This window comes from Oncorhynchus gorbuscha, linkage group LG21 (assembly GCF_021184085.1).
Source record: "Oncorhynchus gorbuscha isolate QuinsamMale2020 ecotype Even-year linkage group LG21, OgorEven_v1.0, whole genome shotgun sequence".
Classification (NCBI taxonomy): Eukaryota; Metazoa; Chordata; class Actinopteri; order Salmoniformes; family Salmonidae; genus Oncorhynchus; species Oncorhynchus gorbuscha.
The window spans coordinates 38,654,266-38,710,760 of record NC_060193.1 but is presented as its reverse complement, the minus strand read 5'-3'; the positions used below and the strand labels follow the sequence as shown (position 1 = coordinate 38,710,760).

General features: G+C 42.5%; 2 protein-coding genes across 2 annotated transcripts; both read left to right on the top strand.

The window, feature by feature from the left end:
* Positions 1-9,872: 9,872 nt before the first annotated feature.
* On the top strand, positions 9,873-20,545 carry chmp4ba (charged multivesicular body protein 4Ba). The gene is made up of 5 exons (XM_046320160.1): positions 9,873-10,212; positions 16,421-16,598; positions 18,290-18,404; positions 18,697-18,826; positions 19,132-20,545. Exons 1-5 carry the CDS (start codon positions 10,029-10,031, stop codon positions 19,194-19,196), a joined length of 672 nt encoding a protein of 223 aa, XP_046176116.1. The 5' UTR covers positions 9,873-10,028; the 3' UTR covers positions 19,197-20,545.
* A 15,179-nt stretch (positions 20,546-35,724) lies between these two features.
* Positions 35,725-52,901, top strand: LOC124008072 (adenosylhomocysteinase B). Its single transcript, XM_046318980.1, has 10 exons — positions 35,725-35,883; positions 39,112-39,302; positions 42,366-42,441; positions 43,292-43,444; positions 47,934-48,046; positions 48,287-48,494; positions 49,386-49,473; positions 49,949-50,066; positions 50,176-50,370; positions 52,137-52,901. Exons 1-10 carry the CDS (start codon positions 35,856-35,858, stop codon positions 52,266-52,268), a joined length of 1,302 nt encoding a protein of 433 aa, XP_046174936.1. The 5' UTR covers positions 35,725-35,855; the 3' UTR covers positions 52,269-52,901.
* Positions 52,902-56,495: the final 3,594 nt, after the last annotated feature.

Here is a 56,495-nt window from a genome sequence, read left to right as displayed (position 1 = left end):
GCAACAAGGCACCAAAGTAATAATGCAAAAAAATGTGTCAAAGCAACTAACTTTTTCTCCTGAATACAAAGTGTTATGTTTGGGGCAAATCCAATAGAACACATTACTGAGTACCACTCTGCATATTTTCAAGCATATTGGTGGCTGCATCATGTCATGGGTATGCTTGCAGCTATTCCCTCCGTAAGGCTATTAAACAAGCTAAGCGTCAGTACAGAGACAAAGTGGAATCTCAATTCAATGGCTCAGACATAAGAGGCATGTGGCAGGGTCTACAGTCAATCACGGACTACAAGATGAAATCCAGCCCAGTCACGGACCAGGATGTCTTGCTCCCAGGCAGACTAAATAACTTTTTTGCCCGCTTTGAGGACAATACAGTGCCACTGACACGGCCTGCAACGGAAACATGCGGTCTCTCCTTCACTGCAGCCGAGGCGAGTAAGACATTTAAACGTGTTAACCCTCGCAAGGCTGCAGGCCCAGACGGCATCCCCAGCCGCGCCCTCAGAGCATGCGCAGACCAGCTGGCCGGTGTGTTTACGGACATATTCAATCAATCCCTATACCAGTCTGCTGTTCCCACATGCTTCAAGAGGGCCACCATTGTTCCTGTTCCCAAGAAAGCTAAGGTAACTGAGCTAAACGACTACCGCCCCGTAGCACTCACTTCCGTCATCATGAAGTGCTTTGAGAGACTAGTCAAGGACCATATCACCTCCACCCTACCTGACACCCTAGACCCACTCCAATTTGCTTACCGCCCAAATAGGTCCACAGACGATGCAATCTCAACCACACTGCACACTGCCCTAACCCACCTGGACAAGAGGAATACCTATGTGAGAATGCTGTTCATCGACTACAGCTCGGCATTCAACACCATAGTACCCTCCAAGCTCGTCATCAAGCTCGAGACCCTGGGTCTCGACCCCGCCCTGTGCAACTGGGTACTGGACTTCCTGACGGGCCGCCCCCAGGTGGTGAGGGTAGGCAACAACATCTCCTCCCCGCTGATCCTCAACACGGGGGCCCCACAAGGGTGCGTTCTGAGCCCTCTCCTGTACTTCCTGTTCACCCACGACTGCGTGGCCACGCACGCCTCCAACTCAATCATCAAGTTTGCGGACGACACAACAGTGGTAGGCTTGATTACCAACAACGACGAGACGGCCTACAGGGAGGAGGTGAGGGCCCTCGGAGTGTGGTGTCAGGAAAATAACCTCACACTCAACGTCAACAAAACTAAGGAGATGATTGTGGACTTCAGGAAACAGCAGAGGGAACACCCCCTATCCACATCGATGGAACAGTAGTGGAGAGGGTAGCTAGTTTTAAGTTCCTCGGCATACACATCACAGACAAACTGAATTGGTCCACTCACACTGACAGCGTCGTGAAGAAGGCGCAGCAGCGCCTATTCAACCTCAGGAGGCTGAAGAAATTCGGCTTGTCACCAAAAGCACTCTCAAACTTCTACAGATGCACAATCGAGAGCATCCTGGCGGGCTGTATCACCGCCTGGTACGGCAACTGCTCCGCCCTCAACCGTAAGGCTCTCCAGAGGGTAGTGAGGACTGCACAACGCATCACCGGGGCAAACTACCTGCCCTCCAGGACACCTACACCACCCGTTGTTACAGGAAGGCCATAAAGATCATCAAGGACATCAACCACCCGAACCACTGCCTGTTCACCCCGCTATCATCCAGAAGGCGAGGTCAGTACAGGTGCATCAAAGCTGGGACCGAGAGACTGAAAAACAGCTTCTATCTCAAGGCCATCAGACTGTTAAACAGCCACCACTAACACTGAGTGGCTGCTGCCAACACACTGTCATTGACACTGACCCAACTCCAGCCATTTTAATAATGGGAATTGATGGGAAATGATGTAAATATATCACTAGCCACTTTAAACAATGCTACCTTATATAATGTTACTTACCCTACATTATTCATCTCATATGCATATGTATATACTGTACTCTACATCATCGACTGCATCCTTATGTAACACATGTATCACTAGCCACTTTAACTATGCCACTTTTTTTACTTTGTCTACACACTCATCTCATATGTATATACTGTACTCGATACCATCTACTGTATGCTGCTCTGTACTATCACTCATTCATATATCCTTATGTACATGTTCCTTATCCCCTTACACTGTGTATAAGACAGTAGTTTTGGAATTGTTAGTTAGATTACTTGTTGGTTATCACTGCATTGTCGGAACTAGAAGCACAAGCATTTCGCTACACTCGCATTAACATCTGCTAACCATGTGTATGTGACAAATAAAATTTGATTTGATTTGATTTGAATCATTAAGGATTGGGGAGCTTTTCAGGATAAAAAAGAAACGGAATAGAGTTAAGCACAGGCAAAATCTTAGAGGATAACCTGGTTCAGTGCAAAGCTTTTAGAGACTAAAAACATTGTTTTTCTTTATTTTTACTATTTTATACATTGTATAATAATAGTGAAGACATCAAAACTGGAATCATGTAGTAACAAAAAAAGTTTTAAACAAAGTAGCCTGTCACGCCTTGGTCTTAGTATTTTGTGTTTTCGTTATTTATTTGGTCAGGCCAGGGTGTGACATGGGTTTATGTTGTTAGGTTTCGTATTGGGGTGTCTAGCATAGACTTGGCTGCCTGAGGCGGTTCTCAATCAGAGTCAGGTGATTCTCGTTGTCTCTGATTGGGAACCATATTTAGGTAGCCTAGGTTTCAGTGTGTGTTTCGTGGGTGATTGTTCCTGTCTCTGTTTGTTTTCACTAGATAGGCTGTATAGGTTTTCGCGTTCCGTTTATTGTTTTGTTAATTAGTTATTTCATGTATCGTTCTATTTTATTAAAGAACATGAGTAACCACCACAGTGCCCTGCTCTTAGCCTGACCACACGGTGACTCTTCCTCTCACACGTTCCCCCCAGTCTGCTAGACTGATGTGTCAGACAGACACACTAGTGGTAGCTTTTCAGGATAAAAAAGAAACTGAATAGAGTTAAGCACAGGCAAAATCTTAGAGGATAACCTGGTTCAGTGCAAAACTTTTAGAGACTAAAAACATTGTTTTTCTTTATTTTTAATATTTTATACATTGTATAATAATAGTGAAGACATCAAAACTGGAATCATGTAGTAACAAAAAAAGTGTTAAACAAAGTAGGCTGTCACGCCTTGGTCTTAGTATTTTGTGTTTTTGTTATTTATTTGGTCAGGCCAGGGTGTGACATGGGTTTATGTTGTTGTGTTTCATATTGGGGTGTCTAGCATAGGCTTGGCTGCCTGAGGCGGTTCTCAATCAGAGTCAGGTGATTCTCGTTGTCTCTGATTGTGAACCATATTTAGGTAGCCTAGGTTTCACTGTGTGTTTCGTGGGTGATTGTTCCTGTCTCTGTGTTTGTTTTCACTAGATAGGCTGTATAGGTTTTCGCGTTCCGTTTGTTGTTTTGTTAATGAGTTATTTCATGTATCGTTCTATTTTATTAAAGAACATGAGTAACCACCACGCTGCATTTTGGTCCGACTCTCTTTCAACAGACGAACGCCGTTACAAGCCACCCTTTGCCTTGATGACAGCTTTGCACACTACATTATTACTGTAAGTCGCTTTGGATAAAAGCGTCTGCTAAATGGCATATATTATTATTATTATTATTGCATATGTGTTATTTCATAGTTTTATGTCTTCACTATTATTCTACAATGTAAAAAATGTCAAAATAAAGAAAAACCCTTGAATAAGTAGGTGTGTCCAAACTTTTGACTGGTACTGTAGTAGGTAAATGAGATATTTCTGTATTTCATTATCAATACATTTGCAAACATTTCCTAAAACATGTTTTCACTTTGTCGTTATGGGGTATTGTGTGTAGATGGGTGGGAAGAAAAAAAATCTTTATGAAGGTATTGTATACCTAACACTTTGATACCTCTATCATCATTAATCTAAATGATATGAATAGGAACATTCTTTAATTTTTTTTAAAGAAACTATACTAATAGCTGCCATCTTTCTTCCCATCTTTCCAGTTTTGCCTACGAGTAGGATAAGTAACAGAGTGCAACCTCAGCAGAGAAGACAGACAGTCAGGTTCTGAAAGATCCCAAATGGGTAGTGAGTCTGGAGAATGCATTCAGACATAATACCACATGTAAACTTTGTTTTTTGAAACAGAGAATTTAATTTATCACAATAACAGCAATACAAGTCGTTTTCAGATGATTATTTTAAATCTGGACCCTGGAAGTGACCACTGCATTAATGGCCTGCATTTCTCCAGATCTCTCTCTCTCTCATTATTTTTCTCTCTCTCTCCACCACCCCTGCTGTCTCAACCTCTGAATGCTCAGCTATGAAAAGCCAACTGACATTTACTCCTGAGGTGCTGACCTGTTGCACCCTCTACAACCACTGTGATTGTTATTTGACCCTGCTAGTCATCTATGAAAGTCTGATGATCTGACCTTAATGTCCATATACTCTTATCATCTCCATCCGGTGCAGCCAGATGAGGACTGGCCACGACTCTTGGTTTCTTCCTAGGTTTCTGTCTTTCTATGACTTTTTCCTAGCCACTGTGCTTCTACATCTGCATTGCAAACTCTGTAGGCCAATTGCACTTTGACAACTGCTGATGTAAAAATGGCTTTATAAAATACAATTGATTGATTGATTTTATTAGAATTTCTTCATTCCTTTCTGCATTATATAAAAAAAACATAAATCAATTGGCATCAAAGCCGGTGTTTGTGTGTGTGTCTTTGTACATGTGTGTGTGTCTTTGTACGTATATGTGTGCATGACAGAGGTAGGGAGTGGGTCATGGATAGAGGAGAAAAATAAAGAGGGTCCATGTTAAAACAATAAAGACAGGTTTGAAGTTCACAGTGTTACTTACTGATAGACATAGTTACACTATTGATACATTGGGAGAGTTGTAGATAGGCCCTGGGCCCGGTTGCATAAAATATATATATTTCTGGCCAGTAGCAAAACATTTTTATTACGAAGAACACAGATACGATGTCCCAATGCTCTCAAAAAGCAGTATTTCCCTGTTACCAACCTTCATTCCCCTACAGAAAGTCCTTTCAAAACAGTTGTCACTCAGGAGGATGATGACCAAAGGAAGCCATTTAATCGAATCGGGACACAACATTGGAGGGAGTTGAGGAAGGGGAGGGTGTTCCCAAGGCACAAAAGTGGGCAGCAGTGTGGGGCATTACTCAGTAGGGGTCACTGAAGGTGTAGTGTGGATGTCCTGCATCCCTGGGGACGGGCTTCCCATCAACTGTGATGGTTGATACAATGTAGCACCAGCCTTTGTTCAATGCTGTTATACATAGCCCATCTCTAAATAGCCCACCCAATCTACCTACCTCATCCTGAGGTCATCCTGAGGTAGTTGGTTGGGCTATGTACAGGTGCACTGATCTGTGAGCTGCTCTGACAGCTGGTGCTTAAAGCTAGTGAGGGAGATATGAGTCTCCAGCGTCAGTGATTTTTGCAGTTCGTTCCAGTCATTGGCAGCAGAGAACTGGAAGAAAAGGCGGCCGAAGGTGGAATTGGCTTTGGGGGTGACCAGTGAAATATACCTGCTGGAGCACGTGCTATGGGTGGGTGCTGCAATGGTGACCAGTGAGCTGAGATAAGGCGGGGCTTTACCTTGCAAATACTTTTATAGATGACATGGAGCCAGTGGGTTTGGCGAAGAATATGAAGCGAGGGCCAGCCAACGAGAGCATACAGGTCGCAGTGGTGGGTAGTATATGGGGCTTTGGTGACAAAATGGATGGCACTGGGATAAACTGCATCCAATTCGCTGAGTAGAATGTTGGAGGCTATTTTGTAAATTACATCGCCAAAGTCAATGATCGGCAGGATAGTCAGTTTTACGAGGGTGTTTGGCAGCATGAGTGAAGGATGCTTTGCTGTGAAATAGGAAGCTGACTCAAGATTTAATTTTGGATTCGAGATGCTTAATGTGAGTCTGGAAGGAGAGTTTACAGTCTAACCAGACACCTAGGTATTTGTAGTTGTCCACACATTTTAAGTCAGAACCGTCCATGGTAGTGATGCTGCGCCACGGAATGAGAGTTGTAGGGCATTGAAGCTGGTTTGGAGGTTAGTTAACACAGTGTCCAAAGAAGGGCCTGAAGCATACAGAATGGTGTCGAATGCGTAGAGGTGGATCAGAGAATCACTAGCAGCAAGAGCGACATCATTGATGTATATAGTGAAAAGAGTCGGCCCAAGGATTGAACCCTGTGGCACCACCATAGAGACTGCCAGAGGTCCAGACAACAGGCCTTCCGATTTTACACACAGGTCCCTGTCCCTGCAGTGTCGCAGCCACTCCACCTGAGCCAGGTACGGATGGCTTTCCACCTGAAGTATAGTAGGTTTGATGTTGGCTACGGAGAGCACGTCTGCTGTTGAAGCTGGACAGGCCGATAGCCTTGGTCATGCCCTTCCCCACCAGCTTCTCCATGGTAACCCAAGTCATATTGTAGTTGATGTCGTCGCCTGGCATAGAAAATGTGCTGACTTGTCAGGACACTGTTGTTCAGAGGAGCTAACCAACAACACAACAACAGTAACACAATCACTTCAAACTGAATCTGGAAAGACTGCAAATTAGCTGACATTTTTTTATTTACATTTTTTGGAATATATCCATAAAAATTATGCCAGCTGCTTGATGCTTTTGACTGGCTGAGAAACACTGCCTGCTTCTCTCTCGTCCCGACATGTTCATTACTATGGGACAGCAAGAGATCAAATTTGAATATTGAAACAATGTTGCAATTGTCGGAGAGACAGACAGCAAGGTTTATACAAATCTCCGCTGTTGAAAACTTAATATTAGTCTAAAAGAAATTAGGACTATGCATAGATAAGTAACAGCAAAGTAGCAGCAGTGTACAAAACAAATGGGGGGGGGGGGTCAATGTAAATAGTCTGGTGGCCATTTGATTAATTGTTCAGCAGTCTAATGGCTTGGGGGTAGAAACTGTTAAGGAGCCTTTTGGTCCTAGACTTGGCGCTCCGGTACCGCTTGCTGTGCGGTAGCAGAGAAAACAGTCTTTGACTTGGATGACTGGATTCTCTGACAAGTTTATGGGCTTTCCTATGACACTGCCTATTATATAGGTCCTGGATGGCAGGAAGCTTGGCCCCAGTGATGTACTGGGCCGTAAGCACTACCCTCTGTAGCTCCTTACGGTCATATGCCGAGCAGTTGCCATACCAGGCGCTGATGCAACCGGTCAGGATGCTCTCGATGGTGCAACTGTAGCAACTACTAGAGCGAGCAGCTCCCTCTGTGGGCGGAAACAAGCAACCCGGAACATGAGCAAAAACGGTACTATTAATACAGAAAGTATTACTATTTCTGTATTAAAACAGAAACAATTTCCCCTTTTCTTTGATGTTACAGACAAACTAGGACCAACAATAGTAGCCTGCCTCTGACTTTATCAGAAGCAAGTCCATACTTTTATATAAATTAATCAATATAAAACCAACTGACCTCTTTTTACCTTATTTAATGCATTATACTAGCATTGTACTATGGCAACGCACAATTAATAAAGATGGTACCATAATGATAATTGTTGGTAACATTTATCATAATTGTGCGTTACCATGGTAGTGTCACGCCCTGGTCGAAGTATTTTGTGTTTATATTCATTTATTTGGTCAGGCCAGGGTGTGACATGGGTTTTTGTATGTGGTGTGTATGTAGTGGGATTGTAGCTTAGTGGGGTGTTCTAGGCAAGTCTATGGCTGTCTGAAGTGGTTCTCAATCAGAGGCAGGTGTTTATCATTGTCTCTGATTGGGAACCATATTTAGGCAGCCATATTCTTTGGTTGTGTTGTGGGTGATTGTCCTTAGTGTCCTTATTCTATGTTAGTTTGCACCAGTTTAGGCTGTTTCGGTATTCATTATGTTTGTTGTTTTGTTGAGTTTGTTGTTTTGTTGAGTTTGTGTTTGATTCGTGTTACGTTGTTTTTATTAAACATGGATCGCAATATACACGCTGCAGTTTGGTCCAACTCTCCTTCACCATTAGAAAACCGTTACAGGTAGAATGTCTAATGCAGGTTAAAATCATGGTATTTCCATGATCCACAACTCTACCATGGTATAAAGGAGGCAATACCATGGTAATATTTAGGTGCATGGGAGTACCATCATACTTCAAGGCTAAATCCATGGTACATTTCCATGATTCAGACTATACCATGGTATAAATGAAAATATCATAGTATCATGATATGAATGAAAGTACCATAGTATTACCATGGTACATTTTGGTAAGGGGAGGCATGTACTGCAGAATGAGTATCTGGTTACCGTGGAGATGCCCTGATTCACTGACTAAACCTCTCATAAAAAGAGATTGCATTTATTTTGTGAGAGCAATATATAACACCTACAAACAAGACAGCATAACCAAATTGATTCAGAAGTTAATAAACTTGTTTTAGCTAGCTTTGTTGCCATTGATTGTGCATCTTCCATTGTTTAGCTAAGTAGCTGAATGAAACAGTTAACTTTTTCACTTCATTTCAAAGGGGGGGGATTCACCTTGAAATGTTTTGTGCAAAAGCATTATTTTTATGCAACCTGTTTTGTGCCCACATTTTTACCATGTTATTTTGGCATTAATACGTTTCACATGTCAGTTTACAAACAATGTAAAAAATATATATAATTTAGTTAATGAAGCCGCATACAAACATGGTCTCTTTTTTTGTTTTCTTGAGTAAGGCAGGTCCAAAATGCAGGTGTTTCAATGCTTTCTGTGGTAGTGGAGAAAGCCAGAAGAAAATATGTAGCGTTTCGCCATGATTGGCTCAGTGTTCTGTCACTCATGGGGACACTGCGTCACCGCCAAGTCTAAGGGTAGACTTAGACAATTCTAGCCCCTTGGGCGCTGCCATAGAGTTACATTAGAAGTGCCCATCCAAGAAGGCTCAATGTCATTGCCCACAGATAAAATTATGTCAAATCACGTTATATGTACAGTTGCTTTGATTGGATTGATCATGTCAACATCATAGTTTCAAAAATCTTAGCTAGCAGTCATCATCATGAATCAAGTTAACAATCTACTGACAAATCATTTTTAATCCTTGTCATGTGAAGATAAATAAGATAAATTATAGATAAAATGTACTGGTGCTCATCGGCCATTGGAAATAAACACAACAAGTTGGAAATCGCAAATTCAACAATGAGTGGTTTGGAAGAAATAAGTGACAGTGGCTGTGTGGGCCCAAATCTGGGATTAAGAGGCTCTTTTCCAAGTTTAAAATCATAAACATTCAACGTTGGCCATGCTGTCAATGAAGCATGATTTGTGCTGTGCTCCAAACAACTTTTAACTCTGAACTGCAAAAACTTCAGTGAGTTCAAGACAACTGGGAAGTCGGGATAAACGCGCTCCTGGGAAAATAAGTTTTGAATGGTCATCCGGCCTCTTTCTAGAGCTATGACCTGAAGATCAATGACGTCATCATGATTAGATTTGTTTCTGAGTTCACAGTTTTTTTGAAAGCACCATATGAATGCCAGACTTTGATGACAGAATTTACCCACCAAGGTCCGCCGAGCCACCTTCCTATTAAAGTGAGCACAGCACAACAAGGTGAGTCCAAAAATGTAAAAATAAAAGTCACAAATTAGTAATCCATTTGTAATGCAGGTGTGTACCCATACTGGCAGATCAGTGATCTTCTTTCTGTTGGAGGAATACTGTGAAGGGATCATTAACATAGGAACACGTGAAACATTTAACTTTTTCCCTCTCATTACGTCATTGACCCACGCCCTGGTGACGTGCTGACATCACGAGGCCTGGTTGGAAAGAGGAAGAAGAAATAACAACAACAGCAGCTCTGCTGGGCGAGTGACAGCGAGAGAGAAAATACGAGACTAGTTGAATCCTGTTAATTGCTATAGAATTTGTAATATCAGTTGCTGTTATTATTCAGCGCAAATATGTCTTTGTTGGGGAAGTTATTTGGCGCTGGAGGTAAAGGTGGGAAATCTGCTAGCCCTCAGGAGGCGATCCAGCGACTTCGAGACACTGAGGAAATGTTGACGAAGAAACAGGACTTTTTGGAGAAAAAGATTGACCAGGAACTCATCACTGCGAAGAAGAATGGCACAAAAAATAAAAGAGGTGAGACCTATGAGAAATACGGTTTTATCATGCCATGTTCAACTACTATCTTAAACTCGGAACCTCCCCACTAGTTATTTGCACAGAGCTTCTTATACTATAGCAATAGTTGATTCTGGTACCTTCAACCGGGAAACTCGGAGCTAGTGTTTCTAAACGAGTTTCCAAGACGGAAATGTCCTAGTTCCGACTAGCACGTGAACGCGGTATGATTAGCTAACCGGCTAGATTTTTATCCAACAAATTCACAGAAAGAACGAAGTACCACAGCCACAAAGTCAATAGGCTATATCGTACAAATGTAATGGATTTAGCTAACTTCAGGCAACGAGGGTATAGTGGGGGTAGGTAACCCTAGTCCAAGAGTTCCACAGGCACTTCATGGTTTTGATTTAACCAAGCTGGAGCGTTTTTATTTAACTAGGGTAGTCAGTTAAGAACAAATACTTATTTTACAATGACGGCCTACCCCGGACGACGCTGGGCCAATTGTGCGCCGCCCTACGGGACTCCAGATCACGACAAGTTGTGATACAGCCCCGGATCGAATCAGGGTCTGTAGTGATGCCTCTAGCACTGAGATGCAGTGCCTTAGACCGACCGCTGTGCCTTAGACCGACCGCTGTGCCACTTGAGACCAGGTATGTTGATTATTAATCGATCACTGAACTGATCAATTCTAGTCGGGCCAAATCCTGCAGTACCTGCGACATCCAGCAATTGGGTTGCCAACCCCTGCAATACAGTATCAAGATATGCAGAAACTGCTTCTCCAATAGAAATAGTCGTCACTAGATACCACAGCCACAAAGTCAGAAGGCCTGCCTACTCAACCAATCTGTTCAAGGAATATGATAACGTTTATTTCGGCTTGCGGTTCACGTTAAACGACCAATCAGATGAGGCAGTGTGATGACGTGTGTGCAGGGGAAGAGGAGAGACATTTTATTTTATCTAGTGATCATCAATGATTTGGTTATTAGGTATAATTAAACTAACCGTTCCAAATGCAAAGTGGTAATCGGTAATGTATGCAGACGACACTCAGTCAGATCCATTAGTATTTGGATAGTGACACAATTTGCCTCATTTTGGCTCTGTACACCACCACAATGGAATTGAAAGGAAACTATCAAGATGTGCTTAAAGTGTCGACTTTCATCTTTAATGTAAGGGTTTTGTCAAAATTACTGTATGAACCGTGTAAGAATTACAACCAACCATATAACAATGAAGGTTGTGCAATGTAACAGGAATATTTAGACTTATTGGATAAAATACGGAACGGTTCCGTATTTCACTGAAAGAATAAACGTCTTGTTTTCGAGATGATAGTTTACGGATTCGACCATATTAATGACCTAAGGCTCGTATTACTGTATGTTATAATTAAGTCTATGATTTGATAGAGCAGTCTGACTGAGTGGTGGTAGGCACCAGCAGACTCGTAAGCATTCATTCAAACAGCACTTTTGTGCGTTTTTTGCCAGCAGCTCGTCGCTGTGCTTCTAAAATTGAGCTGTTTATGACTTCAAGCCTATCAACTCCCGAGATTATGCTGGTGTAACCAATGTGAAATGGCTTGCTAGTTAGCGGGGTGCGCGCTAATAGCGTTTCAAACGTCACTTGCTCTGAGACTTGGAGTGGTTGTTCCCCTTGCAGAGGACTTTTGTGGAGCGATGGGTAACGCTGCTTCGAGGGTGGCTGTTGTCAATGTGTTCCTGGTTCGAGCCCAGTTAGGGGCGAGGAGAGGGACGGAAGCTGTACTGTCACACTGGCAATACTAAAGTGTGCCTATAAGAACATCCAATAGTCAAAAGGTATATGAAACACAAATGGTATAGAGAGAAATAGTCCTATAATAATTACAACCTAAAACTTCTTACCTTGGAATATTGAAGACTCCTGTTTAAAGGAACCACCAGCTTTCATATGTTCTCATGTTCTGAGCAAGGAACTTAAATGTTAGCTTTTTTACATGGCACATATTGCACTTTTACTTTCTTCTCCAACACTTTGTTTTTGCATTATTTAAACTAAATTGAAAATTTTATTTGAGTCATGTGGAAATTTCCTTTTACATTGTAGAATCAGTGTATTGGTTGTAATTGGGTAATTGTATGGTCCTGGCAGGGGCTAAGTGCTTATGTACCTGTTTGACAGATTCAATTTGGTTTCTCAAGGGGACACTGTGCAGTCTTGCCCTCTACCTGTGTCTGTTCAAATAGTACACGATAAGTCTAATACAGAGGCTATTTATTTTGAGATATTGCACGTGTATATTTGGTAAATCAACTTTCATCGTTGGATTACCAAGACAAGTAAGTAAATCTACACAATGAGCACGTCAACCTGCGTTGCCTTCTGCTGATTTCATGCAGAATACAGGTCCCTATTTTACAATCACAGAATCAAAATGTGTTGAAGACAAAATAACGAAAAGGGCTGTCTGGTAGCCTCAAAAAATATTTTTTTGTTGAACAAGTCATTGCATGTATATATATATATTTTTTGACTTGACTTCAGACTTGACTTGACTTCCTCTTAAGAATGCATGATTTACTTGACTCAAGGCTCGACCTGTCCTACTTGAGACTCGACTTGAGACTCGGACCTTGAGACTTGCTTGTGACTTGAATAATAGTTACTTGGTCTCACCTCTGCCTAAAGGTATCATGTACTAGGGTTGGGCGATGTCAACCTTTGTCCTATCATGATTATGCTACAATTGGATGCATAATCATGACGAAAGATGGTCCTGTGTAGCTCAGTTGGTAGAGCATGGCGCTTATAACGCCAGGGTAGTGGGTTCGATCCCCGGGACCACCCATACGTAGAATGTATGCACACATGACTGTAAGTCGCTTTGGATAAAAGCGTCTGCTAAATGGCATATATATATATATATATAGAGAGAGATATATAGAGAGATATAGAGATATAGAGAGATAGATAGATAGATAGATATATAGATATATAGATATATATATATAGATAATGTTGTTGAAAGCCTGTGCAGAGGCTATGTTGGGGCAAATCTTTCCTAATATTCCTTCCTCTCTGGTGGAAACAGCTTCAGTATGGAACAGGTGTGTCTGTGTAGAGTGCACATGAAGGAAAGTGAGGGAGAGGCATGCCACCACTCATGCTGCAGTGTGGGAGGGTGCTGCAGCGGGGGAGGGAACTGTGGCAGGAAAAAGTATCCAATTGTCATACTTGAGTAAAAGTAACATGCCTTAATAGAAAATGACTCAAGTGAAAGTGAAATACTACTTGAGTAAAAGTCTAAAAGTATTTGGTTTTGCATATACTCAAGTATCAAAAGTAAAAGTGTATAAATATTTTCAGATTCCTTATATTAAGCAAATCAGACTGCACCATTTTCTTGTTTTTTAAATTTATGGATAGTTTTGGAGTGTGCCCTGGCTAATTTACATAAGACATCATTTACAAGCGAAGCATTTGTGTTTAGTGAGTGTGCCAGATCAGAGGCAGTAGAGATGACCAGGGATGTTCTCTTGATGTGTGTGAATTGCACCATTTTCCTGTCCTGCTAAGCGTTTAAAAAGGAAATGACTACTTCTGGGTGTCAGGAAAAATGTATGGATTAAAAAGTACATAATTGTCATTAGGAATGTAGTGATGTAAAAGTTGTCCAAAATATAAATAGTGAAGTACAGATTACCCCAAAAAACTACTTTAGTACTTTCAATTATTTCTACTTAAGTAATTTACTGGGATGGAGCTGTGTGTGTGTGTGTGGGGGGTGCAGAGTGGACAGGAGAGGGAGAGACACAGTAGCCAACAAAGCCATGCCAATTTAATGTTATGTATCATCCCATTTGACAATGTCTGGCCTGACTACATCAAATCCGAGTAACCTAAAGAAGCTAGCTGAGCAAGCGAGCAAATGTTTTGTTCCTGAATTTTAATCCCACTTCACTTTATACACATGGAACTAATTTTGACAATAGTGCCACTCTGATTGGCTGGCAAAAACAACAATCTACATGTGAAGGCTACCGGACTTCCGACATTAGAGAGAGAAACAATCTACAGTACCAGTCAAAAGTTTGGACAAACCTATTCATTCAAGGCTTTTTCTTTATTTTTACTTTTTTCTACGTTGTTGAATAATAGCGAAGACATCAAAACTATGAAATAACACATGGAATCATGTAGTAACCAAAAAAGTGTTAAACAAATCAAAATATATTTTAGATTCTTCAATGTAGCCACCCGTTGCCTTGATGACCGCTTTGCACACTCTTGGCATTCTCTCAACCAGCTTCGTGAAGTAGTCACCTGGAATGCATTTCAATTAACAGGTATTCCTTGTTTAAAGTTCATTTATGGAATTTCTTTCCTTAATACGTTTGAGCCAATCAGTTGTGTTGTGACAAGGTAGGGGTGGTATACAGAAGATAGCCCTATTTGGTAAAACACCAAGTCCATATTGTGGCAAGAACAAATAAGCAAAGTGAAATGACAGTCCATCATTACTTTAAGAAATGTCAATGAATTTTAAGAACTTTGAGAGTTTCTTCAAGTGCATTTGCAAAAACCATCCAAGCACTATGATGAAACTGGCTCTCGTGAGGACCGCCACAGGAAAGAAAGACCCAGAGTTACCTCTGTTTCAGGGGATAATTTCATTAGTTACCAGCCTCAGATTGCGGCCCAAATAAATGCTTCACAGAGTTCAAGTAACAGACACATCTCAACATCAACTGTTTAGACGAGACTGCGCGAATGGTCGAATTGCTGTAAAGAAACCACTAAAGGACACCAATAAGATGAAGAAACATGCTTGGGCCAAGCAACACGACCAATGGACATTAGACCGGTGGAAATCTGTCCTTTGGTGGTTCCCACCGTGTATTGAGGAGGTGTGGGGGTGCTTTACTGGTGGCAATGTGATTTATTTAGAATTCAAGGCACACTTAACCAGCATGTTTACCACAGCATTCTGCAGCGATACACCATCCCATCTGGTTTGGGTTTAGTGGGACTCATTTGTTTTTCAACAGGACAATGACCCAAAACAGGCTGTGTAAGGGCTATTTGACCAAGAAGGAGAGTGATTGAGTGTTGTATCAGATGACCTGGCCTCCACAATCACCCAACCTCAACCCATTTGAGATGGTTTTGGATGAATTAGACCGCAGAGTGAAGAAAAAGCAGCCAACAAGTGCTCAGCATATGTGGGGAAGTCCTTCAACTATTTGTTTACTACATGATTACATATGTGTTATTTCCTAGTTTTTATGTCTTCAGTATTATTGTACAATGTAGAAAATAGTAAAACATAAAGAAACTCTTGAATGAGTAGGTATGTCCAAACGTTTGGCTAGTACTGTTGTCACAAGGATTTTGCTATCTCAATGGTTGAACTCAACTATCACTCAAGCTTTGTCTATTTCCCAGAGGTTGTAAATCTCCGGTTAATAAAGAATTAGACAAAGTCTCAGATTCTGCAATAGATTAATCCTTTATTCAGAGAGCGCTCTGTCTTCAAAATGAGAACATAGTCTTTCTATAGCGCACACACACAGAAATGAACTCGCATCAGTTGAAACTCCACCTCGCTTTAGGTGGGCTGTTTTTTTCCAAAGTTCACATACATTGTTTATCAACTTTCTGCAACATGTTTCATCATCTTCTGCAAGCCGAGACATTTCTAACAGTTTTTCTCCTCCCTAGGGTGGGGAGGCCTCTTTCCAGTTATTAGTTTTACCGTTATCACAAGTTGACAGTTCAGTTGTCCTTGAATGTCTCAACTATACCCAGCTCATATTGCGAAATAGTAACACATTGGCCACACACCTTATTGGATTATGACTCTTAACACATTTCATCTTAAACATACAAATTATTCTATCAACTGTATATATTGTTGAGTTTAGTCAGGTATTTGAACCATGTCTGAAATTAGTTCTAGGGAGGTTCAAGGTAAGATGTGATCTAGAAATCTACAAGCTACGCATTGGAAGCATCTTATCACATCTAAGATACTTCAGATAATGTCTCAAGTCAATTAAATACCTATTGTAAGCCAACGTCTCCCAGTGAATACAGAGTTAAACGACTCAAATGAATATATTTTGTATTTCCTCTTGCAGTGCTATAGGCTTATGCTGCTCCATTAGTATTCCCACCCCACATATCCTCTCACAGTTGTCTCTCCTTCCTCTCCTCTTGCATCCAGCTGCTCTGCAGGCATTAAAACGGAAGAAGCGGTACGAGAAGCAGCTGGGCCAGATCGATGGCACGCTGTCCACCATCGAGTTCCAGAGGGAGGCGCTAGAGAACGCCAACACCAACACCGAAGTGCTGAAAAACATGGGCTTTGCTGCCAAGGCCATGAAGGCAGCCCATGAAAACATGTAAGGGCCACCTCCACTTCTGTTTCACAAATACTCCATGAAAGACACACACACCCACACCTCCAAGAATGCAACAGAGTGCCTCTGTTGACCCAGGCCAACATTGTTCTACTTTATATTTGTCTAGTAAAAAGCATGAGATGATGCACCCACAAATGTTTATAGAGGTGTTGGCTAACAGAGAGTAAACTGTATGAAAAGAATGTCACACACTATATACAGTGCATTCGTAAAGTACTCAGACCCCTTGACCTTTTCCACATTTTATTACGTGACAGGCATTTATAAAATGGATTAAATCTACACACTCATCAATCTACACCCAAAACCTCATAATGACAAGTCAATAGCCGGTTTTTATAATAAAAAAATAAAAAAACGGAAATATCAAATCAAACTTTGTCACATGCGCCTAATACAAGTGTAGACCTTACCGTGAAATGGTTACCTACAAGCCCTTAATCAACAGTGCAGTTCAAGAAAGAGTTAAGAAAATATTTACCAAATAAACTAAAGTAAAAAATAAATAAATATAAAGTAACACAATCAAATAACAATAGCGAGACTCTATACAAGGGGGTACCGATACCGAGTCAATGTGCGGGGGTACAGCTTAGTCGAGGTAATTTGTACATGTAGGTAGGGATGAAGTGACTGCATAGATAAGTAACAGCGAGTAGCAACAGTGTACAAAACAAATGGGGGGTCAATGTAAATAGTCCGGTGGCCATTTGATTAATTGTTCAGCTATCTTATGGCTTGGGGGTAGAATTTTTTAAAGGAGCCTTTTGGTCCTAGACTCGGCGCTCCGGTACCACTGGCTGCGCGGTAGCAAAGAGTACAGTCTATGACTTTGGTGACTGGAGTCTTTGACAATATTTTGGGCCTTCCTCTGACACTGCCTATTATATAGGTCCTGGGTGGCAGGAAGCGTACTGGGCCGTACGCACTACCCTCTGTAGTGCCTTACAGTTAGATGCCGAGCAGTTGCCATACTAGGCGGTGAAGCAACCGGTCAGGATGCTCTCGATGGTGCAGCTGTAGAACTTTGAGGATCTGGGGACCCATGCCAAATCCTTTCAGTCTCCTGAGGGGACAAATATGTTGTCGTGCCCTCTTAACAACTGTCTTGGTGTTTTTGGATCATGATAGTTTGTTTGTGATGTGGACACCAAGGAACTTGAAGCTCTCGACCCACTACAGCCCCATCGATGTTAATAGGGGCCTGTTCGGCCCGCCTTTTCCTGTAGTCCACGATCATCTCCTTTTTTTTGATCACGTTGAGGGAGAGGTTGTTGTCCTGGCACCACACTGGCCGGTCTCTGACCTATAGGCTGTCTCATCGTTGTCGGTGATCAGGCCTACCACTGTTGTGTCATTAGCAAACTTAATGATGGTGTTGGAGTCATGTTTGGGCACGCAGTTGTGGGTGAAGAGGGAGTACAGGAGGGGACATTATTTAGAATGCAAACACCAATTTCTGATGTAAGGTTGATTTTCATTTTCCATATCTCCTAATTCTTTTCAATGTAAATGTTTGGGAATTTCATCATTGCAGCTCATGGTGTAGTAATGTCAGAAATGGCTTGTGCTAGAAAATCTTTCAGAATGCCACTGTTATTCTTTCCTGAATTTGCTATGAATGATGTCCATTGTAAATTAAATGTTTTTTCTTTTCTTTTTTTCCACAGGGACATAGACAAAGTGGATGACTTAATGCAGGACATCACAGAGCAGCAGGAGCTGGCACAAGAAATCTCTGACGCTATTTCTAAACCCGTAGGGTTCGGAGAGGAATTTGATGAAGTAAGATAAAGCTAAGAAGCTGAGTGCGCATGTCCCAATTTTTCCATACCGAAGGGTTAGTGCAATTCTGTATCATTGGTACGTCCCTCCCCTGAACCCTAACTTCAACACTTAACCATTTTAAATGTCAACTTCAATGGGGTAGGGACATCCCAAAGATCACGGATAGCAAGGACTCATACCGAATCAGACTGCAGTCATCTACTATTGTTGTTGTTATTAAATGTATCCTTATCTTCTTTGGATATGTAGACATGTCTAGCCCCTAATGACGTTTTATTTGTTTGTTTAGGATGATCTCTTGGCGGAATTGGAAGAACTGGAACAAGAGGAACTAGACAAAAACCTGCTAGAAATCGCAAGCACAGAGAATGTACCGCTGCCAAATGTACCCTCTACATCCTTACCTGCAAGACCAGCAGGTAATGGATATATTGGCTTAGCCACTCAAGCTTAGCCTCCTTTAAAGCTAGCTAATACCTCTTAAGATCACTGGCAGGAATTTAAATTACCATTGCAATGCCTTTGTTTATAAAATACTGTCTGTGGAGATGGGGAGGGAGAGAGAAAATGTACACAATAATAATTTGGTGCGATACCCAACATGAAACACTGAAAAGTCAATGTAATTATCGGATATTGTAGCATATGCTACCTCAGTCGTTATTTATAGGCAGATTGAAAAATCTTACTTACTCTATTAAATGAATGTGGTTCATTCTTACAGTACAGAAGAAGCAAGAGGAAGACGAGGATGACATGAAGGATTTGGAGGCATGGGCCGCCAACTAGCCACTGCTGTTACTCCATAGCTGCTATAGGTGGGAAAGAAAGACTATGGTTTAGTGTGATGTGTTTTAGTATTTGGAGAATGAATAGAATAAACAGAGACTTAAAAAAAAAGACTAAACATCAGCTTGACAACCTTTCGCTTACTGTCAAGCCCAATCTCCTATAATAGAGGGGCAATGGCATGTTGTACCTTTCACCACCAAAAGCCCCAAATCTCTGGAGCAACCAAACAGAAAAGGGTCATTTAAAAATGTGTTTTTCTGTGCGTCCCTCACCTTGTTCTCATCTGTAAAGCATTGTTGCATTTCTTCCTTCTCTTAGCCCACAAAATATATTTTGAAGAGAAAGTATAAAATTGACTCCTCAAAACCTCCATGTAGAATTTCTAATACCTCATACCGTTAATGTGTAGTGCAACAAGATATTACAATATCCTGTATTCCTTTTTGTTGTTTATGCACAATATCAGTAATGTGTTCAAATGGCAATCAGCTGTTCTTGAATCTGTTTGTAAAAATATGCACTTAAAATACACCGATTGCACATGATATTTATTCATATCAATTTCCAGCTTGGAGAATTTGATTCCCATTTGCAGGGCTGTTGGGTTTAAATGAGCTTTTGGCTGGATTTATTGAAGTGTATCACGAGTATCCTTCCAGATACTCTGGCTTTCACACAGGCAGATAACTATGAGGAAAACTCCACATGGTGTCCTTGAAATTCTTCTCTGCGTGATGGTTCACACTTTTCTGTATCTTTGAAGTGAATGAATCTAACCGAACCTACAACTAGTTACATTTTGCAAACACAATGACAATTCTCTTGAAATATGTTTGTGCTATATCTGTTCTGGTTTGTGTAACTGAAATGACTGTGTGAGTGACAGTATGCACACCTCTATGAGGTTGTTTGTTCATTTTCATCTTTAAGAGACATTAACACTAGAGGAGGTTTTAAAAAGTTGTTTATTAGGGTTTTTGCTTTTCAGAGTTATGTATTTTTTTTGTTTAATGATATGCTATTGTGTATAGGAAGAGATAATTGATTGTATTTAAACTCTAGGCAGTCAGGTCTATTTAACATCATGCTGAGTTTGTGAACTTACCCCACTATTTGATAGTTCACCGTGGTGCTTCAGATGTTTTCAAATTTAAATTTCTTTTTTCTGTCTAAATTTAAGTAATGTGGTATGACCGCATTTTATGTCTGACATGGTCTGTGTTTGTATAAGGGGCTGTTTTTTGCAGTCTGGTTCCTATTTTTGTTTGGTCTGTCTTCCTACCCTGCCTATCACAACTTGCCCTTGTTCTAATGGTATGCCTAAATTAAACCTTTTGACAAATGTGCTTTTTTGTTATTTTTTTATTAAGAATATCTGTGCATTACTTTATCAAGTACTGTTGTTCAGAGTTATGGCAAGAGCTTGTGATGAGATCTATACTATTGAGAGGGCCAAGGTTCATGTAATAGTAAGTCAATAAGATTCTTGCTACGTAGCTTAACTTTCTGAACATTCGAGACGTGTAGTCCACTTGTCATTCCAATCTCCTTTGCATTAGCGTAGCCTCTTCTGTAGCCTGTCAACTATGTGTCTGTTTATCCCTGTTCTCTCCTCTCTGCACAGACCATACAAACGCTCCACACCGCGTGGCCGCGGCCACCCTAATCTGGTGGTCCCAGCGCGCACGACCCACGTGGAGTTCCAGGTCTCCGGTAGCCTCTGGAATTGCCGATCTGCGGTCAACAAGGCAGAGTTCATCTCAGCCTATGCCTCCCTCCAGTCCCTCGACTTCTTGGCACTGACGGAAACATGGATCACCACAGACAACACTGCTACTCCTACTGCTCTCTCTTCGTCCGCCCACGTGTTCTCGCACACCCCGAGAGCTTCTGGTCAGCGGGGTGGTGGCACCGGGATCCTCATCTCTCCCAAGTGGTCATTCTCTCTTTCTCCCCTTACCCATCTGTCTATCGCCTCCTTTGAATTCCATGCTGTCACAGTTACCAGCCCTTTCAAGCTTAACATCCTTATCATTTATCGCCCTCCAGGTTCCCTCGGAGAGTTCATCAATGAGCTTGATGCCTTGATAAGCTCCTTTCCTGAGGACGGCTCACCTCTCACAGTTCTGGGCGACTTTAACCTCCCCACGTCTACCTTTGACTCATTCCTCTCTGCCTCCTTCTTTCCACTCCTCTCCTCTTTTGACCTCACCCTCTCACCTCCCCCCTACTCACAAGGCAGGCAATACGCTCGACCTCATCTTTACTAGATGCTGTTCTTCCACTAACCTCATTGCAACTCCCCTCCAAGTCTCCGACCACTACCTTGTATCCTTTTCCCTCTCGCTCTCATCCAACACCTCCCACACTGCCCCTACTCGGATGGTATCGCGCCGTCCCAACCTTCGCTCTCTCTCCCCGCTACTCTCTCCTCTTCCATCCTATCATCTCTTCCCTCCGCTCAAACCTTCTCCAACCTATCTCCTGATTCTGCCTCCTCAACCCTCCTCTCCTCCCTCTCTGCATCCTTTGACTCTCTATGTCCCCTATCCTCCAGGCCGGCTCGGTCCTCCCCTCCCGCTCCGTGGCTCGATGACTCATTGCGAGCTCACAGAACAGGCCTCCGGGCAGCCGAGCGGAAATGGAGGAAAACTCGCCTCCCTGCGGACCTGGCATCCTTTCACTCCCTCCTCTCTACATTTTCCTCCTCTGTCTCTGCTGCTAAAGCCACTTTCTACCACGCTAAATTCCAAGCATCTGCCTCTAACCCTAGGAAGCTCTTTGCCACCTTCTCCTCCCTCCTGAATCCTCCCCCCCCCCCCTCCTCCCTCTCTGCAGACGACTTCGTCAACCATTTTGAAAAGAAGGTCGACGACATCCGATCCTTGTTTGCTAAGTCAAACAACACCGCTGGTTCTGCTCACACTGCCCTACCCTGTGCTCTAACCTCTTTCTCCCCTCTCTCTCCAGATGAAATCTCGCGTCTTGTGACGTCCGGCCGCCCAACAACCTGCCCGCTTGACTCTATCCCCTCCCCTCTTCTCCAGACCATTTCCGGAGACCTTCTCCCTTACCTCACCTCGCTCATCAACTCATCACTGACCGCTGGCTACGTCCCTTCCGTCTTCAAGAGAGCGAGAGTTGCACCCCTTCTGAAAAAACCTACACTCGATCCCTCCGATGTCAACAATTACAGACCAGTATCCCTTCTTTCTTTTCTCTCCAAAACTCTTGAACGTGCCGTCCTTGGCCAGCTCTCCCGCTATCTCTCTCTGAATGACCTTCTTGATCCAAATCAGTCAGGTTTCAAGACTAGTCATTCAACTGAGACTGCTCTCCTCTGTATCACGGAGGCGCTCCGCACTGCTAACTCTCTCTCCTCTGCTCTCATCCTTCTAGATCTATCGGCTGCCTTCGATACTGTGAACCATCAGATCCTCCTCTCCACCCTCTCCGAGTTGGGCATCTCCGGCGCGGCCCACGCTTGGATTGCGTCCTACCTGACAGGTCGCTCCTACCAGGTGGCGTGGCGAGAATCTGTCTCCTCACCACGCGCTCTCACCACTGGTGTCCCCAGGGCTCTGTGCTAGGCCCTCTCCTATTCTCGCTATACACCAAGTCACTTGGCTCTGTCATAACCTCACATGGTCTCTCCTATCATTGCTATGCAGACGACACACAACTAATCTTCTCCTTTCCCCCTTCTGATGACCAGGTGGCGAATCGCATCTCTGCATGTCTGGCAGACATATCAGTGTGGATGACGGATCACCACCTCAAGCTGAACCTCGGCAAGACGGAGCTGCTCTTCCTCCCGGGGAAGGACTGCCCGTTCCATGATCTCGCCATCACGGTTGACAACTCCATTGTGTCCTCCTCCCAGAGCGCTAAGAACCTTGGTGTGATCCTGGACAACACCCTGTCGTTCTCAACCAACATCAAGGCGGTGGCCCGTTCCTGTAGGTTCATGCTCTACAACATCCGCAGAGTACGACCCTGCCTCACACAGGAAGCGGCGCAGGTCCTAATCCAGGCACTTGTCATCTCCCGTCTGGATTACTGCAACTCGCTGTTGGCTGGGCTCCCTGCCTGTGCCATTAAACCCCTTCAACTCATCCAGAACGCCGCAGCCCGTCTGGTGTTCAACCTTCCCAAGTTCTCTCACATCACCCCGCTCCTCCGTTCTCTCCACTGGCTTCCAGTTGAAGCTCGCATCCGCTACAAGACCATGGTGCTTGCCTACGGAGCTGTGAGGGGAACGGCACCTCAGTACCTCCAGGCTCTGATCAGGCCCTACACCCAAACAAGGGCACTGCGTTCATCCACCTCTGGCCTGCTCGCCTCCCTACCACTGAGGAAGTACAGCTCCCGCTCAGCCCAGTCAAAGCTGTTCGCTGCTCTGGCCCCCCCAATGGTGGAACAAACTCCCTCACGACGCCAGGACAGCGGAGTCAATCACCACCTTCCGGAGACACCTGAAACCCCACCTCTTTAAGGAATACCTAGGATAGGATAAGTATTCCCTCCCCCCCCCCGCCCCTTTAAGATTTAGATGCACTATTGTAAAGTGACTGTTCCACTGGATGTCATAAGGTGAATGCACCAATTTGTAAGTCGCTCTGGATAAGAGCGTCTGCTAAATGACTTAAATGTAAATGTAATGTAAATATTTCGCTCGGAACAGGTTACAGCCAAGACTTAATATTTTGTCTCATTTATCGATATGGTTATAGCCTCTGCGTGATGGGGTTGTGCAATGCAAATGACTATAACAAGCCTCCATACAGAGTGGAATTCACTAATACAACAGTCAAAATGACTAATAAGGCCAACAGTCCGTGCTCCCAAATACTGGAAGAGTGTGATTCATTAGGTTACATGATCACCACAATAGCCCCACGTGGCTATAAAAATAAATTTTGCAATTATATGGCAATTAAATTACACACAACAGCATTGCATATTTAGATAGAGGAATAGGCATAGCCTAAATCATATTTACTTTCTAATTTGCAGCTCAGGTGGTTATTTTAGACAGGGCTCTTCTGTGTCTTTATCATACTCACAAAAGTAATTTGCTGAAGGTCCAAGCCTATACTATGCCATCTACTGGTATAACGTTGTTATTGAATGCAGTTCTAAAAAGATCTACACTCTACAAATTAGGGGTTCAACTGGAGTTCTTCTAAGATCCTCAAAGAACCTTAGGGTTCTTGGCAATGAAAAACAGCCCCAAAAGGTTCTTCAAATAACTTCTTAGGAGGTGTGGTTCATCAAGGAACCCCCATTGTTGCAGGAGTTCTTTGGGGAACTTCGCAATTGCAACTGAAAATGCTCATTCCAAGGTTGAATACGACAACAGTTAAAAAGGTAAGTTGGGTTGATGATTGGCTGGCTCTGAATATATAAGAATATTTTGAAGATAAATACACAACGCAGAGGATGAGAGGACTAAAAACTACAGTACTAATGGTCAATTGAGAATTGTACATATGAGTTGGGTTTCAGTTCAACATCTGTTCAGAATCTGTGGAATGTCACTCCTAAACTCGTGTGCCACGTTTTCATTAGTCTGTACATTGAGTCTGGGGCAGGATACTTGTTATTTGGCCAGTGGCCAAGTTGTACTGCAAGGACTTCTGATTGGTCAACCCCAGGCTAGGGTGGGGGGGGGGGGGGTTATAAATGGCATCCTGTTCCTTTGTTCAGTGGGGAAAAGCTGAGGACAGGGGGAGACTGAACATCTGTACATCTACCTCCCAGCGTAACATCTTGATTTGTCCTCTCTGAATAAATCTAGTTTTCTCCCCCTGATTTGTTTTGGAGTTTGTGTTATTGAAGAATAACAATTTTCTAACAAATATGTATCAAAAAAATAACTTAGATAATAAAATACTACTGAATATCGAAGACAATTATGGTATTCTGTGAATAGCTTCCATAGCGGTAGCTGTCACGTTAGTTAGCTATATTTCAGAAGAATTAACGTAAATATTAGAAAGCCCGGTTAGACTGTTGGCGTTGTATGAGCTACAGTACAGTAATGTTAGCTAGCTAGCTAACAGGCTGACTACACCGCTGGCGTCGCGTGCACGAGCATTGCAAAATAAATGTAGAAATCTATATTATTCAATTATTGCACCCACACTGCTCCATGCACCAATGTGCTTCTGTGTTGCCAAGGGCTAAAATAGAAGTAATTTCTGTTTCTGACGCAGATCCCGCTGCAAGTCCTGCCTCTCCCATCTTCTCATTGGTTTATAGAAGCAGGTACCCACGTGCCATCTCCTCATTGGTTATACTCACGTGGGTGACTGGGGCGGCAGGGTAGCCTAGTGGTTAGAGCGTTGGGCTAGTAACCGGAAGGTTGCAAGTTCAAATCCCCGAGCTGACAAGGTACAAATCTCTCGTTCTGCCCCTGAACAGGCAGTTAACCCACTGTTCCTAGGCCGTCATTGAAAATAAGAATTTGTTCTTAACTGACTTGCCTACTTAAATAAAGGTAAAATAAATTTTAAAAACGAACGAGGTCAGTGGCGGTAATGCATCTAATTTATGAAAGTTGCCAATAGCAACTTTGTGTGGATTAATTGGCAGAGTAGAGGACCTTGTGCATTTCAGGTAAAATAATAACTCAATGTTTATATCCCAGGACAAATTAGCTAGCAACAGCAAGCTATCTAAATAGGACAAATTAGCTAGCTAAATTGCCATAAATGTTTAAAGCTTTTCGACATGTCCCCAAACCTGCGTGTCGTGATCGCGTTTGGTGTGGGGGGACAAAATACATTTATGCACGATGGCGCACGTGCACAGCCGGTTTGGGTTCCGTGTTCGCTGCCTGCTGCAGTAGAAGCGCACTGTCTCCACAGTACTACACACACACCCCTCCTGTTACGGCTCTCGTCGAAAGGAGTGGACCAAAGCGCAGCGTGGTAAGTGTTCATGATTTTCATTTTCAAAAAACACTCAAACAAAATAACCAAAGTGAAAACGAAAGCGCACAGTTCTGTCGGATACAGACACTAAACAGAAAACAAGATCCCACAAAACCCAAAAGGAAAATGACAACTTATATATGATCCCCAATCAGAGACAACGATAGACTTCCTCTGATTGGGAACCACACAAGAAATAGAAAACAGACTTTCCCACCCGAGTCACACCCTGACCTAACCAAACATAGAGAATAATGAGGATCTGTAAGGTCAGGGTGTGACACCTCTGGCCCGCCCCTCCCTTCCAATAACTGTTTGAAGCTCCTTCCCTGCCACCACCACCACTCACTCACTCACTCTCTGGCTGAGGTCCAAACACATAAAAGACACAACCTATCCCCTCAGCCCTCAAATGAAGTGGTACACTTCTGATGACATCTGACATCATGACGTCTGACGAATATATACTTGCAGGGCAAGGGGCGAGGGAGAAAGGAATGATTTTTAAATGGACCGCCCTTGGCCGGAAATACGTCACTAGTTCATCCTGCCGATGATTGTGTTTTCAGCCACCTGTAGCTTGTGGGTGCTTTAAATGCGCTACAGTCAATTATGAGTGCATGAGTGCATGTCTATATCAATATTAATATACGTCTACTGTATGATAGTTAGCTAATTCATTTGCTAGCTAACGTTAGCCTGCCTAGCTGGAATTTCTGAAGGAAAATATTTTATTTCTACTATTTCCAAAAGATAACCAAACAAAAACATATTTACTCTTTACGAGACGTGCTTGTGCCAGCATGTGCATTAGTAGCACAATTTCTAACTTATTTGCATTGGTGTTTACTTACACTTGTATGTTGACTTCTCTACATTGATGTTGTTTTTAAGTTTTCACTGACTTTTCTTAGAGGATGTACAATCGTTGCGAATTGAATTATAGGGAGTTTCAGGCCCCGGAGTGAACATAATTGTACACTCGCAAAGCCAAGTAAAAACGAGGGCTGAGGGGCTTAGGTTGCAAACTTCTCTTGCTTGGCTAATAATTTGGACCGCCATCCAAGACTGCGACGGGGATTCCCCCAAGGGCATAAGGCGAGGTTAAGTGGACAAGGGTGTGTATTTTAAGTGTTTGGACTGCAGCCACTCAGCAACAGCAGCCTGCCTCACTACCTGATAGTTAGCAGCAACATGTCACAGTAAAATTAATAGATAATAAAAAAAGAGAAATGCCATGGCGGCCGTTGTGCAATCTAGAAGTAGCCCAAAAAAACGAAACCCAAAGTAGCCCAATACATGAGAAAACTGAACATTGCAACCCTGGTTGTGCGTAATAGGAGCACACGCACATCAATGCTCATAGAACTACGCTGTGTTCGAATACCCATACTAACATACTGTAAACTTAATGAGTATATACTATATATTATTAGTTCATTTTAGTATACTGCAAATGAAGCAAATGAAGCGTACTAGCGCTTCGCCTGTCTACTGGAAGTTGATGCATTCAGATTTAGTTTACACTTTTGGTTGTTACATGATTCCATATGTGCTATTTCATAGTTTGTCTTCACTATTAGTCAACAATGAACAAAATAATTAAAACGCTGGAATGCTATGCAACCTCTTGCTGGCTTGTTAGCTTAACAAATTACTAGCTAGACAGTTTCCGAATTCCGTTGTGTTCTTAATTGGAGTGTCAGTGTGGGGCGTTAAGTAAATTCAGAGCGTTTCGCTCTGACAAAAGAGTAGGGTTGATTTGAGCGTTCTGACCTTACGATGGCAGTCAAGCACCCAAGCTAACTGAAGCTACTTCCAGACACAAATGAGAGAACCCCTCTCTCTGATCATTTTATTCACCCTGGCAGAGCTGGTTAGGCAGTTTGCATGTTATCCAGAGCGTTGGTGACTGTAACTGTGCTGCTGGCAACAATTTAATTACACTTTTTTTTGCCGATGTTTACTGACACTGGCCATATTCAACAAGTGTTGAAGGCTGCGCAGTCGTTCCCTCTACCTGGGCCTGTTCAAATAGGTCAGGTTAAGCCTGAAATGGAGGCTATATATTTTGAGCTATTGCCTGTGTATATTTGGTCAATCTACTTCAATATTTTGTATGATATGGCGCTTTCACCATTGCGTCACCAAGACCTGTAAATAAATCTACACTCTAAGCAAGTCAACCTAACTTGCCTTCTGCGGATTTCATGCCCTTAGGACTGCTACAAACTCCATATTTTACAATTACATAGGCTAATAAAAATACGTTGTAAACAAAATAATAAAGGTCTGGTATAGGGCTGTGGTGGTCACGAAATTTCGTCAGCTGGTGATTGTCAAGCAAATAACTGCTGGTCTCAAGGTAATTGACCATTAATTAACATAAACACATTTAGCATCTCCTGGCTTCCACAGCTTATAAGCCACTGATGCAGACCTTCAGAGAATCTACATTTTAACAAGTCTAATAAATCAATGTAATATAGCCTACACCTTCACAATAAATCCATTCATTATTTTAGATAAGTCCAAAGAAACATGATATGAAGAAAACGTAATATATTTCAGAAGAACAGAAAAGAATACTCGGAGCGGCATCTCCTTTGTGTGGCCCTAATGCCCACTAATAAAATCCATGCCTTTTGAGCATTGTGCCCTTATCTCTGACTGCTGTGTGTTCCGAAGCACCTCTCACTCACATGGCTCTCCAAATCAAATCAAATATTATTGGTCACATACACATGGTTAGCAGATGTTAATGCGAGTGTAGTGAAATGCTTGTGCTTCTACTTCCGACCATGCAGTAATATCTAACAAGTCATTTTGTAATGAGTAATGTAGGGTATGTAAACATCATATAAAGTGCCATTGTTTAAAGTGACTAGTGATACATTTATTACATCCAATTTTTAATTATTAAAGTGACTAGAGATTTGAGTCAGTATGTTGGCAGCAGCCAATCAATGTTAGTGATGGCTGTTTAACAGTCATCACTAACATTGATATCTGGAACATATCCCAGTCCACGTGATCGAAGCAATCTTGAAGCGTGGAATCAGTGTACATGACTGATTATAAATGAAGAGAATTCTCTTGGTAGATAATGCGGTCGGTATTTGATTGTAAGGAATTCTAGGTCAGGTGTACAAAAGGACTTGAGTTCCTGTATGTTGTAATGATCACACCACAATTCGTTAATCATAAGGCATACACCCCCACCCTTCTTCTTACCAGAGAGATGTTTATTTATGATGGCACGATACGTGAAGAAACCAGGTGGCTGTACCGACTCTGATAACGTATCTCAAGTGAGCCATGTTTCCGTGAAACAGAGAATGTTACAATCTCTGATGTCTCTCTGGAAGGCAACCCTTGTTTGGATTTCATCTACCTTGTTGTCAAGAGACTGGAAGTTGGCTAGCAGTATACTCGGGAGCGGTAGGCAATGTGCCCATCTTCGGAGCCTGACCAGAAGACCGCTCCATCTGAACCTTCTGCGGCGCCATTGTTTTGGGTCGCCTGCTGGGATCCGATCCATTGTCCTTGGTGGTAGACCAAACAGAGGATCCTCTTCGGGAAAGTCGTATTCCTGGTCGTAATGTTGGTAAGTTGACGTTGCTCTTATATCCAATAGTTCCTCCTGGCTGTATGTAATGAGACTTAAGATTTCCAGGGGTAACAGCGCAAAAAATAATACATTAAAAAACAAAATACTGCATAGTTTCCTAAGAACGCGAAGCGAGGCGGCCATCTCTGTCGGCGCCCGAAGTTTAGCTTCCATCACTTGATATGGTCTTTCTAACAGGCTACAAGTGAAGACAGACACATCGGGGAACAAATGCATGCCCTCATCCAATTCCGAGGTGCATATTGAAGATATTGGAAGAACTGTCCAAATGTACTTTTCGTCAGCCAACTAGATGAAAAGGTCTAACGATCAGCAAAAGCACAATCTACTTTTGACATATTTGAAAAGATTACCTATTCTATTCTGTGTGAGAAATAAATATTCCAAACATAGTCTGGGACAGTTGTGGGATGCGATAGATCCCAAATTAATACAACCACTAGCATCAAAAATACTTTTTACACAATGTAGGAAATAGTAAAAATAAAGAAAAGCCCTTGAATGGGTAGGTGTCTCCAAACTTTTGATTGGTACTGTAAATTTTGTGGCAAAGGAGGATGTCAAGTGATAAATGGCAGATATGTGAGTGCAGAACTAATAAACGGGCTCTGACCTATCACTAAAATGGCCACCCCGATCAGAACTACAGATCACAAAATGGCCGACTGCCAAATCTACAATTTCCAGAAGCAAGGGGAGCCCTCAGAAGGTGGGGCCGACCCACAGATAAAGGGTCAAGACAAACCAGGGAGCGAGAGAGAAATGGCTGGAAGGATCTGTGAACCATAGACAAAGAGGCAATATACTGTATATAGGCTGGATTTACCGTGTATGAGCTGGGCTGTTTGGACTTACCTGTTGGCGTTTGGACCTGGACCTACCGAGAACCAGATTCGTGTACCGAACCCTGCTATCCTTGACCTTGCCTGCGGCCTGGGTGGACCAGGATGGTGAAACAAACACACTGTTTGAAATAATTGTCATTCTGGGGTGATTTTGGTGACAGTTTCCCACTTAATTTGTGGTAAACGCTCCTAATCTTGAAGAGATTTACAACAATTTGTTTTGATTTAGAATGGACCATTATCATGCACCTGTCTCAAACAGGGGCAGAGTTTAAAAAAAAAATGTAATCTATGCACTTAAACAGCGAATGGAGGACACTTTCCTGTGGTTCATTTTCATGCCAGCCAGGTGAGCTATACTCCTGTTGTAAAGAGAAGCAAATGTGCTTAATATTAGGAAAGTTGTGAAATAATAATAGGCCTCCTCTTTTTATAGATGCCATCACTCTGTTTTCTCACACAATTGCATAGCCTATAGAAATGTTGCGGAACATGTGCTTATATGTTCTCATGAAGAGTTTGATTAGATTTTCGATTGCATTTGCACTGATGTCAGAGTGATTAGAGACACTAGAGTGCTGAATATGAGGCCGTTAGCAAGTTTGGTAGGCTACTAATGACCTTCAGCAGCATCGGAGTTTGGAGAAGCCTAATTACCGTGACTAAACAGTCCCATGGAATTTGACGGCCTTCATGACTTGTGACCTCCGGTTTGGCAGTAATACGGTCACCATAACAGCCCTAGTCTGGTAGCCTCAATAGACAAAGATTTGAAGTTGAACAAGTCGTTGCATGTAGATTTTTTTTTAAACTTGACTTGAGACTCGATTTAAATTTGTGACTCGACTCAACTTGACCATAGAATGCACGACTTGGAATTAACTCTAGTTTTGACCTGTTCTACTTGGGACTTGACTTGAGACTCCGACCTTGTGACTCGAAAAATAGTAATTTGGTCCCACCTCGTTACAAGTGCTTGTTTGGACATCTCAAAGACTAAATTCAATGTAGAATCCGTTTAACAGGTGACAGATTATTTTACTATTGTAACATGCAGTGGGGAGAATTATATTGTCCCTGCCGGGAGCCCAGGCTTTTGCCATAGATGCTGGTTCATGTCTCTGGACCACACAAGCTTTAGATTTCATTCTGCTAAGGTCCTTGTCAGCTACATTGGTGACCAGGGAGAGATCCTTTCTATACACCTATGGGGCCTGAGCACACAAATGCTCCAGAGAGAAGGGAGAATACTGAAGAATTTGTTGATGAAAGTTCTACAGTTGCCATCAGAGGCCCAGGCTTTTGGCATAGATGGTAAAGCTCTCATTTCTGGACAGCAACATTGTAAGATTGTGCCCTCCACGACACTTGATATACCTCGATTGGTAGGTTATGCTATATTTAGATACTTCAAATACTGGCTGACACCTTTGCAATTTGTCTCCTTACTCATTAAATAGCTAAACACTATTTGTGATGGTGTTCTTTGTTCGAATGTATATGAAATGTACATTATGGAAAACATGTCTCACACTCGGTCATAGTTAGTAGAATAATGAATGGATTGGCAAGATTTTGGCAGTCAACTTTTAGAAGGTTAGTAGGAAAGGTAATCATTTAAACCACCTAAATATACTCACATTCACTGAACATTTAGTATATGAACTTCAAATCTTTATTTCCCAACTGCTCTTTCCATAATCCTAAAGGCTCTATCATTTTCCATACCTTGTACTCCAATGCATTCATGCCCACCATAGAAATGGGAAGCTGCAATTTGAACTCATCAGATTTTAGAAATCAAAATCTTATTGCAGAGCACATTGTACAACTGTTTTTAGAGAAGACTGCATTGCAAGGTATGCTATATGTGTAGGCTATGCCATATGTATTGGCTAATATGCATATGCAGCTGTTTTTTCTAGCATAAATGACACACCTTTCCATCTACAGTACATGCTTTTTAGGTTTCTATGCTAACATGGAACCCAAAATGGCTGCGCACGTGCATACATTTATTTTGTCCCCCTACACCAAACGCGATCACGACACGCAGGTTAAAATATCAAATCAAACTCTGATCCAATGACATTAATTTGGGTACAGGTCAAAAAGCATTAAACATGTATGGCAATTTAGCTAGTTATCTTGCACTTGCTAGCTAATTTGTCCTATTTAGCTAGATTGCTGTTGCTAGCTAATTTGTCCTATTTAGCTAGCTTGCTGTTGCTAGCTAATTTGTCCTGGGATATAAACATTGAGTTGTTATTTTATCTGAAATGCACAAGGTCCTCTACTCCGACAATTAATCCACACATAAACCAGTCAACCAAATTGTTTCTAGTCATCTCTCCTCCCTGCCTTTTTAATCTTTGAACTTATATGGTGATCGTCATCTACACTTTCATAGTATTACCACGACAACAGGCAAAAAAGTTTGTCTTTCAATCACCCACGTGGGTATAACCAATGAGGAGATGGCAGGTGGGTACCTGCTTCTATAAACCAATGAGATGGGAGAGGCAGGACTTGCAGTGTGATCTGCGTCAGAAATAGGATTGACTTCTATTTTAGCCCTTGGCAACGCAGACGCAATAATTGAATAACATTTCTAAATGTATTTTGTAACGCTCGCGCACGTGACTGGTCTGGTCAGCATTTAAGTATATGATTTAATGTTTCTTTAAACCTGCAGCTAGTTACTTTAAATTAGATATAATCATGCCAAAACATGATTTCACTGACAGATAACTAATGAAACACTGGCATTTACAGTAGCTGGCTAGGTTAGTCAAACTGTAACAGGGCTGCCAACTTTTGACAAAAGCTTGGAGTGAGAATTTCATTGTCCCCTGGCACAACCCCTAGATGGCAAATTGTATTGTTTTAAAGCTAATTTCCTACAATTCTATATGTATTTTGACATGGCTTAGTTAGGCGTATGACCAGGGTCAAAAATAAAACCACAGGTTAAATTAAGTCTCAAAATTCGACGACTTTGTAACTTTTCGATTTTGGGGGGATGAAATTTTAAAGGGGAGACGGTGTTCCAAATCGTCCAGGTTTGGCCGTCATTGTAAATAAGGATTTGTTCTTAACTGACTTGCCTTAGTTATAAAGGTTAAATAGAAACAGAAACCTACTTTTGTTGACAACATTGTACACGCTACTGTGCTGCTCTTTGAGTTTTATAAACTCAGCAGAAAACGTGCTCTCTCTCCATTCAGCGCCAATATAATATTGAGGAGTTTAAAACATGCTTCCAATACCCTTGATCCTTTACATAACTAGGCCAATCAAATACTTCAAATGTGCCGCTGTTCACAGTGCCGTGGCAAGGCAGGCCAATGATGGGTTCAACTCGTGATGTTAAATTCCAGGCGCAGACGCTCTGATTTTAAACGATTTGAAGCACAGTTGAAAGTTAACGCGCTGACTATACAATGGACTAATTAGACAAATGAAAACAGTAATTTTCAATGCGTGAAATGGAAGGTGTCCCGTGAGAGCAGAGGATCAAATCCGTGTGACTCACGGCCAATGCGTGAGTTGCCAGCTCTGCTGTAACATTGGCTAGTTTTCAATAAATTGGCTAAATGGTCAACGGAATTACCTCTTCATACGATCAAGACTGTTCGTATTGCATGCTGCATATTTCAAGTGCGCACTCGAACCCATATGTATCTTATTTCAGTTTTAAGAAATTATAAACCAAATCTATTCCCCTCCATCAGACAGCAGTTCACGTTTTCACAAGAGGCTGTTTTACATTGTAGATAGAAACAGTCCATTGGCTGCCTTCATCACGAGGGGTATGTACGGGAGTTTTGATTGGTTCCAAGTTGCCTGTGCAGAGTGTTCAAATATACTTTTTATGAGAAAATGTGCAATAATTGAAGGTGCCAAGAAATGTTATAGTCATCATAAGGATGTTTTACTGTCGCATACAACAAATATGGTCCTCCATCGACGGGAATAGATAAACTTCGCCCCCACTAAGGATTACACCTCTCGCTTCGAGAAGGGGGGTATCTGCGTTCCAATATGGCGAGTGGGTGTATGGGAAAGCGAATCAGCTCATTGGGACGATTTTTAGCCTCCCAAAGCCAAGGCCATTTTGCGTGGCAGATTGGGCTACACTACGAGTCGATAAGGCGGTGATGAGGGCTCACTACTCCGGTGTTCTGCCAACCAATTTGAAGTGCTTCCAACTTGGGTATCATGGTCATGTCGCCGGTGGTATCTATGACCATTTTCTCACATGATTTTATTTAAAGTATGATAACAGTCTACATAACTAACTCATATTATTACCCATCTAGATGTCACATTAATTCATATTATTAACCATCTAGATGTCACTAATTCATATTATAAACTGGGTGGTTCCATCCCTGAATGCTGATTGGCTGACAGCCGTGGTATATGAGACTATATTATGGGTATGACAACACATTTATTTTTTATATCTCTAATTACTTTAGTAACCAGTTTATAATAGCAATAAAGCACCTCATTGGTTTGTGGTATATGCCCACGGACAGCCCTTAGTCATGGTATATTGGCCATATACCACACCCCCCCAAGCCTTATTGCTTAATTAAAACCAACTACGGCAACAATCGGGACACAGTGCCCTTCACTCCTGCTTGACAAACACGTTATAACTACATAGGAAGTAGATAACTAGCCAATATCAGGGTGACAGTAAACACACGCATACAACCTATGACGCAACAGTAGCCTGCACCTATCATCAATATTTTTAATCAAAAATAAACAATCAGCAGGGTTATAGCTGAAATGTACAATTATTTGTGTAAAAGTATAAGTGAAATACGACTCATCCTATGTTTTAAAAACGGAAGAAGAAAAAAAAACAGCTCAATCAAAAACCGTCTTCCTATAGCAGAGCGCTTTGGTTGCCATATTGGGCTGCAGCTTTTGGCTCTTCCTCGCTCTGTTGAGCAACACACCCATCTTGAGATTCGAGTTCTTATTGGCTACCACTCCCGGTGGCTGTGAGAGCCTATGGGTTTCCTCTCATACGGGGCAGGAACATTCTCAGCCAATTGGAACCGCAAGGTGGAAGATTGGCATGGGACCTCATGAATATTACAAGAGGGCAAATGACGGCTACTTAAATTCAAGTTCACACCTATCGTTCCCTTCTTTTCTGTCCAAAGCCAGGCAGTAACAACCATACAGCGATCACGACTGAACGATCCAAAAGAAGACAACCATGTCCGAGAAACTGCCCTTCAAAGTTGGTCAGTATGAATTTACATTTATTTATATTCTTTATTATACACGCGAGCTTCAAATCCTTCATTGACTGTGGATTACCGGGTGGCTAGCCGGCTAATGCTTTCGCGTAGCATTGATTTTAGCCTAAATTTGCCTAGCTAGTGGGTAATTTGTCTGACTCTAAAATAACTTAGTTAACTAAATGTCCCAAAGATAAGATGTTTACTAACAAAAAATTTGCACTGGTATTTATAAACGTGCATAATCAGGTTGAGGTGGGACACATGGCCAATTTTCCTGCTGCCTTGTGTTATTCTTTTATATTTGATTTTTACAACGCTTTACCCATGCATAACCACTAACAGAAATTGCAGCATGTAAATCACATAATTTGGTAAAATGCAAGTTTTGTTACATTTGGTTACAGAACTAATAGAGTCGGCATAACGAACATAACACTGGCCCGCAAGCATGGTTTCATTCAGAATAGTTATTTCTAAGTTATTGGTAGTTGTAGTCCGTTTAGTCGAGCTTGGTGCTTCCGTTCGTATTCGGAACTTGGTAGTAAGACTACATTACCTAAATGTCTTTGGAGCCGCCAGTTTTCATTGATTGACAGGCAGTCTGGCACAGCAGGCAAAGCGGGGCACTATAACAGTGTGCTATTGTTTCTGCACTAAATCCATACGGTGTTTTTTTTTATGTTTCAACTTTGGAGGGAGTTGGACACAAGTTAAGATTTGTTGAGATAAAAAAAATGCCCGTCATTGTAAATAAGAATGTGTTCTTAACTGACTTTCCTAATTAAAGGTAAAATAAAACAAATATAAGCTTCTGACTTTGGTGACAATGACTAAATTTGTTTGAAAGTACCCATGTAAGAAGAGAAATCTTCACACTTGCTTGGAAGGGTTCGATAACCGTTTAGTATTTCACCTTTCTACCACTCTGTCTTACTTGGTTACATAACATTTTAAAATGCCTCACCTAGTATTTTTCAGTCCTCACTTGTCACCCTGACAACTTTTTTTTTCATTAATTTTTTTTTTTTTAGGAATAGATGAGGGAAAGTTAATCAATGGCTTGATGGTTAGTGCTCTAACCATAACCCCTGCATGACCACTTTAAATGTAAAATTCAATTGGGGGGGTCCAAGGTGGCAAGGAAAATGTCTTGATGGTAGAGTCCTGCCTTAAACTTTGTTCCACAAGCTTCTGGGTCAGAGCTGACCAAACAATACTTTTAGCATTGTATCATTCACTCAATGTTTTGGGGTGAACTAGGCCTATTTATTTTTTCCACTTTAAAAAAAAGTCTCAAACATCCTGGAATAATATCCATGGCTACTTTTGAGCAGTCTATGTTTTGCCTCAGTCTTGTTAGTTTTGCAGGTTGTGGACATATTTTGGACACTTGACGCAAGCTGGACTGCTCCAGTTCAGGGTGGTTGTTTGCAGTTGGCACATATTCTGGCTCACCGCATCTGACTGGCGTACAGGAGGAGTAAGGTTCAGTGTAACTCTCGAACCTAGTGGTGTATACCCAGTTTACAGCTGGCACCCCATGGATTCTCAGTTGATTGTACTGATCACAGCTGGCTCCCCCGTGAACAATAAATCCAGATTCTTTGTTTAATCCCAGCGCTTTGTCTTGCGATACAGTTTTGGAAACCTTTGGAACATAACTTTAATAAGCGAGAATATTTCAAATACAAAATATACATTCGTTGTGCAGTTTAGATACACTTACTATGTGACATCTTATTAGCTAGCGCTAAAATTTCTATTGGACCATTAATTTCCTCTTTCTCAAAATACAGCCAGGTGCAACATTTCTAATCTGGGTACAGTAAGTGTCTTGTATTTGAACAATTATTTCTTGCTTAAATGAAAGTTAAATTCCAAATGTTTCCAACTCATGTGCGAGGCATATTTGTGTTTTTATACAGAGCGTTTAGGCAGAGACGGAGAGTCTATTAATCCCTTGTGGCGGCTCAGTTTTTTGTGAATATACAGTAATGTTTAGTAACATTAACCGTCCATTTGAATGGGCTTTGTTCTGTTAGGAGACCTCTGAAGAGCGCAGTGTTGGATTGCAGCTGTTAAGACCCAGTAGTCGGTGGAAGCTGCAACTGATGTTGACTCCCAAGCAAGTTCAGCCAGTCCAAGGCAGCTGCCAATGTTTAACTTTAAGACCAACTACTCTCACTGCCAGCCTGCTCTCCTAAACCACAGCTTGATCTCAATAGATCATGAGATGACCACTCGCAATGAAAGTTTTGGACAAATTGCAAATTCTTTCAAATCAATGGCCACGAAGTGAAGGAGATGTTAAGGGATGGAGATTAGCATGGACGGTTTAGACTTGATCAACCTACACTGAAAAAATTTGGTTGCAACAATTTCAAAGATTTGGCTGAGTTTGTTCATATAAGGAAATCAGTCCAATGAAGGAAAGAAATAAATTAGAACCTAATGTATGGATTTCACATGACTGGGCAGGGGCGCGGTCATATCCCCGATCCTCTTACGATCCTACAAGTGAAGAAGCCAGATGTGGAAGTCCTGGGCTGGTGTTGTTACATGTGCTCTGCGGTTGGGAGGCCGGTTAGACTACTGCCAAATTCTCAAACTGTTGGAGGCGGCTTATGGTAGAGAAATTAACACTAAGTTCTCTGGCAACAGCTCTAGTGGACTTTACTTGCCAATTGCACGCTCCCCAAACTTGACATGTGGCATTGTGTTGTGACAACTGCACATTTTAGTGGCCTTTTGTCCCCAGCACAAGGTGCACATATGTAATGAGCATGCTGTTTAATCATCTACTTGACATGTCACACCTGTCAGGTGAATAGATTATCTTGACAAAGGGTCAAATGTTTACTAACAGGGATGTAAACAGATCTGTGCACAACATTTGAGAGAAATTGGCCATTTGCGAGTATGGAACATTTCTGTGATCTTCTTTCAGCTCATGAAACATGGGACCAGCACTTTACATTTTGCATTTAGATTTTTGTTCAGTATACATAACCTCATTTATTTAGAAGTAGTGTAACTTGTACTTAAAGTGATAGTTTACTCAAAAATAAAAGTTCAGAACCCCAAATAATTGAGAAGGATAAACTCTGGCTAATTTCGAACTAACATTTTGAGATCTGTGAACCTCTGACACTTTGAACTATTACTTACTCAACATGTAGAACCGGTTTATTAAGTAGCAGTTTATTTGTCTTTTTTTCCTGTCCGTAGCTGACATCAGCCTGGCGGAGTGGGGCCGCAAAGCTATTGACATTGCAGAGAATGAGATGCCCGGCCTGATGAAGATGAGGGAGATGTACGGCCAGTCCAAGCCCCTGAAGGGCGCCCGCATTGCAGGCTGCCTCCACATGACCCTGCAGACTGCCGTGCTGATTGAGACCCTCACTGTCCTCGGAGCCGAGGTGAGAGACACACTTCCATGCAGTCTTCCTCTAAGGTTTGACTAGATACTTTCCTGCACACTGCATGTGGCATCAAGTGTCACTTGTGTACTTTAAATGCTAACATCTTGGTCTGTTGACCTTAATCACATTATCTGACAAAGGACTGTTCTATTTAAAATAAAAGTTCAACTTTGATTGAGCACTGCGCTGGAATGTCTTGTATTGGGTCAGGACTCTGGTCAGGTGTAACTAGTACATCCTGGGTTCTGAGAGTTGTCTCAAACAGATTATTTGCGTTGGTCATATTAGAATTGGAAAGCAGGTCTCAATCTTGCAGGTTTGAAAACCACTGCAAGAAGGGCAATGAAAAACATATTTGAATAAGACCCTCTTTTGGCAAAGATCAGGCTAAACCTTAGTAAAAACAAGCTACGGCATCATGACCGTGGGAATGGAGAAGTCCACAAGGGTTTCGGTTGACCGTGTACTCTAAATGTAAGTCACTGTTGATTTGCCCCTGTGGTAGCCATCCACCACAAAATTGGTCAGCCCAAAGTCTAACTCATTCACTTGTATTAAGAAGATGCTAATTTGATCTTAATAAATGTGAATTGTTAGTTGAACCTTACATTTACATTTAAGTCATTTAGCAGACGCTCTTATCCAGAGCGACTTACAAATTGGTGCATTCACCTTATGACATCCAGTGGAACAGCCACTTTACAATAGTGCATCTAAATATTTTAAGGGGGGGGTGAGAAGGATTACTTTATCCTATCCTAAGTATACCTTAAAGAGGTGGGGTTTCAGGTGTCTCCGGAAGGTGGTGATTGACTCCGCTGTCCTGGCGTCGTGAGGGAGTTTGTTCCACCATTGGGAGCCAGAGCAGCGAACAGTTTTGACTGGGCTGAGCGGGAGCTGTACTTCCTCAGTGGTAGGGAGGCGAGCAGGCCAGAGGTGGATGAACGCAGTGCCCTTGTTTGGGTGTAGGGCCTGATCAGAGTCTGGAGGTACTGAGGTGCCGTTCCCCTCACAGCTCCGTAGGCAAGCACCACTTTTTTTTTGTACCCTTCCCCCAGATCTGTGCCCCGACACAATCCTCTCTCGGAGGTCTACTGACAATTCCTTTGACCGCATGGCTTCGTTTCTGCTTTGACATGCACTGTCAACTGTGGGACCTTCAAATAGACAGGTGTGCCTTTCCAAATCATGTCCGGTCAATTGCATTTACCACAAGTGGACTGCAAGTTGTGGAAACATCTCAAGGATGGTCAATGGAAACAAGATTCACCTGAGCTTTGTTTTTGTTTTTATAAATCTGCAAAAATGTCAACCTGTATTCTTTGTCCTTGTGTGTAGATTGAGGACAAAGTACTTCATTTTATAATAAAGCTATAATGGGGACCGGGTCTGATTTTTTTTAAATTTCCAAATGCACTACATGCATGCACTTCCTACCGGTCAAATGTTTTAGAACAAATACTCATTCGAGGGTTATTTATTTATTTGTACTATTTTCTACATTGAAGAATAATTAGTGAAGACTATGAAATAACACATGGAATCCTGTAGTAACCAAAAGTGTTAAACAAATCAAAATATATTTTAGATTCTTCAAAGTAGCCAAACGTTGCCTTGATGACAGCTTTGCGCACTTTTGGCTTTCTCTCAACCAGTTTCATCAGGTAGTTACTTGGAATGCATTTCAATTAACTGGTGTGCGTTAAGTTAATTTGTGGAACTTTCCTTAATTCATTTGAGCCAATTGGTTGTGTTGTGTTGTGACAAGATGGTCAATCTTCTGTATTACCCCCCCCCCCCTCTCTCTTTCTATTTGGACCAAAAGACCAAGTCCACATTAAAAGGATGAGAACAGCTCATACTTTAAGACATTAAGGTTTCAAGAACTTTAACAGTTTCTTCAAGTGCAGTCGCAAAAACCATCAGGCGCTATGATAACTCATGAGGAATGGAAGACTCAGTTACCTCTGCTGCAAAGGAAAAGTTCATTAGTTAGTTACCAGCCTCAGAATTGCAGCCCAAATAAATTCTTCAGTGTTCAAGTAAGACTTCTCAACATCAACTGTTCAGAGGAGACTGCATGGAACAGGCCTCTTTCTGCAAAGAAACCACTACTAAAGGACATCAATAAGAGACTTGCTTGGGCCAAGAAACACATGCAATGAACATGAGACCATTGGAATTTTGTCCTTTGGTCTGGAGTCCAAATTCTAGTTTTTCGGTCCCAACTGTTGTCTTTGTGAGACATGGTCTGGGTGAACTGATCTCTGCATGTGTATTTCCCACCATAAAGCATGGAGGTTTTATGGTGTGTGGGTGCTTTGCTGGTGAAACAGTCTTTGATTCTAACCAGCATGGGTACCGCAGCATTCTGCAGTGACACGCCATCACATCTGGTTTGGACTTAGTCCCACTATCATTTGTTTTTAGCAGGACAATGACCCAACACCCCTCTAGGCGGTGTAAGGGCTATTTTTACCAAAAATGAGTGATGGAGTGCTGCATTAGATTACCTGGCCTCCACAATCCCCTGACCTAAACCAAATTGAGATGGTTTGGGATGAGTTGGGCAGCAGAGTGAAGGAAAAGCAGTCAACGAGTGCTCAGCATATGTGGGAACTGTTGGAAAAGCATTCCAGGTGAAGCTGGTTGAGAGAATGCCTTGACAGCATTCCACAATCTTGGCAAAGGTTGGCTATTTGAAGTGTCTCAAATATAAAATATATTGATTTAACACTGTTGGTTACTACATGATTCCACGTGTTTCTTATTTTTGATGTCTTCACTATTCTACAATGTAGAAAATGGTACAAATTAAATGAACAAACCCTTGAATGTGTATATGTTCTAAAACTTTTGACCGAGTATGTATATCTAACAGACGTCTAGCCTGTGTTTAACAGTAGCAACCTCCTCCCCCACTCACTGCACCAAATGAGCACAATTTAAATGGACCCGTTATCTGTCAGTAAGCAATGTTCTGAGAATTACAAAAGGACTTGTGTGTGCGTACTGAGTGAGAGTGTCCTAGTCAACCTGTGACCGTTTTCTCGTTTGTAGGTTCAATGGTCCAGCTGCAATATCTTCTCCACTCAGGACCACGCCGCTTCAGCCATTGCCAAAACTGGGGTTCCAGGTACACAAAACTGTTTGTTTATATGCCTCAAGACCTGCTCTGTGTTTAGCACTGGTTCCTGCCAGCTCTCACTTGGCCCTTGTGCAACAGTAAGAGATAAGGCAGACCAGATGTACACAAGGGTCCTCAATTGATCTTTTAAGGCCTAAGGGGCAGAGTGTTCTGCTAAATAAGCCTGTTGTTCACCTTCTATGGCCTGGTATCATGTGATATGTCAATATATAGAACTGTCATTCTCGATAAACTAGAACATACATTTTTCCTATACTCCTTGCCTAACATTCATCCTAGGATGTCTCTGAGATGTCACCATTGCTTAGCCCAACATTACCCTTGCAGTAATGTCAATCGTGAGGATATTTTCTGTGTCGTTTTCCTCGTGTAATGACAACACTTGAGTGGTGTTCTGGGTGAGAAGTTACGAGGCAGAGGAGTATCGGTGTCTGCATCAGTGGGGTGCTTAATTGGTTTGAGCTATAGGCAGGTTTCAGCCACTTGCTGTTCAAAGCCTCGAATGGCATAGGTTGACGTGATTCCTGAGTAACACTTTTCCAGGTGTGATCCGTAGCCCAGTTTGACTGTGGGGGGTGGGACCTGGAATGCAGCCATTATGTGTCAAATAATGACACACTTAATGACAGTTGAATTTGATCATAAGCCAAGAATGTATTACTTTTTTCACAAAAAATAACTTCACCTAATAGATAAAATGTGAGATGAAAATGAATGATCCAATTGGTAGTGCCTTTTTAAAAAAGTTTTCTGCTTCATGCTTAGACCACAAACCTTGTCTCTGCCATTGCAAAGCAGTCTCTCCTCAATCCTGATTCTCAAGCCTCTTTCATTGCAGTCTATGCCTGGAAGGGCATGACCGATGAGGAGTATGTGTGGTGCATTGAGCAGACAATCTACTGGAAGGATGGCCAGCCCCTCAACATGATCCTGGACGATGGTGGTGACCTCACCAACATGGTCCACAAGAAGTACCCCAAGCTGCTGTCAGGTACGGGAGCTAGCTACCTCTGACAACTGTCAGGGCCTCACAGATGGGACAGCTTAATTAAACAAGGCACTGTATTGTTACTCCTTACAGAACATAGGATTTACTGCTCCCAATTTGTTCCACCAGATCAGGGTAGGTTTAATAAAGTAGTGTAGTGGTTCAGCGCCCATTTTGCTTTCAGCGTAATTGAGTCCGCAGACTCACTAGACCGGCATCCCATTGTGACATGGCTAGGCTGCTCTGAGACCACCGTCCATGGGGATGCACATCCCAAAATCCCCAACCAACAGGCTTCCACGTACACGTCTATTCATTTGAATGTGGTGACAGTTGGAGAAGTGGCCCGAGCAGTGCTGAGAATACCAGAAGAATGACAACCAACAGGTCCAATATTCTAGGACACTGCTGTGCATACATGTTTTGTACTCTGATGTTTACAGGTCTGTAATGTGTCTGAGGGTTAGTTGGGACTTGCCTTGGCTTATGGGTGGGGCCAGGAATTCAGGCACTGTGCTTTCACTGGTATTTCCTGCGTTGTCCACTAGTTTTGCTGCAGGTAGGAAATATCAAAGAACTATTATATTGACAAGGTAGTAGTGACTGCTCTAACAATGGAAATGCATGTCCTCAAAGATGAAAGGTGAGATCAGATGAGACCCTTCTAGCCAATGAGAGGTCAGATACGAGCAAGTGAACAGGTACAACAACTCGTTTTTTGTCTGAAGTTGCTGGAATGCGATGTGCAATTCTTCATTGCTGCGACTTGCTTGCTTGTTGAGATTTCTGCTCTTCTCTCTGTTGTCAGTTTAGCCTACATTTCACTGATCTTAGTAGCAGAAAGCATGTTTTATTTGTGTCCCTCCTCAGCCTGGCTTAAGCTGGAAGCCACTATGGAGCACCACACACTTTCCCCCTTCTCACTTTTTTAATACAGTGGATTGAAAGTGGTATCCCAGGTCTACTCTGCCTGAAAGAGATCAATTGTGCCAATAAAGGGTATCGTGCTCAGCTGGCACATACTAGAATAGATGTCCATAATCAGAAAGTGTAAATGGTTTTGTTGTGTTGAATTTGACAGTAACATGTGAGTGAGGGGGATATATATATATATATATTAGATGTCCATAAGCAGAAAGTGTAAATAAACACTCTCTGAGTATATATATATATATTAGATGTCCATAAGCAGAAAGTGTAAATAAACACTCTCTGAGTATATATATATATATTAGATGTCCATAAGCAGAAAGTGTAAATAAACACTCTGAGTATATATATATATTTGATGTCCATAAGCAGAAAGTGTAAATAAACACTCCATGTGTATATATATACATACTCGGAGAGTGTTTATTTTTCCACACATGTAGCCTTATGCACGTCAACTATAGTGGCAACAATAGAATGCCTGTTTCACTTGAATGTTTTTTTTCACAAGTGCAATATTTAGGTGTTTGGTCACAAGCGTTCTATTATAAGGGCTATCACGGCTAACTGCGATATTAGTGTATTCTCAAGACTTGAGTGTCGTTTGCGGTAAAGTCTAGGCAACAAATAACATTGCTGTCTTTAAATTATTTTTTACTGTGAGTTAGGTTCACATAAACCACTTTATTTTACACAGACTGATCATGTAGATTTGTTTAATTAGTTAAAACCTGCATTTCCCCCTAGCACCTTTGTCCCTCACCAGTTTTGATCTTTTTAAAACATTCTCACAAAGCAACAGTCTGAGTTTGATTCTGCTCACCACAAGTCTTTGTCACAGTCCTGAGCGAAACACTAGAGCCTACATTAACAGAACACTGGCTGCCCACTAATGTGGGTTGTCTTAATGGAAATGAACTGTAAGATCAGTGATTTTACACCTTGATTTTCTCAAGCTGATCCCTTCCAAAGGACTTAAAGTGTAGCTAAAAATAAGTAAATTAGGGGAGAGTCAATTAAATCAATCATAAAAATATATTGTAGTGAATTTGGGGAATTATCTGGTTGGAAGTGAGCTGGCAACCAGTGGGTTGTTGAGATCAAATCCTAGATGCCGTTGCCTGCCGGTGTCCCCTTGACCATGAGCCTTAACCCCCCATAACAACAGCTCCCTGGGCACCCAGTGTGTCAGCCCCTGCACCTCTCAAACTTGTACATTGTATTTGGAAAGCATTCTCCTTCACTCTTTCTACATTTTGTTACTTTATTCTAAAATGGATTGAATCTCTTTTTCCCCCCTCAATCTACACACAATACCCCAAAATGACAAAGCAAAAGCAGGTTTGTATAAGCTAAAAAGACATTTACATAAATATCCAGACCTTTTATTCAGTATTTGGTTGAAGCACCTTTGGCTGTGATTACAGCTTCGAGTCTTCTTGGGTATGACGCTACAAGCTTGGCACACCTGTATTTGCGGGGCGTCTCATTTATTTTCTGCAGATCCTCACATGCTTTGTCATGTTGGATGGGGAATGTCGCTGCACAGCTATTTTCAGGTCTCTCCAGGGATGTTCGTTCAGGTTCAAGACCGGGCTCTGGCTTGGCCCCTCAAGACTTGTCCCAAAACCACTCCTGCTCTGTCTTTGCTGTGTGCTTAGGGTCATTGTCCTGTTGGAAGGTGAACCTTCGCCCCAGTCTGAGGTCCTGCTCTGGAGCGGGTTTTCATCAAGGAGCACTCTGTACTTTGCTCCTTTCATCTTTCCTTCGACCCCAACTAGTCTCTCAGTCCCAGTCACTGAAAAACATCCCCACAGCATGATGCTGCCACCCCCATGCTTCACCGTAGACATGGTGCCAGGGTTCCTTCAGACGTGTTGCTTGGCATTCAGCTCAGAGATCAACCTTGGTTTCATCAGACCAGAGGATCTTGTTCCTCGTGGTCTGAGTACTTTAGGTATGTTTTGGCAAACTCCAAGTGGGCTGTCATGTGCCTTTTTTACTGAGGAATGGCTTCCATCTGACCACTCTACCATAAATGCCTGATTGGTGGAGTGCTGCAGAGATGGGAGAACCTTCCAGAAGGAAGATTATTTCCACAGAGGAACTCTAGAGCTGTCAGTGACCTTTGGGTACTTGGGACTTGGTCAGGGAGGTGACATTCTCCCCTGATTGCTCAGTTTGTCTGGATGGCTAGCTCTAGGGGGAGTCTTGGTGGTTCCAAACTTCTTCCATTTAAGAATGGAGGCCTTGGACCTTCAATGTTGCAAATATATTTTGGTACTCTTCCCTAGATCGGTGCTCGACACATTCCTTTTCTGAGCTCTACGGACCATTCCTTTGCTGGATTTTTGGGCATGTTTTTTTTTGCTCTGAAATGCACTTCCAACTGCCTTTCCAAATAATGTCCAAGCAATTATATTTACCACAGGTGGACCCCAAGTTGAAAAAAACATCTAGGATGATCAATGCACCCGAGATTAATTTGAGTCTGGATACTTTTGTATTAAAGGTATTTCTGATTTAAAAAAATAAATAATAATTAGTTTGAATTAATTTGCAAACATTTCTAAACTTTTTTTTTTATCATTATGCGGTATTTTGTGTAGATTGAGAAATAATTTAATCCATTTAGAATAAGGCTAATTTAACAAAATGTGGAAAGCTAAGAGGTCTAAATATTTTCCTACTGTACTCTTTCGGGGGGGTTTGGGGAAAAAGCGCAAATCAAATTGCGGTTGGTCCTCTTCATTTTAATCTTGTTCTGTGATACCCCCCCTCCCCATGAATTCGCAACATTGTTGTCAAAAGTGGGTTGTTGGGGGGGCAGGCGGGGTACTCTCTCGAACAACTGGGGTGGTGTAGCAACCATGAGCCAACGTCTGATGAGCCTGTGAAGAGGTTCAACCCTCTTGGTTTAACCGTTAAGGTGTTGTCAAGACAGTTGCTGGGCCTGGGTTTGTATCGTGGTCGAGGCTATCCCCCGAAATTGCTACAATATACTGTACTTCCATGATTGGTTTCATTGACTCTCCCTTTTAACTGCCCCTAATTGACCTATTTTCAGCTACAACTTCCAAGTCTGTTGGCAAGGATCCGCTCGAGCATATTAAGGTGTAAAATCCCTGATCTTCAAGTGGGATCCTAATTTCGAGTCAAGTTTTGCAACGTATTTTTGCAAGGGTGGTACTGCTATAATTGTCTCCAGGGCTGTTGGTTTGAGTCTTGTACACTAGGTGACAGCATTACTCCACAAATCCAATACTGAGAACCTCATAACTAAAGGGATTTGGCAAGCAACATTCAGCAGGCACTCGAACAGTGACCATTAACTTAAATGCAGTCCCTGGGGGAATGTTACTTTGGATTGAAGACTGTATTGCTGTTTGGAATGTTAACTTGCCATTCATAGTAGTTAACTCAGAGGAGATATACGGCCATCGTCCTGATAATTTTCCGCCCTTATTTTTGGTGCCACCTACCAGATGTGGATGCCATGAAAAATGGTCTTAATTTAACATTGTCAAACATGGCCAAAACAATGTTAATTGTCTCCCCTCAGGAATCAAGGGGGTGTCTGAGGAGACCACCACCGGGGTGCACAACCTGTACAAGATGTTGAAGAATGGCGACCTCAAGATCCCAGCCATCAACGTCAACGACTCAGTCACCAAGGTAGACCCACTGGTCCTCTCATAGTAGAGCCATGCATATGTCCTCTGCTCTTAATGGTGCCATTAAATTATGTATTAAATGGGTCATTAATAGAACTGATACAACCATTGTTGGTTGGTATAAAATACATTTATACTTGCGCATTTTGTAATGTTGCATCCTCTTGAGTAGGCAGCAGTACTATGTTCCAATACAGTAACTCCCTCTTAATACCATCGCTCTCGCCCCCCCCCCCTCTAGAGCAAGTTTGACAACCTGTACGGCTGCAGAGAGTCTCTGATTGATGGGATCAAACGGGCCACAGACGTGATGATTGCCGGGAAGGTGGCGGTTGTTGCCGGTTACGGTGATGTTGGCAAGGGCTGCGTTCAGGCCCTCCGTGGGTTTGGTGCCCGTGTCATCGTCACAGAGGTTGACCCCATCAATGCCCTGCAGGCTGCCATGGAAGGTCTGTACCTTTTCTTAAGTTTGGTTATATGACAACGCTATTGTTTTGATTTAATTTACATTATCCCAGAACGTTCTTGGAGATTCAACAGGTTATAGGTTTGTTCTTTTTATCTCTGGTGCCTAGCAAATATAATTGAGAACTGTTGACGTGCCAACAATTTCTGCTTTACCCCATCTTATTTGTTCACTGCAGCAGCGAGCTCACCTTTTACATTTGAGCTTAAGTTATTGATTACTAATTCTACATTTTTGTGTAGTATTGCTACAGTACATACTAGTTATTGTGTGGGTTTTTCACCCCTGTCTCCCCAATTTTGTGGTATCCAATTGGTTTCTCATCGCTGCAACTCCCGAACTGACTCGGGAGAGGTGATGGTCCTTCTGTAGCTCAGTTGGTAGAGCATGGCGCTTGTAACGCCAGGGTAGTGGGTTCGATCCCCGGGACCACCCATACGTAGAATGTATGCACACATGACTGTAAGTCGCTTTGGATAAAAGCGTCTGCTAAATGGCATATATTATTATATTATATATTATGGTCGAGAGCCATATGCGTCCTCGAAACACAACCCAACCAAGCCTCACTGCTTCTTCACACCATGCCCATCCAACCCGGAAGCAAGCTGCACCAATGTGTTGGAGGCTACACCTGGCGACCGTGTCAGTGTGCACTGCGCCCGGCCCGTCACAGGAGTCGCTAGTGCGTGATGAGACGAGGATATCCCTGCCGGCCAAACCCTCCCTAACCCTGGGTGATGCTGGGTCAATTGTCCGCCTCCCGGTCACGGCCGGCTGCCACAGGCTCTAGTGTTTCAGTGCTTTAGACCACTGCACCACTCGGGAGGCCTTATTGTGTAGTATTTAATTGTATTTTGTGATAATGTTGTAGGATATGAAGTCACCACCATGGAAGAGGCTTGCAAGGAGGGAAACATCTTTGTGACCACCACTGGCTGTGAGGACATTCTTTTGGGCAAGTAGGTATCATTTTGGAGACCTGTAGAGCACCATGCAACTTGTGTTCAGCACTGTCTGATCAGAAGAACAGTTAAATCCTACCTCGTTATTATTCCTCAATTCAGTGACACTATTCAACACTCATGCATTGAGTAGAAGTTACCTCTGTACAGATCTCTGATCGGCTTATTCTCGCCCAATCCTTCTTGAAGATTCGCCACTAGCCTATGACCCTTCCCATTAGTGGAGGAAACTTAAAGCTGACCTGATGCTGCATTCACGTGCCGTCAAACTGGGAATCTGAGTTTTAACATGATGTTATTTAAGTAGATTCCTATTGGTTGATTTTGATTCTTTCAAGTGGGGAAACTCGGGATCATCTTTCTATAACCAGTAGACATTTCTGAGTTTAGGGGCAACGGCATCCTTCTCTGAAATGCAACTGCTGCGGTGTCTACAACAGGCCATTAATGTGTACACTGGTGTGTTCCCCAGACACTTTGAGCACATGAAAGACGACTCCATCGTTTGCAACATCGGCCACTTCGACTGTGAGATAGACATGAACTGGCTCAATGCCAACGCAGCCGAGAAGATAAACATCAAGCCACAGGTAAGACAAAACATACGGAGCACATTTAGTGTGTGTGTGTGGTTAGTCTACAGTAATTTGGCTCTTGCGTTTCGGCCATTGTCCTATACCAATGTTCTCCTCCCGCCAGGTGGACCGTTACCGCATGAAGAATGGCCGCCACATCATCGTGCTGGCTGAGGGCAGATTGGTTAATCTGGGCTGTGCCATGGGTCACCCCAGCTTTGTCATGAGCAACTCCTTCACCAACCAGGTGTTGGCCCAGATTGAGCTGTGGAAGAACACCAGCAAGTACCCCCTGGGAGTTTACTTCCTGCCCAAGAAGGTGAGCCACTGAGCGAAGAAACAACGTTTCCAATTTCCACAAGATAGATGTGTATTATGCCGTTGCGGGTACTAAAGTTGGCTTGCACTGTGAATTTTGCAGAACAAATGCTGCAATGCGTGAGCAATATGGCGCTCTAGTCTTGCAACTTATAGCGATAGTTTGTCACAAGCTGTATATGGTGCAGGGTTTTAGAAAAGGTTCAATATTTTCAGTGCCTGCAGCTGTATACAGTTTATTTGGAAGAAATTGGATATCATTCTCTAAAAAGCAAGCATTGTATCCTAAGTTGCCCCTGCTGTAACCCTTGGTTGAAATGAACTGTTTTCAGACTGGAAAGATACCAGGTGGACACAAGTAGATTTTTCCAGTTCTCGGCATTAGACATGCATTTTCGCAGTTAGTAGTATGTAATCAAATATGCTCCATTAACATTAGTTGCCTGTATTCAGTTTGCAGAACTGTGTAATGCATATTTTATTGATCTCTACTTGAGTGGATGTTCTTAAAGGCCAATTCTGCCACTTTCAGCCTATTCATTATCTCAGCAATATACCAGTGTCTCTATACAGTATGGGAAAATAGTGTGTTTTGTTGATCTTGTGTGACGGTCCTAAAAATGCTTCTGTCATCACCGGGTAGGATCCAAATGAAGAAACTTGTTTTTTTTTCCCAAAAAAACTGCAATGAGTTTCCTTGCTCCGCATGTCTCCACTAATCTTAGTGTTTGAAAATGATTGGGTTGAACTTTTCAATTTTCTTTTCTACAAAATGTAGGTGTGCCCTGTCACATATGTCAACACTGATATTGTGCTGGAAATGATGAAAATTGGGTTGAAAAGTAGTGGGTGGATTTGCTTTAATGCTCGACTATTGACAGTCCTACCATCTGACTGGGACTTGGCAATTTCACTATCAAATTGTGTCCTTTTAAGGCAGAATTGTGAATAGCCAATATTGGATTTGGGCATTATTGCTTTCACTGTACATTTAGAATTTTGGGCATAGTTTTTCATGTGTATATTATATTGTGTCTTGTGACTTTTCAAAGAAATGGAAATTAGGCTAAATGTGCATAATGGATTAATGATTAACCCTGAAATGGGTAGCCAAATGAGGCTCTCTGTACTTGGGGCAGAAATGTTGCATTGCATTGTCATTTTGCACTGTGTGACACATGGGTTGTGGTGAACATCTTAAGGCCTTTAACTGAAGCCATATGCTCAGAGCTGAGCGCAAGAGATATCCTCATGAGAAGTTGGGAACTAAGCCAGGGAAGGTTCTCTTGAGTGTCTGCCGACTAGCAGGAATTCTGTCCATAGCATCACGAACCATACCCTATGTGATGATAAAAAACATTCCAGCTGCTAACTTAACCCATCCCTAAGAGGTCAACCTATTGCCATAAGATAATATGTTTTTATTTATTTTGTTGAAGAGTCCATGGTCTGTCAAATAGAAGAACCACCCCTGTGATATATCATTCTTCTGTTGCTAAAAACCTCATGTTCAGCCTTGTCTTGACGGCCTTGTTTTGACAGCTCCATTGGATTCTGTCTGCGCTTGGCATTGCAGCCAGTTTTGACATTTTTCCTGTGATTTTGACCCAACTGCTTGGGAGCAACAAAGCATGTTTGTTTTTTGTTTGGTGGGGTAAATGTGGTTTGAGTGATTGAACCCCCGTAACTAATCGACGTGTTTTGTCCCAGTGTAAGCTAACTTTTATTCAGAATTTGACTTGTGAAATCCTTTTCTCTTGTCTGCAGCTGGATGAGGAGGTGGCTGCTGCCCATCTTGACAAGCTCGGCGTCAAGCTGACCAAGCTTTCAGATAAGCAGGCCAAATACCTGGGACTGCCCCGCGAAGGACCCTTCAAGCCTGACCATTACCGCTATTGAGATGTCAGGAAGGTGGCCAAGCAGCGGCCCAGACTCATGGTGGGGGTCTGATGGTGGTATGGTGGCGCATGGACACGTGGGTTTGGGTAGGCCAAGATTCCCAAGAGTCTTTTGGAGGTTAGGACATTTTGCTTCAACTACCCTTTAAACTGTCTTGCCCATTCTACATACCTTTTAGATTCCAACCAGAGCTCCTTCGCCTTTACAGCAACAAGTGCTAAGTGGCTTCTAAAGGCACTTCTTGTTATAAATTGCATTCCCTCTTTGATCATGGAAAAAAAACGTGATGCTTTTAGTTGAAAATCCCCATACTATTCAAGTTTACATATACACCATAGCTAATATGGCAATAAGTGCTGGTTTCATATCATTGTCTTACGGAGAAACTCTGACGTACCACCAAAGCCTGGCTTAAAGAACACACTCAGTTTCCCCCTTTGCTTATTTTGTAAGTCTAGGATTCTGTCTGAAGGGACAGAATCCTGTTTTCTTAGCTGTGCTGTGACGGAATGGGCTGTGGTCTGGTCGAACATATACTGCCATGTTTAACGGTTACGTTGTTAATCCCAAGTGTTGCATTTCCTACAGAACTTGCACTGTTGTGAAATGGGATGCAATAAAGATACAATTTTACTGGGTTGTGAAGTCTCTTATTTTCAAAAAGAATGAACTTGTTTCATCGATGTATGGCAAACGCAAGAGTTGAAATAATGCAGAGAACAAAGGAGGGCAACTCAACCTGTCGGACTCTTCAATTGGAAACAATTGCCACCACACCATTGCCGCAGTTAATCTGCACGTGGCAAACTGGAGCCGTGCAAAGCTATGCATGTGAACGGTATCAATTAAGCTAAATTTGCTCTGCAATATCAACATTTTGATTCAACTTGACTAATTGAATACCAGTTTCTTTCAGTTATTCCCTGTCCCCACCACTCATTGAACAACTCTATAGTATACGTTTGAAACTGACCTGTTCTCAGTCAGGAAAAAGTGAATAAATAAATGCCAATTTCAAGGCTTACACTACAATCTGCCTACGGTCTGGAATTCTTGAACTACATTGATCCAAGGTAAACACACTACCTTCGGAAAGTATTCAGTATTTAAAAAAAAAAAAAAACACTTTTGTTAGGTTACAGCTTTCATTGTTTTCTCCCCTCGATCTACACACAATGCCCCATAATGACAAAGCAAAAACAGGTTTTTAGACATTGTACATTTAATAAAGGAATACTTGAATGTGAGACTTTATTCAGTACATTGTTGAAGAACCTTTGGCAGCAATTAATGGCCTTGCGTTTAAATTTGGCACATCTTTATATTGGGGGTTTCTCCCATTGACTTTATGCAGATCCTCAAGCTCTGTCAGGTTGGATGGGGAGCATTGCTGCACAGCTATTTTCAGGTCTCCAGAGATGCTCAAGGACATTCAGACTTGTCCCGAAGCCACTCCTGCGTTGTCTTGGCTGTGTGCTTAGGGTCGTTGTCTTGTTGGAAAGTGACCGTTCGCCCCAGTCTGAGGTCCTGAGTGCCCTGGAGCAGGTTTTCATCAAGGTTCTCTACTTTTCTCTGTTTAATCTATGACTCAGTCCAGACTGGTCTCCCAGTCCCTGCTGCTGGAACAGGCCACCACCATGCTTCACTGTAGGGATGGTGCCAGGTTTCTTCCAGATGTGATGCTTGGCATTCAGGCAGAGTTCAATCTTGGTTTTCTCAGACCAGAGTCTTTAGGTGCCTTTTGCAAACTCCAAGCATGCTTTAAAATCAAATTTATTTATATAGCCCTTCGTACATCAGCTGATATCTCAAAGTGCTGTACAGAAACCCAGCCTAAAACCCCAAACAGCAAGCAATGCAGGTGTAGAAGGACGGTGGCTAGCAAAAACTCCCTAGAAAGGCCAAAACCTAGAGGAACCCGGCTATGTGGGGTGGCCAGTCCTCTTCTGGCTGTGCCGGGTGGAGATTATAACAGACCATGGCCAAGATGTTCATAAATGACCAGCATGGTCCAATAATAAGGCAGAACAGTTAACTGGAGCAGCAGCACGGCCAGGTGGACTGGGGTCAATTAGAGAGAGCACACTTAAACTCACACAGGACACCGAATAGGACAGGAGAAGTACTCCAGATATAACAAACTGACCCTAGCCCCCCGACAACTACTGCAGCATAAATGCTGGAGGCTGAGACAGGAGGGGTCAGGAGACACTGGCCCCATCCGAGGACAGGGCCAAACAGGTAGGATATAACCCCACCCACTTTGCCAAAGCGCAGCCCCCACACCACTAGAGGGATATCTTCAACCAATTTACCATCCTGAGACAAGGCTGAGTATAGCCCACAAAGATCTCCGCCACGGCACAACCCAAGGGGGGGCGCCAACCCAGACAGGAAGATCACATCAGTGACTCAACCCACTCAAGTGACGCACACCTCCCAGGGACGGTATGAGAGAGCCCCAGTAAGCCAGTGACTCAGCCCCGGTAATAGGGTTAGAGGCAGAGAATCCCAGTGGAAAGAGGGGAACTGGCCAGGCAGAGACAGCAAGGGCGGTTCGTTGCTCCAGAGCCTTTCCGTTCACCTTCCCACTCCTGGGCCAGACTACACTCAATCATATGACCCAGAGATGAGTCTTCAGTAAAGACTTAAAGGTTGAGACAGAGTTTGCGTCTCTCACATGGGTAGGCAGACCATTCCATAAAAATGGAGCTCTATAGGAGAAAGCCCTGCCTCCAGCTGTTCGCTTTGAGATTCTAGGGACAATTAGGAGGCCTGCGTCTTGTGACTGTAGCGTACGTGTAGGTATGTACGGCAGGACCAAATCAGAGATGGGTAGGAGCAAGCCCATGTAATGCTTTGTAGGTTAGCAGTAAAACCTTAATCAGCCCTTGCCTTGACAGGAAGCCAGTGTAGGGAGGCTAGCACTGGAGTAATATGATCAATTTTTTTGTTCTAGTCAGGATTCTAGCAGCCGTATTTAGCACTAACTGAAGTTTATTTAGTGCTTTATCCGGGTAGCCGGAAAGTAGAGCATTGCAGTAGTCTAACCTAGAAGTGACAAAAGCATTAATTAATTTTTCGGCATCATTTTTGGACAGAAAGTTTCTGATTTTTGCAATGTTACATAGATGAAAAAAAAGCCTTGAGGAGGAGTGGCTTCTGTCTGGCCACTCTACCATGAAGGACAGATTGGTGGGAGTGCCGCAGAAATGATGTCCTTCTGGAAGGTTCTCCCATCTCCACAAAGGAACTCTAGAGCTCTGTCAGTGAGTCCATCGGGTTCTTGGTCACCTCCCTGACCAAGGCCCTTCTCCCCTGATTGCTCAGCTTGGCTAGGTGGCCAGCTCTAGGAAGAGTCTTGGTGGTTCCAAACTTATTCCATTTAAGAATGATGTAGGCCACTGATCTTAAGTACTGCAGAAATGTCTTTGTACCATTCCCCAGATCTGAGCCTCAACACAATCCTGTTTTGGGCTCTACAGACATTTCCTTTGATCTCCATGGCTCCCCCCCCTCTCCTATCTTACATGCACTGTCAGCTGTGGGACCTTATATAGAGGGGTGCCTTTTTTCAAATCATGTCCAATCAATTGAAGTTACCACAGGTGAACTCAATCATGTTGTAACAGCTCAAGGATGATCAGTGGAAACAGGATGCACCAGCTCAATTTCGAGTCTCATATCAAAGGGTCTGAATACTTAGGTAAACAAGGTTATAACTTTGCATACATCCCAACCTGTTTTCGTTTTGTCATTATGGGGTATTGTATGTAGATTGCTGAGGATTTTTAATTAATCCATTTTAAAATAAGGCTGTAACGTGGGAAAAGGGATCGGAATACTGTTCGAAGGCACAGTAAATGTGGCTACTCTGAGCATAATACGCCATGGGAGTCCTCAGAACAACATCAGCCATCTCCCCACAATAATTGCTGCAAATGAAAAGGTTAGGGCTGTATACCGAATTTGACTATATACCGGTATTGATGCACGGATCGGTTTGTGTTTTTACTTTACCTCTTATAACGGCATTTGAATGTTTGGTTTGTTATGTGTAACGTCCATTTTTATAGTTAGCCCCGCTACTTGAGTCATAACGCTCTCGCTCCACACAGACCTAGTCCCACAACCTGTCACTCAAGGAGCGCATTTGTCGCTTGACCACGATACGCTTTCGGTCAGTCTTCATGGTCAATGCAGCACATGCAACAATGTTGATGACGA

Coding starts and splice junctions, on each gene's coding strand:
- chmp4ba (XM_046320160.1), top strand. CDS start 10,029: ATGTCTTTGTTGGGGAAGTTATTTGGCGCTGGAGGTAAAGGTGGGAAA. Junction 10,213..16,420: donor TGGCACAAAAAATAAAAGAG/GTGAGACCTATG, acceptor TCTTGCATCCAG/CTGCTCTGCAGGCATTAAAA. Junction 18,827..19,131: donor CTTACCTGCAAGACCAGCAG/GTAATGGATATA, acceptor TCATTCTTACAG/TACAGAAGAAGCAAGAGGAA.
- LOC124008072 (XM_046318980.1), top strand. CDS start 35,856: ATGTCCGAGAAACTGCCCTTCAAAGTTG. Junction 42,442..43,291: donor TGCCAAAACTGGGGTTCCAG/GTACACAAAACT, acceptor CTTTCATTGCAG/TCTATGCCTGGAAGGGCATG. Junction 50,067..50,175: donor AGATAAACATCAAGCCACAG/GTAAGACAAAAC, acceptor TCCTCCCGCCAG/GTGGACCGTTACCGCATGAA.